This window comes from Parus major, chromosome 11, assembly GCF_001522545.3.
Source record: "Parus major isolate Abel chromosome 11, Parus_major1.1, whole genome shotgun sequence".
NCBI classification, from domain to species: Eukaryota; Metazoa; Chordata; class Aves; order Passeriformes; family Paridae; genus Parus; species Parus major.
Genome location: NC_031780.1, coordinates 15808550 through 15876503, shown reverse-complemented (window position 1 = coordinate 15876503; position 67954 = coordinate 15808550). Strand labels below are relative to the sequence as shown.

General features: G+C 40.6%; 1 protein-coding gene across 1 annotated transcript; it reads left to right on the top strand.

Moving 5' to 3' along the window:
- Positions 1-13495: 13495 nt before the first annotated feature.
- On the top strand, positions 13496-67639 carry VAT1L (vesicle amine transport 1 like). Its single transcript, XM_015640344.1, has 9 exons — positions 13496-13850; positions 18706-18835; positions 22524-22739; positions 33049-33191; positions 35335-35438; positions 36229-36284; positions 37992-38186; positions 62829-62912; positions 64809-67639. Exons 1-9 carry the CDS (start codon positions 13621-13623, stop codon positions 64905-64907), a joined length of 1257 nt encoding a protein of 418 aa, XP_015495830.1. The 5' UTR covers positions 13496-13620; the 3' UTR covers positions 64908-67639.
- The last annotated feature ends 315 nt before the right edge of the window (positions 67640-67954 follow it).

Genomic DNA, 67954 nt, shown 5'->3' with positions numbered 1-67954 from the left:
ATTTGGCAAAGAAAAGGAGCACTGCAAGGAAGAGAGTGATCCATTTTGGGTTTCCCCTGCTCTGGCTGCTACTTCAGTTGTGTCATTCCCCTTCTGTCAGGTGAGATCATTATTACATGTCCTGGACAGTAATTCCCATTTGGGGTGTGTAGGTTTTGAAGCAATCAGTCAGAGGTCAGATTTGGTCAGGGTGGGACCTTTTCCAGATTACTCCTGGAAAAGGTGGGACCAGTTCCTGGAGCAACATTCTGTGAGTGGAAAAAATTCTTTGGTGAAAAGCTGTAACATTTCATGGATCTTTTAAAAGGCAGCATAGATAGGAAGCCTGAGAAGAGATTGACCGAAAGTGAACAAATTTCTTGATGAGAATTCATCAAAGCTACCTCTTCACGTGGAATATCAAGTTGAAGTACATCTGACTTGCTTCTCAATGCTATGATTTTCTGTTGTACTCAGAATTATTATTCCACTATGAAGACTTTTAAATTATTCTTCACCAAATGAGATTAAATCACTGTCCCCATTCCCTCATTGTGAAACTGTGACATCTCTGGATCTGCTCCTGAAAATCCATCTTGATCAGTAGCTGAAAGGTTAGTTATAGTAAATATGAAATAACTGGAAGCCAAGTTAGAGCAATTTCTCTTGTTTTTTCTTTACTACTTGCAGGCCAAACTGCTGTACTTAAGCAGCAAACACCACTGTGGATAATAAATGGGAGGCACTTCACAGACCTCACCAGGGGTGTAGTTCTGGAACACCACCTCTGGTGGGCAAGGCTGAAATGAGCTCTGCTCTGGGTCAGCTGCTGAGAACTGCCAGGAGAAGCAAGAGAGAGCAGGGAGAGGTTCAGCTGCTGGGAGGAAGATTCTGCACTGCTGCCCAGTGAAGAACAGAGTCTGTGTGACTACATCTGCCCAGCTCACACTGGGCAAACAGCGGCTCTTCCACCTCTGCCCTGGGCTGATCAGCCTCTGCTGAGGCCCAGAGGGTGACCGACACCACTAGTCATGAGCTACCCAGGGGCTTGGTTTAACCCTTTCCCAGAAATGGCTTTTCCTTGAAATACTTTAGTTGGAATTTGGAGACAAATCTGTATGAAACCTGCCTACATCCTGCTAAGGGGTCTCCTTGTGCTGTGGAAACACTTCAGCAGGACAGAGGGGTCTCCTTACTAACTCCGGGATAGATAGCAGGGTTTAGCCTGGATGGGTCAGCCGAGGAAGCAGTAATTGCCACAGGATGGCACTGTCTGCTGCCGAGAGAGGCAGAGGCTCTTCCAGCTCAGAACACTCCGCAGCAGCCGTCCCCGGGGACACAGCTCCTCGCACTCGTGTCCAGGATCAAGTTACACTGCCACTAGGCTGGACTAATCCTCTCAAAATGGCTTTTTCCTGATGGAGGAAGCTCTCTGTTCCCAGCTCCTGGCTGAGGTGTTTGAGCAGAGCCATCAGAGCCCGGCAGGTGCCTACTCTTGCGCTACAGTATTGTATGAGAGTATTCCACTGAGGTGTAATAAATGGAAATGATTCGTGCTAACTAAATTGTAACTATTTGGAAAGTTATTATTAGAAGCAATCACAGGAATTAGTGTTACAGGGCAGATGGACCCCTTTACAGATGATTTATGTTAAAATTAAGGTACAGGATGTAGTTTTGAGATAAGTGATGTCCCAAGACAAAATCGACCTTGAGATGAATAAAGTTGGAACCACTTTAGGCATAGGGCCTGAAAATTATTAAATGTAAGACTAATTAGTGGGACACAATGCTTACTCATATAACACAACACTTAGTACGCATGCACAACCTGTGAGGTTATCCAGAGGACAGAGAGGAAGAGTGTAAGCCTTCATCCAAAGACCACCAAAAGAAGATTGAAGGCCCCTTAGCAACAAGTGAAGCATGAGCTGTGAGGAATAGTGACATAAAATTAAAGAATCAGAAATGGGAGGAGACTTATGGGAAACATTAATGAATATGTATAAGCATATAGTATATAAGTTTTGTTTGAATTGTTTTGTTTTGTACCTGAGGTAGGGTGAGAAGCCCTCTCCATACCCCTGTAGGTTTTGCTTATGCCTTAATCATACTTAATTACTGGCAAATTACACATATAAATTGTAATTTTTTTGCTAAATTGTATTCTTTTACTAAATTGTATGCTTTTATTCCAAATTACTATTTAATTTACTAAATTGTATTCACTTTTAATTAAACTGCTGTTTACTCAATAGACCTAGTTGTCAAAATTCTAATTTCATTTATAACAGAGGGAAACTGCGAGCAGCTCTTTTAGAAATAGACAGTCAGGAACGAAATTAAGTCAACCCAGACAAACAATTTTGGGTAACAAAAAAACAAAATAAAAATGAGTTCTCGATTAAAGAGGGCTAGAAAAGACAGAGCAAGAGGAAATAAAATGGGGAAGGAATTGATAGGGAGAGAGAGAAGCCTGGCTCAGAGGTCTGGACACAGGTGGCTCAGGGACACAGGTGGCTCTGGGACACAGATATGAAGCAGGCAGGGCGTTGGTCAGGGACACAGGGAGACAGGACAGATGTGAGGGTGAGAGAGATCCAGTGAGGGGCTCAGCAGGCTGGAGTCAAAGCAGAAACACAAGGCACAAAGGTCCCCCTCACTCAAAAAGCAAGTTCTGAAAAAAACCCACAGCTTGAGATGCAGTTATTTTTATGCCTCCTGGCCCTCCCAAAGTCTGCCAGCTGACAGAACACCATTGGCCCAGTCCAATGTCCCACTGCAGCCCTTTGGTAGAGACATTTTGCCATCTGATTGCAGAGTGTCTGCAGGGTACCGTCTCTTCAGGGCTCCCCTGCTGACTGTCTGTCCCGTGTGACACATGAACTGGCTGTCACACAAAGTCTCCCCAGAGACAAGGCTTCCCTCCATCTTCTCCTCAGTGCCTCCTGGATGTGGCACCTGTGCAACCCCTTCCCCATGTCGGTTGAGACAAATCAAAAGTAAATTGGCTCTTCACAGGGGACAGTATGCAGTCACTGTTTTTGACATTGATGTATCTGTACCATGATTTCCCAATTAAATAATGCAATTTTCTCTTCTTTTAATGATTTAAGGTTTCCTTCTTCCTTTTAACTTCAGTTGTTCCCTTTCTGATGTTGCTCGCCAGCAGCAGGGGATGTGATCACTGTAACTGTCCATAAGAATCTTTGCTAGAATTCTTGGCAGTTCCCTCTAGAACTCGGCATGACTTGGCTCTGTGTTTATCTGAGGAGGGCTGTGGTGCCCCAGTTCATGTCTGCCTGCTCATCCAGGGAGCTGTCTGATGGTTGTGCTGTTCAGTTGTTTCTGTAGAGCTTTTGAAGTCTCCTGCAGGCCTCAGTCTCCCTAGCCGTGAAGCTGGAGCATGAAGGAAATGTGTTGTGTGTCCCTGATGCTTCTCACCCACAGTACCTCAGACCACTGAACACTGACGAGATTTCTTGTTTGTCCTAACGGAATGTTTTGTTTGGATAGAGCACACACTTTCAAAAGTAACTCACAAACCTTTTTGAACAGCTTCACATGGATTTCTCTTTTGATGTGCTTGCCTCCCATGAGCTGATACCAGATTCTTTTATTTAGGTGTGTCTGTAGGGCACTGCCTTTCGTCTCCTTTTGTTTAGATTCCTACTCACACTTCTCTCTCAAAACTGAGAAGGTTCAGCACCCCTGCCACCACCAACACCACCACCTTGTTAAAATAAGAGAAATATCCTGCAATGTTGGCTTTCAGGAGCATTATTCATTTTTCCTCCCTAATAATTGCTTCTCTTTTAACTTGATTAACCCAACAGTAAATTCATCTTTTCTGAACTGGAGAAATTAAACCCTTGAATTAAAGATTTGAAAGTAGTGTAAACCTCTTCCATCTTCCTCCTAAGGAGGTGACTTCAAGGTAATTAGAGATCCAGCCTCTTAGTGCAGAAATTCCTTTTTGGACTACACATGCTTGACAATCTCACTGATTTCAAAGTCTCTGAGGAAACTTGGGTGCCATTCAGCAGAAATAATTCTGATGTTGCAGCTTAACCAAGATAGCATTGGTATTTGGATCAGATTTAGTAACACAATCCCCCTTCTCCAGCTAGTCAGCATCTCCATGTTTAAAGAGAGATGCTGGCTCGTTATCTACCATGAAAGGACATTGCTTAACTCATGATTGAAATATGAAGCCAGAAGATTTCTGTATCTTTTTCTTATGTGGGGAAAAAAAAAATAAATCTAGTTTTGTAGTGTAAAATACCAATTTCCCTAGAAACCTCAGTTTCCTTTGTCCTGACTTCACTTCCCATGTTACTTCTTCCTAACTTTTATTTTTACTGTAGATAGATAGATATAAACTGCATTTTGAATTATTTCCTCAAAGACTAAGGCAAATGCCAGTACTTGTACTGTGATTTTACAAAGAGACTTCAAACTCTTGCCTAAAATGGTTTCCAATTGTAATTTAAATCATCTGATAAATTGACCAGCTAGACTTTAGATATAGAATTACCTCAAAGTAAGGGGAAATCAAATGCATGCTCAGGAAGTAGTTGTTGTCCTTTCATTTTACCCTGAAAGAAAAAAGATTTATCCAGAGTGCCCAAGTTTTCTTGCAGGTTTTCTTACACTGGATAAAAAAGATCAAGCAAATGGTTGTTTACATGGGTACCCAAGTATGTTATGTCATGCAGGGAGATAGCAGGTGTGATTGAAACTTCCACACAGGAAAATCATTTCATGATGACTTTAAAGCCCTCTACTGATGTCTTAAAAAAACAGAAATTCTTGGAACCTGCAGAGATCACAATCAGGCAATGCCAGGACATTGCGGCAGTAAACAGTCCCCCATTTTTACCCCTTAACTGGGACTTCAAAAATCTCAGGTGGCCAAGTTCTACCATTCATCTTTAAAAACCTTCTCTGATCACTTGTTCATGATAGTTCACAACTCACCAGCATTCTAATCCATCTTCACAATTTCTAGAGAGAGAAGAATAAGAATGCTGCCCTTACACAACAGGATGTGTTGTCTGTCTTGCATCTGCAGCCACATCCTACCTTGCTAGCAAGGTTTTCTTTTAAAACACAAACTTTGCCACAGTGGAAGAAGTCTGAAAATGCTCTATGGGCTCTCATCTCCTGACCTTTTCCCCTCAGAATTTCCAAATCTGGAGTTTATTAGACCAGATCTGATTTCTCAAAAGACTATAATGAATCAAGAATGAAAAGTCTCAAAAGACTGAAGAATCAATCATTTGTCTTGGTTGCAGCCTGGAAGGTTTGTTATGCAGCATTTACATTAATTTTGTCTCCAGAAATCACCTTTATCTAACATTTAGCTGATTATTATTGAAAAGCACATCTAAAATTATGCTAATGCTTCAAAGCCCCTAAATTATGTCCAGGTGTTAGAAACATAAATTACTTGTTGGAAGAATTACTTTGTTAAGTCTAGGGCTTGAGAAGCTTCAATGATCTCAGACCTGGGGGAGGTTAGCAAAGCTTGGGAAGAAGGATGTGCTTCTAATACTGGGCACAGAGAATGCAGAATTTACAGGCCACAGGGACACTTAGCAGAACTCCCAAGATAAGGAAGAAACAAACAAAGTCAACTCAGCAACCATGCTAAAATCAACTCCAACTGGGTAAAAGGCAATTCAGGCAGGGGAATATTGCAGCCACCAACTCACAACCACCAACCCAAGAAACCCAGTGACTGAAAAGATGAAGACTGAGCATGGGAATAATAAGGCAAAGAATCATTTAACCAATTGAAGATAGAATGCCAGTTAATAAGAGAACCGGGTAGCTTTTAGCTGGTGAATACTGATGCCTTTGTTTGCTACAATGGGGTGAAGTTTCAATGGTGGGAGAGCCATCCTCTTGTGGCTTACCCCCCCAGATCCCTACTTTGCAAACTAGAGCAGAAAATAGAAATACCTTGCCTTGGTGTGTGAATTGGCACTGTGCAGTGGGCAGCAAGCCCACACTGGGGTGAGAGAAGAAACAGAATGGCACAGTCAGTCCTTCTGTATAGTTACACTGCTGTCAGCAAATGGTCCAATTTCAGACTACAATGTTGTTTTTTTTTCCATTATCTTCCAGTACAGTGACCTACAGCTACAGATGGAATAAGTATATAGAAACACAAAATCATAGAATGGTTTGGGTTGGAAGGGGCTTTGAAGGTCACCTCATTCCAACCCTCTGCCATGGGCAGGGACACCTTCTGCTATCCCAGTGTGCTCCAAGCCCTGTCCAAACTGACCTTGGAAACTTCCAGGGGTGGGGCAGCCACAGCTTCTCTGGGCAACCTGTGCCGGGGCCTCACACTCACAGTAAAGGATTTATTCCTAATATTCATTATAAATCTACTCTCTGTCAGTTTGAAGCCATTCAAACAGGCTCTCTCCATCTTTGTTGGAGCTCCTTCAGGTACTGGAAAGATCCAGTTAGGTAGCCCTGAAGCTTTTCTTCTCCAGACTGAACAACCCTAATTCTTTCAGCCTTCCCAAAGCCATAAAAACTGGACCACTTTTCCTAGTGCTATAAATATTTAGTACTGTGCCACTATCAATAATATAAGCTTACCCAAAGAACTTCACTAGTATGCATATAAAATATGAACTACTTCTCTAGGTGAACATGGCATAAAGATTTTTCAGGCCCATTTCCTAATATATGAGTTTACTCATTAAAACCAGTATAAAAAGAAGACAGCTGTGGTTTTGGTTTTGCTGTGGATTAACCCTGACAGGCAGATAAACCCCACACACATTCTCATCTCTCCCCTGCAGTGCAGTGGGGCAGAGTCAGAAGGGCAACACTGAGAAAACTTGTCAGATAAAGACAGATTAGTAAGTGAGGCAAAGCTTTATGTTCAAGCAAAGCAAAATAAGGAACTATTCCCTGCTTCCTAGGCAGCTTCCTAGGCAGCTTCCTAGGCAGGCAGATGTTTGGCCATGTCCAGGAAAGTGGGGTCTCAGCCATAACCCCAAATGTTCCTTCTTTCCCCCAGCAGTGCTTGCTCATCAAAATGCAATGTAGAATAGGATTCCCCTTCCATCTGGTGGGGAGTCCCAGCTGTGTCCCCTCCCAGCTCCTCATGCACCTCCTTGCTGCAGGAGTGATGAGAGAAGCAGAAAAGGCCTTGACACTGTGTAAACACTGCTCCAGCAATAACAGAAACACTGGTGTGTTACCAGCACCGTTGAGGTTGTAAATCCAAAACATGGCATCACACCAGCCACTATGAAGAAAAATAACTCCATTGCAGCAAAACTGAATACAGGTTCTGAACCTTGCCTGCAAACTCAAATGCATTTATTCAGTGAAAATCCCTGTTTCTAGCAGCCCAAGTGAGATCCAACCTAGAAGCTATGTAATGAACGGTACCATTAGCATCTTAAGAGTGCTCAGAGGAAACCAATCTCCTAATAAGATACTGTTTATGTTTGGTTTTATGGGTAATTTTTTTTCCTCCACAGGGAGAGTAGAAAAGAATACAGGGAGAGCAGAAGAGAATACAGCAGCACGCTCAATTGGTTTATTAAAATCAATGAGTTAGAGAGCAGTAAGTAGCTATGGAACTGAAGGAAAGAGAATATTAATAGACCATGATAAAACACTCCACAGAAAACACAGTTATGCTAACGAGTATCTTTTTCCTTTCTGCAAAAGGCCCATCACAGAGGGCACAACCAGGGTGGTACAGAAAGCTGCATCAAGAGCTTGTGGGGTGAAAGAGAGTCCTTTTTATTGTAATGCCTATGGAAATTCTGTGCAGTGACAGAGCTCTTGTAAGAACTGTAAATTAGTACAATGCCTTCAGGTTTAAATTCAAGCTAGAAGCATCCCTGCTCCCAGAGCAGCAACCTTTCTGTCACTGCTCGTGGAGTAGCTTCAGAAACAGTCAAAACAGACAGATCTCAGCTTAGAAAACCTAAAAGCTAACTTTGGTTTCCTTGATGCTACCTGTATTATACATGTAAATACTTAAGAGAAAAACAACAGCCTCAAAAAGGCAAAAGAGCTTGCTAATTTGTAGAAAGTAACTTTGATCAAAAATACAATGTGTTATTAGATCAGTCTAAAGATGACATTCACAATTTTCCTGGTGATATTGTGCACTGTACTGTAACAGTGGACAACAATTGAACATAGCCAGTAAGATAATGATGTAAGTAAGATGGCTTATTCTTAGTATTCGTTAAATTCTGATTCTTCTGTACACTTCAGCTGTGCTGTAAACTTCAGAGACATTTTTTCACAAGCTTCTAACAAGTTACTCTGGATCCATAATTACTGAGACCAAATTGAGTCAAAATGCCAAGTGGGATTACTCTTTCTCAATCCCTGGAGTCACACAGAATGAAGCAGTACATAAATCATCATGTGTATTCCCATACACATAACAGTCCAGTCACTGACCATAGTACTTACAAAGGGAGATTCAACATGTGCAATCAGTTTTTACTTTTGCTACAAATTACCTAAAATAATAAACTACAAATAATATCTTGAACCTGTTTAAATTCAGGGATGGTATTGCAATACCCTAAAAAAAACCTAAGGGTACCTGGTGCTGGTGCAGTAATAACAAGAGGACTGTAAGTATGTATTACTAGTTGTTATTCATATTAGGTAAAAATGGATCAGCTCAGCTTTACAAAGCAGGAAACAAGTCATGGAGAGTTGAAATGATGGAGTTGGGACAGTGTAGCCAGTCTGGTTTTTTTGTGAGATGCTCTTAAGTAGTGATGGTAGTAATGTACTCACCTTTGGTAACTTTGCTCTTTGTGATCTACTATCCACCTCTGCAATTTTTTGTGACCTTTTTTTTCCCTTCATTTCTTCAGTTGAGTATTTCCAAAAGGAAATACAGAACTTCAATGTTACTACCAAAATCATATCTTTTTTTTTCAAAATGAAAAATACATAGAGCTTTTATTTAAAACAACAGAGGTGTAGTAATTTATAAACAGTAGAAGATATTGAACAGTATTTTTACATTATACTACATCAGCCAAATAAATGGATAATAGGGCCTGAGGAACAAAAATATAAATTATGTTTTGTTAAAAGGGCTTATTTTGGTTTCTATGTGCTGTCACCACCATGATGTAAATACTTCACAATCCATTTAAATTTTCCTAAGTTGTATTATTTCATGATCAGCTATGACTTATTTAATTTCTGTTGTCCCCATCACTGAATTATCTGAGCCAATCTCCAAACAAGACAAATGGTAAAGTAGAAAAGGGCTGCAATAACTGAGCAGCCAACAGGATAAGTCATATTGGCCTGTATTGGCTTTGCCAAATCCTCTGTGAGTGCTTTCATTTCTTTTCCTCTTTGGTTTAAAATGCAACACATTTTCATTACTTCTGATGATGCCAAGGAGCTCTAAACTGCATCTGCTGAAGGGAACTGTACAGTTCTTTTTAGTGCTGATGATCAGAGAATTGCTTCATTGCTACTATGATTCATACAGAGCTTCACCAGCAAGAGAAAGTCCCTGGCTAAGATAAAATAATACAATTATCTTAATGTAAATTAACCTTATGAAATTGAGGTCTCTTTTGTTTTTAAAAAGCCTAAACAAAGAAATCTAGAATTCTGTAGTCTTGGAGATTCCTTTGGAAATATCTTTGTTAATACATTCTGCACAAGGATACAGGTGGGAAAAGACAGTAAATCAATTTTCCTATTGATAAGCGACGTTGTGGATGCCAGGGCATAACAACAGCTGAAAGGTGTTCTGAACAGGTTTTCAGAACATAATTCCTTTCAGATTTCTTTTCAGCACTAGACAGAATTCAGTGACAATAGACTGTAAAAAAACCCCAATGTTTTGAAACTCAATGTATTTAAAACTGCCTTGATTATGCATTAAAGCAGCCAGAACATACATCATTATTATTTTCTAATTTAATTTATAACTACTAGAAAAATAATTTAACCTAACAAAAATGTTTATAATACTTTATTCTAAAGACAAAACATGATTTATGTCCCAGATAAAATTACTGAGATAAAAATTGCGTTCTAAGGTTTTACTTTTGCCATTTATGTGTTACCTCCTTTGAGCAAAGTGATTAGCCCTCATTCAGTTCTTCTTGTTCCTGTTAAGAAGAAAAACTGATACAATGACATCAAGCCCTTCTTGAACACAAACCTCATTGTTCTTCCAAAAAGTAGTGGTGTCAAGTATGTAATGAGTATCTAGTGGGGAATATTTCTTTTGCACAGTGGTCCAAGGGTTGTTTGGTTTAGTTTGGTTTGGTTTGGTTTCATCTCCACACAGAATCAAACCTTGCATTTAACTCATTTGCTTCAGTTTTTGATCAACCTTCCACCAGGTCTGTGTTTCCAATAGCAACTTCAAATTCTTTCTCTAACTTTCTCCAGAAGTATGGCAATTCTACAGATTTGCAGATTTATCCTGAATGACTGCTCCCCTCCATGAAATTCAGGCCTGAAGCCTCAAAACTGTATCTGATGTCATCATATATAGGTCTCTTTGCTGAACAAAGGAACTCTATGAAGTTCTGAAAATTAAAGATCTGAATTGGGAGGAAATGTTGACTGCAACTGCCAGCATTTATCCACAAGTACACTGTTCCATTTCCCTTCCTTTCTCCTCAGCATTTTAAACATCTCAAAGAAGAGATATCCCCAGCTTGACCAGCAGGTACAGATGGTGATGAAAGAACTCTTAATTCCATTTTTCTCAGGTTCTCACAGCATGTTCATTAATATTGTCACTGCTTGTCTATACTCATCAAATCGAGTGTAAAAGTGTTTTCACTTTTACAGGTCCAGTCCACTGGCTGCTGAAGTCAGTAAAAGCCATCATTGGAATGCTTTCAGTGAAGCCTTAAGTGATATGAATGGCCATCCTGCAGCCTGTTTCTAGAGTGGTTAAATTTACAGTCAACTGTCAGAATAAATCCTGCTTTTACATCAGTGTATGCTTCTGTATTGCATCATCAAATATTCTTAAAGAAGTGATCAGGAATTAAATCAAACTAATGGAATCATGATTATGCACAAATATCTGCTGCATGTTATTTTGGTTGACACAATGGACCCGTACAATTACTGGTTCTACCATACATCATGTTTCTAAAAATTGGCCATCCTTCAACATTTTGACTTGCAAACGGTTAAGGTATTTAGGATAAATTACTTTTGGTTCAGGACCAAAGGGGAATAGAGATAGCTTTAAATCAATATGGAGAGGCTTAATCAGAAGACTCACAAACCATTGCAAAACAAATGCAGTTTGAAGGCCCAGATTCACTTCTTTGGCTGTTGCAGAGTGCTGGAGGGATGCGAGTGAGCTGTCCTCCAGTCTCTTCATCATTCTGGATGTCACTTAGTTGCCATATGTTATCTGCTTTACTTTCCCCAGTCACTCTACACTTCACCATTCATTTAAGTAAGAACTGTAGCAAGATGCCAGCAGAGTGAATCATTTGGAGACAAGTGCATGCTATTCTTTATTCAGCTGCTGCACGCCTGGACATGCATTCAAATGGCCAGATCTAATGTGACAGAACCTTGTATTCCCCATTACAGCACTGAATTAGCCAAGAGCAGGGAACAGGGAGGGGATATACATGGTATTACCAGGGGAACAAGGGAGGAAAAAAAGGTTCCTGATCTTTAAAACAGTTAGATGTCTCCACACACTGATACTTGGAATGAAATGAATGGCATCACTTTAATATGTCACACATAAAATCCTTCATGGTGTTAATGAGCTGGTTCTGAGTTTTGTCAAAACATATCTTAAGGACAACTTAAGTGGTGTTTGAGGCATCAGACTCCACTTTCGATAAAATCTGCTTGAACTTCTTGAGGTAATGAACCTAGTGAAGCTTCCCTGAGGCTAGTACTATTTCTCCTTGCTCCTAACATGTATTTATTTACTACTTCATTTATGGCAGGCTTAGATGACAAATTCTCAGAAATGGCCTTTAAAAAATACTTTGTCTAAAAGTTTTCACAGACTAGAGAGAAAAAAATAATCCAAATTGCTAAGGAATATGAAAATTCTCTCCACTCCTCCACTATCTTGCTTTGTTACTGTTAATGAAAATGTTTTTACCCAATTACTTGTTATAGCTAAGATATTTCCAGAGTTTTTGGCTTCCTTCAAAAACTTGAACACTGAATACATGACCCAAGATGAAATAAATGCACATTGTGAAATTAAGGAGTACTGATGAACTCAGACCCTACAACTCCACAGCCTAAAGAGAGGGTGGTCATAATCCCCAGCAGATGACAGAGAGGTCCTGAAGCTTCTTAAGAGCTCAGTTACTGCAGGCAGGGGTGGTTAGATGGAAGAACCCACAGGGAGGTCTGCAGGACCACTTGCCATACACACAGGATGCTGCAATGAATTTTGGAACTCCATAAATACATGCACCATTTTAGGCTGATTTACCTGAACTGTGGGATCCCTATACCATCCACAAATTGGTATAGGGATCTTACACTACTAACAGATGCTCCATCAATGTCCATGGAACCATAACTAGTGATCACCCAAAATCCACGCTCAGCTGCCCCAGGGGAGGCTGCAGGGACTGATCCTCATTAACACAGAGCTAAGTGGCTGATGCCTGAGCCTCCTTAGTGACCCAAACCCGGACATACCCAGGGAGCTCTGGTGGGTATGTGCCTTGCAGTATACCCTGTGCTCATATTAAAGGATTTAGCTCCCCATAGGAACCAGCAAAGACTAGCATTAATCACCAGGTAAAATCTGTTGTGTAAAGGCTTAAAAGTGCTCTACAGCAGTGTCAAGCTTGTGTTTCTTGCTACAAAGGTGTGTGTCAGTTGTGAGGCAGCTCCTCTGACACTAAGAGTGCTCACTGAGCTGGCTCCTAGAAGAGCTTCAGGACAAGGAACAGGGAAGGTGTGACTGCACTCTGGGCTCCCTGGTGAGGGTCAACACCAGGGCAAATCGAGTGGAGATTTAATCCACGGTACCATGAGCTCTGGGGCACAGAGGGTGGCTGGTCCAATCAAACAGCCTGGCCTCACACTCAGCTCAGTGGCCACAGGGCTCTGCACTGGCCTAAGGTGACAGTGGGGCTGTTCAGCCTGGAGTAGAGACTCAGGGGTGACCTTATCCCTCTCTACAATTACCTGGAAGGAGGGTGGAGCCAGGTGTGGATGGGGCTCTTCTCCCAGGTAACAAGTGACAGGACTTACTAAAGCTGCACCAGGGGAAGTTGAGGTTGGACATTGGGAAGGACTTCTTCACAGAAAGATGATTAGACACTGGAATGGACTGACTGGGGAGGTAGTGGAGTCCCCACCGCTGGAGGTGTTTAAGGACCGGACGTGTCTCTCAGTGCCATGGTCTGGGTGACAAGGCAGGGATGGGTCACAGGGGTGGACTGTGTGATCTCAGAGGTCCTTTCGCCCTGCCGGGATGTGCGGTTCGGTGGCGGGGCTGCCGCGGGGGCGGCGCGGGGCGGAGGGCGCTGCGCAGCCGGTGCAGTGCGGCGGGCGGGCCCCGGCGGCTCCGCGGCCATTCCACACGGCGGCACCGGCCTCGCACGGCGGCACCGCGGGCGCCGCCGCAGCCCCGCCATGGCCAAGGAGGGAGCGCAGCGAGCCGAGGAGACGGAGCAGATGATCGAGAAGGAGGGCGGCAGGGATGCGGCCGAAGGCGGCGCGGGCGGCAGCCTGCGCGCCGGGGACGCCAAGGAGATGCGAGCCGTGGTGCTGTCCGCCTTCGGGGGGCTCAACAAGCTCCGCGTGTCCAAGAAAGCCATGCCGGAGCCTCAGGAGGGCGAGCTGAAGATCCGCGTCAAAGCCTGGTCCAGTATCACCCCTCGCCCTGTCGTTCCCCGGGGCGGCGGGCGGGTGCGGGACCCCGGGGCCGGGCGGGGTGCGGGGTCCCTCGGCAGGGCATCCCTGCGCTCGGAGCGTGCCGTACGAGCCCCGCAGCCCCGGCTCCGGCACCCACTTCCCTCACCTGTGGCTTCCCCGCGGGGCAGCCCCGCTGCCGGCAGCCGCCTCCGCCCCGTCCCTTCCCCGCGGCGCTGGGACCCCGGCTCGGCGCTCAGCTCCGGGTCCCCGGCTCGGCGCTCAGCTCCGGGTCCCCGGCCCAGGGCGCACAGCCGGTTGCGGATGCGATGGGAAGAAAATTGTCAGTGGTATTTCACGTTACTAGCTAGGGGAAAAGGGAGGAGAAAACCTGGCCAAGTGCGTTCAGGGTTTGGGTTTCTGTGATAAATGTGGATGCCAGATTGTGCGTATTGCTCAGCACCTATCTCTTTCCCTTCTGACACTGGCTGTTGTTTTTCTCCTGGGAATCACTTACTTAAGTCAGCATCCTTTTCATCGGAGCTGCCGTGGCAGCGTGGCCAGAGCTTGGGATAACTTCCCCGTGTTAGTCCCTGTGTCCAGGAGACAAGTGGCTATGGTCTGGCAGCATCCTGAAACGAGCTTTCCTAGATGGCATTTCTGTTTTTTAAATTTTTATTCCCAGACAATCAGAGCAGACTGTTCTTCCTAGATTGCCAGATCTTAGTGCACATGTTCCTTCATGAAAATAGGGTTGATTTTTTTGAGTGACAGAAACCACACATTAGGATCTTACTACACAACTTGATGTTTTCCAAAGACTGAATTAATTTTGCCTAGGCAAGGATTTATCTACTGTTGTCCTTTTCTGCTATGTGAAAACATGGTGCTTCTGGAAGATAAATTCCAAGGTGAAGGCCAAGCTGTTTACTTAGAAATAACTTATGTTAAAAATGTTACTGGAATGGGTAAATGAGCTTGTTTTGAATCATGTATCAGTGGATCTGCTTCAGTTTTGGAATATCCTGGTAAGTTAATGTAGCTGAGTGTCTTGACCCATTCAGATGCTGTGCTTTCCCTCCTGTTCTTAATGGGGCTCATAAAGTTTGTGACCCATATGAGTATTCCCCCTACTGAGCTGTTGCCTATGAAAAATAGTGATTTCCATCAATGTGCCTGAGTGCTAATAAATAATGGGCTAGGATTTTTTGCATTCACATTTGGTATTGGGTTTTTTTCTATTAGTCACAATGGGAAATGCAAGAAATCCTGTGCTGACCGAATAGAACTAATGGTAGCATCATAGCTGTTGGGCAGCTCATTTTGCTATCAAGCAGGGCTGTATTTCCATTCATTTTCATTCAGTCTGTCTTGTTTCCTGAGTGATTTTTTTTCCCAGCCATTGGGTTAACAGAAGTTAACATGCAAAACTAAAAATGTTATTAGCACATGAATATATTCCTCTAACAGTGTCTGGGGTTTACGGCACTTTCCAGTACCTGTATGAGTTCCACTTTCATGAAACCAATAGCTGGGTATGTATCACAAATAGCAAGCTACCTGCACAAGAACATTTAGCTGTAAAATAGAATTGTGCAGCAACAGCTGCAGCTGCTCTCCAGGGCTGCAGTGTCAGTAGAGCTGTGTGACTTGCACATGTGCTGTTTGACATCAGCAGACCTGCTCAGCTGCTCCACAGGTAACTGCACCATGCCTGGTGTGTTTTGGGAGCTTCCCTGCCTGCCGGGGGAGCCTGCAGGCTGGATAGCATCTGCTTGTCATTCCTGACTGGAAAATTGCTGTAGGGCTGAAATGTCACCAGGTCACCAAAGTGTGCTTCCAGGCAAGGCAAAATCAATTTGCTGATCCTCTTGACCCAAGCCTGTAAGTGCAGAGGATTGATTGGGATGATGATGGACTTGGGAGACCGAGTGAGAAGGGGGTTGACTTTGCCCAGGGCAGCATGCACATGTTGATGCAGGCAGTGCTGAACACACCCAAGATGAGTTGCTCCAGTCACCACTGCTTCTTACAAATCTCGTTTTCTGTTGCATCAGTTTTGTAGATGACCACCACTAGAGACTATTATTATTATACTATTATTGTTATTGTTATTGTTATTGTTATTACTAGATTCAACAAATTGATGGAGAGAAAGAAGCTTTCTTTTAAGAAGGACATGCACATGCTTGATAAATAGTATACACCAGTAGAAGAGCAAGTTCTATGTGGTCTCTGAATTCCCTGTGGTTAAAACCAATTGAATCATATGTCTAGAACCATTAAGTTGTATGTATACACTTTGTAGTATGGTACTAGAAATGGAGGAGATGGAGGATATATTGCTATTAGCACTAAGCCAGATGAATAATTCTTTTGAAGGTCTGGAATATCAGCGATACAATTGAAAATGTGTCAGCTGAGATGAGTCATGTGTTAGCCTCATTCAGTGAGTAAGAAATGGAACAGCCATCGATGTCCAAGCTGAGTCACAGCTTCTGCATATCTCCTGAAATAATTTTTGATTGATAATTATGAAGCAATTGAAACTCCTGTATTTGTTTGCATCGTAATTTGCAGGCGGCAGAACATTGGGATACAGACTGTTGAAAAGATGAGACAAGTAGCTGGAATGAACAGAAGCCGTATTTCAGATAGGTTGTGTGAATAAGAACTGGTGTCCTATAATTACCTGCCTCTGTTGTTCTTTTTTCTCTTATAATTATTTCTTCTTGTGCTGCTGTACATGTGCGTCATGAGGAATGAGGCAGAAGCGACCCTTCTGACTCTGTGACTGTGAGATAACAGCACTTGAAAAAAACTGGAGCAGATAAAAGAAATCCTAAGTGTAGTGGACAGAGAATCAGTGTTGCTCCTAAAGGCAGTCTTATTCATATGGTGTTGGTTTCTGCATAAAAAAAGCATGAGACCTAATAATTTTAAACCTTTCCTTTATATATAGATATGGTTGACATGTGACTTGACTATAGTTTGCCTTGTGTACTGTTTTTGCTTCCCTTATCACACCGATTCTAGTGTGAGGTCTTGTAAGTTCACTGTAATAGAGATGAACTCTCAATATAATTTTGCTGCCCTTTATCCCCCTTTGGGGAAAAAAGCAGATGAAAGAGAAATGGATCTAGGACAGAACTGAACTGCCAGTATTACGTCATTGAATGACTGCCTTTTCAAAAACTGTCAGTTTACTTCATGAGAAGGAATCTATTTGTGATCGCTGTCATTAGCAAAGAGCAATGGTCTTTGCATATCCACCTGTCTCCTTCTTGCCTAATTGTTGTGGCACCACGGGGTGTCTTCCTGCCCAGGTTCCTGCATCACAGCCCTGCCTCCAGCCGCCTTTTCCTGCAGGAATGGAGGGAAAAGTTAACTTTTTGTAAAACGCTTGCAGTGTGGAAAGATGCAGGTAAAAGACCATTGCTGAAGTTAATGTACACAGACAGTGGCTGCCACCATCAGTGCTGTGGGGTTTCTGGGTTTGTGGTTTGTTTTGGAGTTTTTGTCTGTTTGCTTGTTCCTCTTCTCCAGACAATGACTGCCTTGCAGGCACTTTCCTATTTGGAATTTCTCTTTCATTATCAACATCACAGTGGAAATGTAGGAGGTGGTCTTACCCACTGGATAAGAAGCGACCTTTCCAAAATAATTCCAAATTTTCCAACCTGACTGTGTGAAAACCCCTCCTAACCTTCCATATGGTTGATATTATAAGCTGTGGGTATGAGCATGGTGAAAGTTATGGGTTCAGGTTGCTCTTAAACCCTCCACCACAATTATGAATGCTTACATTTGGTGGATTTCCTTCCCCCACCCCAGTGACCTACATCCCATGAATGCCATGCTCTCTTCGTGCTAGGGCTGTGTGTCTATTCTGTCTATTCATTTGTTGGGTCTGTTCAGTCTGTCTGTGTCTTGATTAGTATCTGACTAAGGCTGCATCTAATAAATCCTTGTGCCCATCAGTAATGTGAGGTATCCAGGCAGTTGCTGGTATCACATGTGTGAGTAGGACTGGCTGTGTGCTTGGCTAACCAGAAAAACAGGGCTGTGTTTTGGAACAATGGATTAATGCTGAAGTGTATTTCAGCTAGTTAGGAGTTTTAAACTTTTAACTATGGCATTAAGGCCAGTAATCAATATATGCACATAGTTGATAAGTGGTACTTTTTTTTTTTTTTTTTTTTTTTTTTTTTTGTGGCTGCCTAGGAAACCACAAAATTTTCCTTAATAAAATTGGATAGCATACAAAAGATAACACAAAAGCTCAGACTGCAGGGAAAGACCTCTATTTTTTTCTGAGCCTGAGGACTTCACATGCCTTAATAACTTTTGAAAAAATGTACAAACATGATCCAGGAAGGAACAGTTTTAAAACAAAAGCCTATCTGGTACTTAGTTCATGCCAGAGTTCAGATTCCTGCCTGAGATAAACACAAGGTGCATTCCTGGGGTCACATCAAAGGTGAGGACAGTTTGATCACTTAGCTCCTAGCCCAAAATAACTATAATTTGTGAGGCTTAGGGTTCTCTTCTTAAATTGACCTAGCTTTACTTGCCAGCTAGTATTGCATTCGTAGAAATGACAGTGTTTGTACTGAATTTTGAATGCCCTGTGTGAGCAGTCTGTCAGCTCTGGGCTGCTGGCAGCTGTGGTGTCCTGGCACGTGCACCCTCTGCCCAAGGCACAGCATCTGGGGGGTGGGAATGTCTGCTGGGTCCCTCTTACCCTGCAGAGCCCTGAATGCTGCCCTGGAGTTTTCTGGCTGTCCCATCACTCGGGTCAAGTTTTCCTCCTTTACTTTGATCTGTGGTAGTAGTCTTGATTTTATTTTTTCCTGTGTTTTACAGTGGTTTGAACTTTATTGATTTGATGGTGCGACAGGGGAATATTGACAACCCTCCTAAGACGCCGCTTGTTCCTGGCTTTGAATGTTCTGGAATAGTAGAAGCTCTTGGAGACAGCGTGAAAGGATTTGAGGTAATATTTTTTTTAATTTTCAAAGTGAGAGTTACAATTCTCATATAAATAATCACCAGTTCCTAATCCCTTCTGCTCTGACAGTGACAGCAGCCTTCACATCCCTGTTGAGATTTAAAAGGTCGATTTTCCTTGCTGCTTCCCAAGCGTGAGAATGACCTCTTGAATTAGTTTCTGAATCCACCACTGTCATCTCCTTTAAATCCCTCCTGAAAAGTCACTTGTGCCATGTGCACATCCTGATGGCTAAGTAGGAACTGGAAAGCATGAGTGATGTCCTTTAATAAAATGAAATAAATTAAGTTAACTTGTTAAGTTTCTTTTTGTGGCTGTGTTTCCTGTCATCGCTGCTCTTTTCCTCAAAGCCCAGGTGCTGCTGATTCTGGTTCCAGCTTTTGATCTTGAGTTAACAGAGCCCTGTTTGCAGTAAGCAGTGCTTCTTAAAACTGTGTGCATTAATGAGGTGCAGATTAAATTAGGATCCTGATTGTGGATATAGGACTGAGTCTGATTACTCAGGAAAAGCATCTATTTCACCTGACAGGTTGTGATAAATGACAAATAGTTGATGTGTATAATAAAGCTTTCATAAGTGGTTATGGACTCTTTTGTATCTCTTACTGCATATAAGCAGCATTTTGTCCTGCCTTATATTCCATTATTGATATTAAGCATCTATATTCATTGCAAACTTGAATTTTATTGCCTAAGTAGGTTGAAAATTTTGGAAATAAATCCTGAGTTAATACATGTAAATTCTATCTTAGTTATTTGCAGAGTCAGTCATGTCAAAAGGTAATCAAATTTTCTGAAATCTTATTATATCTGGATCTTAAGAGGATACAAATATTTTTATCTAAAGACAATTTTTTTTCTCTTCTTGAACACCTAAAATGTGTCAGCTGAATGAAGGTAATGGCCAGTTTAGTTTCAACTATGGTTTCAGTGATGAGATCTTAGGAGATTTGTCTCAGTTCCCTTTCTGCACCATCTCTGCCTTGAAACAAGTTGTAATCTTCCAGTGTTTTTGTTATAAACAACTGAATTTTTGCTATTTGAAAACCTTTTCTGCTTCAGTAGTTCTGCTCTAGCACCTGTACTTCATAGCTGTGCTCCATATTGAAAAATATTCTCTGAAAGGAGTCTAGAAAGCCTCTGCTCCAGATTGGCACTCTCATTTTTAAAGTTCTTGCTATTTTTAAAGGGCATCAGAGGCTACAGCATATGGTGCTTGTTTCAATAACACTACACCTGACTGAATACAATACTGTGTCTCTTTTTAAAGTGACATCTTTGTCCTGACTGTGGAGCACATTTGTGCACTGGTGTACTCCCTGTGATTGAAACAAGCCATAGTATTTAATTTTCTGCTTGTAACCTTCATAGCCATGGTTGTGTTTGAGTGATCTAGAAAAGGGTCCACACTGAGAGTGACAGACAGCTGTGCATGGGTATGAATCCATCAGCAGGAGAACATTCTGTTGGTTTCTTTATGGGATTCTTGCACAGAATAGGGGCACACCAGATGCTTGGTGTCTCTTCAACATAAGTTGTTACCTCTGTCCACAGTAACGACAAAGATTGCACCCTGTATCTTCTGACCTCCTTTCCCTGGGTAGATCTCTTCCAGTTCTTCAAGCTCTCCTAAAATAGGTGTAATGCCTATTCCTTCTCCCACTAAAAGAAAAAGCTGCTTTCTGATCATGACAGCTGTATCAGGCCTGATCTCTCTCCAGTTTTGGGGATGATTCTCAGGAAGTGAGGTCTAATCTGACTAGGCTCTGAATAGTGCCTGTGGTAAAATGTAGTATTTAAAGTTACCAAGAAATCCCTTGGGAATCACCAAAAGGGACTTTTCTGCATTCTTTTTAGTAGTCATTTATGATTTATGGCAAGGATATAGGGCATATTAACATCTGCACTAATTAATCCTAGCAGACTTTCTATTTTAGATGCTTTTCTAAGAGCAAAAGGGAACCACAGAGTGATTACCAGTGAGGCATTGTTAATTTGAATGTTTTTCAAAAGGAGGAGGCATTTCAGTGAAATTGGAATGACAGCTCTGTTTCAGCACTCTCATTCTAAAAGAGACAAACCCTTCAGAACTGTCAGCAGCACCTTAGCTTTGAGCAGACCTGCAATATCCCAAAGCAAAAGTGATGACAAGCACTCAGGAGACCAAAATGTGCTTGTGCTGTAAACGTTTGCCTGAAGGTAAAAGTGTTGTGCTTTACTCCTTATCTGTAGTTCCTAAAGCATTAAAAGGCATTGGTAAAATGTAAGAGTATCAGGCAGATAAGCAAAGTTATTTTAGAGGGACAGCTGCTGTTAGTTTTAGTTAAAACACAAAGGCTTGGAGTTTGATACTATTCCTTTCTTATTCCATGGCTCCATCCTTTCATGGTTAAGGATGTTGTTTTTATTGGTGTATTCTAGAAATGGAAAGGGTCTGAGGCAAGGTAAAAGATGCAAAAGATGGGGTTGCTGGTGGCAAGCAATTACTGAGTTTGTAAGAGTTGAGCCTGTGAAGATTTTAACACACACTGGCCAAACATTTGCTCAGTGTGGCTGTTTCTTGTAGACCCAGCAGCCCAATTTCTGCTTTAAGGTGGGTGTTGCTCTCCAAGTCTGTTGTGCCTTGTTGTTACTCTTGTCCATCTGAGAAGAGTCAGTACCTCTGCTTTAAAAACCTGAATCTGCAATGGAGAACATACACAAACATATGAGCCTGATGTGCCTGGACCTCTGAAAAGGTTCCTAGGAGCAGCCAACTGTACCTAATATTTACAGAGAGCCTTTTTTACTCCACAGTGAATTACTCTTTCACTACCATAGATTTTGAGAAGAAACTGAGCAGAGAAATGTTGCATTGAAAGATAGTATTTCATTGCTCCTTTAAATCCTGTCAAATCCACTTTCTAGATTTAACAGTGCCTTAAAATCCAAAGGTATATTTTTGATGTTTAAGGTGGCTTATTTGAAATTGTAGAACCAAATTCTGTCTGACACATAGCTGTGTAGATTACAATCAGAGATGTATCTTGGCAGAATCAGTTAATAAGATGATAAAAATACAAAGTGGATGCAGTTAGTGTTATCTTCAGAATGAGAGCTTTTACAACCCTTTCATGTGCTTTCATGTACTCCATCTACCAGAGCACAAGACCTTACTTCTCAATCCACAGAGAGGAAAAGTAGCTCTAAATTAGTGTGAGGACTGAGAAAACGAAGTGAAAATTATCCTAGGTGTAATTTTCTTTATTCCATGCTTCTCATCAATATAATTATAACCTTTTCCCCTCATTTATTTCTCTTTAGCAAAATTCCTGGTTATTAGTAAGAATGCTGTTTTCATTGTTTACATTTGTTATTTGGTAGCTCTGCTAGCAAAAGATGATCTGTATTAGTGATGATAGAAGACTGCTCTATCAAAGAAGAGTGGAACAAAAAAAAAAATCAAATAAAGAGGTGGCTTTAACTTCTTTTGGTTATTTTTTTTTAATATTAAAAATAGTAAAAGCCCAAAGCTGAGCAGCTTAATGACTATTTTGCCAAAGTGGAGCATCATTCTCCTCACAGTGAGCCAGTGACCTGCACTTTGAACAGGAGACTTGCAGGTCTCACAGGTTGCTCTCTACAGTCTCAGTTGCAGTCAGATCCTCAGTGTTGTTTTCTTTCTTGTTTGCAGATTGGAGACAGAGTCATGGCTTTTGTCAACTACAATGCCTGGGCTGAAGTAGTGTGTACCCCAGTAGAGTTTGTCTACAAGATCCCAGACGACATGAGTTTTTCTGAAGCTGCTGCATTTCCCATGAACTTTGTAACTGCTTACATGATGCTCTTTGAGGTTGCTAACCTGAGAGAAGGCATGTCTGTGCTGGTTCATTCAGCAGGAGGTGGGGTGGTAAGTTGGAATTTTTCTTCTTTCCTGTCACGGAGTAACTTAAAGTGTAAAGTGTTTTCATTCCTGCAGTTTGATGTGCTATTCCTATGTGTGAGGGATTGCACTGGGAGGAACTGCATCTGTTTTCCAATCAAAATGCTGATGTGAATGGTTGACAGGAGCTCTTGGTGAAATAAAAATGTTATGGCTCTAAACACTATGAAAAAATCTCATGAAAAAACCCCTAACTGGTTGTCAGCTGTTCAAGGATGAAGTGTTGTCCCAAATACTGCATACATGAACTTACACATGTTGTACTTCTGTGTTAAAGAAGGGTGTAGTGAAAGGAATAAATAAGCTCCCTGAAAAAGGTATTTGTAGGTAACCATAATCCTCTTTAAAGTAAATGTCCCTCTCAGAATACTCCTGCACATATAACGTGTGTGTGTGATGCTCTCACTGTGAAAAATTTTCTTTTCCCCTTTGTTGTAGAGGGATTGAAAGCAGTGAAAAGTTCTCATGTGAACCCTGAGGAAAAGGTACAAATTCAAAATTGTGGCCACTGGTGGCTGCTGCATGTTGTAGTTTGGATTATTCCTGAGGAGGCATCATGTGGCACAGGCAAAGGACGAATTTGTGGGAATACCAGGCCACATAGTGAGATAAAGGGTTGGAATTTTGTTCCTTGAAGTATCTTTTAGGAAAATCTTTATCCTTTGGAGTGTATTAAAGTTTTGTGCAAAATATTATGATCTTGACTGTGGAGTTTGTTTACATTTTAAATAATACAGTCCTTCTTCATGAGACAGGTTTTATGAGCTAAGACCATTTGCAGATAGCAGCCTTTGAAACTGGAGTACCTTTTCTGTGTTCTTGTTATGCCTTATTTATGCCAAATTAATGTTCTGTTTTCTACTGAGGTCTGGTGGGCAGCCCCAAACACGCTGTCCTTATTTCTGTGCCGTTAGCCCTTCTTTCAAGTTCTCATATAAATGAAGGCTGTATTCAAAGGAATAAATTCATGAGTTCCCTGTACAAGGTATTTTTAGCTGACCATAATCCCACTGGCAGTAAAGGCTCGGTCCTGTTGGAATACTTGTGTAAATGAGAGGAATTTATAATCGTATTATGCTCTGGCACAGGACGGCCCAGAGCTTTATGGCTGACTATTGTTCTGTAGAGTTAAATCTCTTCGTGTGGAATTCAGGGCTGTTAAAGCAACATGAGGCCTCACATTCAGGGGAATATTCTACAGGAATCAAAGTCTCAGCTGCAGCTCTAAGGCCATTTGCCCCCCTGGCACTGTACAGACCCTGTGTAGGCTGAGCATACAGAATTACCCCCAAAGCAATCCCTGCACATACCTGTGTGTCTAGAGAAGTTGAACCCCTCCTCTTCTCAGATTTCTGTGTTTCTTTATCTTGCTGACCTCACTTGCCTCTGTTGTTTCATCCTTCTTTTCCTGAAGGGTTGGTAATGAATGCTCTGTTTATGTCAGTTCTCACCTACCTTCTGCTCTAGTGCCCAGCCTCTGTGCTGGGCTGTTCCTCGAAGGAGCTGCCGGCTTCCTCTCTCATCCCAGCTGTTCAATGGGCAGCTTTTGGATGGTCCTCTCCTGTGGCTGCTCAAAACCTTCTCTGAGAGAAGCTAAAGGAAGGATGGATCCTGCTTGGCTGCCAGGAGAACAAAGAGAAATCAGATCCATCAGTTGCTCAGTAGTTAAACCAGAGTTTCCAAGGGAAGGACCAGACATGCAGGAGGAGCAGCCAGGCTGACCAGAAAGGGATGGAGGGCTGTGTGGGATCTGGGGGGACAGGACTGGCCAGCCTGCAAGCCAGGATGCTGGTCAGTGTCCCAGGGGAGAGGGCCTCACACAGCCTCTTGTTTCTTGTAAGGGAAGAACATGGAGAGCAAGAATTAGAAGTTTTCCCACTGCTTGATAGGTTTTCCAGGTAAAATATAATTCTGAAGATGCATGGATTTTTTTTTCTTTCTGCTAAGCAGAAATAAAGATTTCAGAGGGGTCTGTGTTACTCTAATAATCTGTCTGTTAAACCTTTGAAAAATCTGTTTCAATCAAAGACATCATTCTCACAAAGGTCTTTGTTAATGAACAGAAAACTGGCACTAAAGCTGCTATAGAAGGAGTTATTTTTGTGCTGTTGCTTTAATAGATAGAATGCCCTTCCCCACTTTCAGCAAGTGGGAAATCTGTCCAGTTTGTTTCTAAATGTCAGAGAAATTCCAGAACACTTTAATGAGACAATAGGCTCCCTGTGGGACTAGAAGTTTCTAATTGTTCATTTCTCATTATGCAAGATCATTATTTTAGCTGCTTCAGGCAGTTTATGAAAAAGAACTTGCTGCTTCAAAAATGTTTGTGAGGTTCTTTGTTCTGGCTACTCAGTCATCTTTAGGAGGATCCTTCAGCTTTTTCAATATGTGGAGTCAGGGAAAATTCTCTAGGACCTTTACTCTCATGTATTATCTCAGTTTATTTATGTGGCCTTTTGTTGATAGATATTTTTGGTAGTGAGGTAACTATAGCAATTGTCTTCCCATCTGTGCCTGGACTGTGATTAGTAGGGAACAGTATCCTTTAATGTCTGACAGGATGCTTTAGATAAATCTGTTTATTTATTCCAGAAGTTCCAGGGGACATCAGAAGATCAGGGAGAGAAAAAGGAAACATACTGAGACAGCTTTCCTTGAAAAAGGTCTGGCTCATGGCTCACCTGTGTCTGTGCCACAGACTTGAGTCATGCTCCACCTAGCAAATGAGTGCCTTCCCTGCCACCCACTCCTTGGAGAGGTCAGGGCATGGTGCCACCTTCCCTGGTCGTGGAAGGAGATGTGGCCACATGCAGGGAAGCATCTGGTGCCCCTGAACCAGGGGACAAGAGGACACCCACAAACTCTGCTTCTGACCCTTGGGATATCGTACCCTTCCCTCAGGGGAGGAAGAGCTGCTGCAATGCTTGCAGGGGGGATTGAAAGGGGAGATGACTTTTGGTTTTCATAGGGCCAGCTTGTTGATTTTGATTGCCTGGAATCAAAGCTTTGGCTTTCCTCTCTTCCTTAGGACAGGGGCACTTAAGAGAGAGTGACTCTCTTAGGAGAGCCTCTCACCCTGGGCAGTGAAGGAGGCTGGAGATACTTCAGGAACCTTCTCAGAAAGCACAGAACAGGCTCACAGTTGCATTCCATGGTTCCCTCAGGCTTTGAGAAGAGATGAGTACTTTTCAAATCCTGCTGCTGCCTAAGATCTAACAAAGTTGCCATTTGGTCCCCTTTCAGGCCCCTGCTTGGCAGGACACTTAGAACTTCTGATTAAACTGTTAAATGAGTAGCTGGGCAGTTCAATAATTAACAAAAAATAGAATTGTCTAATACAAATAGAGTTTAAATTATTAAAGCTACAGAAATGTTCAAGTGTTCTTCTGAACTGATTGCTAAATCAGGGAGAAAGCCAGATAATGCTAAACATCATAAATAGACACTAATGCTCAAAATAATGACTTTGCAAGAACATGTGACTTACTGTCAGACATATATTGGTCTATCTTAACTGTAAAACACTGTAATTAATGTTTGAAGTGACTACAAGACAATGGAAGGGTAGCTCCCTTCACAAATACACTCCCACATCTCTTTAAATTGAAGCAAAGTGAGGACTGAAGAAAACACCCCGAGAAGACTGAGCAGCAGTGTGCACCCTGCTGGGACCAGTCTGCTCTAAGAGGCAATTAGTCCTTTAAAACAGACTCTCTAAGTCAGGGCATTCAGTGCAAGTCACAGCACAGGCTTATATAATATTATAAAGTTTTGCTTACAATTATTAATGTAAACGGTTGAATTAATATGAATACAGGACTGTTGTAGTAAAAGAAAATTGAAAAAAATTATGTTTTTCTCCTTGAGCTTCAATAAATCCAGTCCCTATTTCTGTGATGCCTACCTGGAAAATTAGTTCCTTCAGGGCTTTATATTTGTGTGAGAGAGCCATTATGCCCATTTGCTTATTTGTTTGTTCTTCATGTACTTCCTATTCTGAATATTTAGAGCACAGAGCTTTGGTTATTTACCAAGATTTAGTAAACACCAGTCTCATCAATTAACCCCTCAGACTCCAGGCAGAATGATAAGCCAATTCTTTAGCATTTTGATCTTGCAGATGCTAAAAATAAGCCACCTTCCATGCAGGAGCATTGATTGCTTTTCCTGAAGCTGTTGTCTGACCTTCCCAGGCTCAGCAGTGCAAGCAGAAGTGCAAGCAGAGTAAGTTACAGATGCAGTTCTCATGTTTGAATTTGAAGGGTAAATCTGACTTGGCAACAGATTTAGGCCATCCTGGCAGGATTTGTTACTGCTTGGCAGGAACCCTCTTTTTTATTGTGTCTCCCCTACATACATTGCAAATATTTGAGGATGTGTTCCCAGCTGAATCACTAGAGTGGTGATATTTCATCTGACAAAGAACTGGCATTTCTTAGTGAATCTAGTCACCTGCTATCACAGACAGCATATAGGAACCCTTTCAAGAGAATGATCTAATTTCTCCCTGAAAAAATAGCTAAGTGTTTATCTATTCAGATTCTCTCCACTCTGTCTTACTCAGTGAGAAAACTTTCCAGAATTTATTCATGGCCAGTAAATATATCTTTTTTTAATGCTGTTTTCCATTAAGGGCACTTCTTCTAGATCTTTTTGGTAGGATATATGTGTTTACAGCTACAACTAGCTCAGCATGAAATCTCTCCCTGGCCTGTATTTTTCAGGCTGAAGGCAGGTTTGTTTGCTCATACCCTGTTTTTGTAAGGTTAGATATCTGTTTCCTGGGTCATCCTCAGGCAGGTCCTGCTCCAGGCAGATGTGGATGTGTTTCCTGGGCTCTGAGCTGCCTGGGAGCACAGAAGCAAGAAGATGGTAGGAAAGCCAGATCCTGTTAAAATAGGTCTCACAGCATTCCTGATCCTTTTAAATATTGTATGGGTTGGCTGCTCTGTCTGCACTTAGCAGGGAGGAGCACATTAAATAGCACTCCCGTGCTTGAGTCAGAACTCCTTGAATGTGAATAATCAGAATTGACTGTTCTCTTGTGCTGCTCCTGGCCAGCACACTGTGCCAGGACATTAATCCAGCCCACTCTGCTGACACCTCCACTCACTACCAGGGCTGCACTTGCTATTTTCATATTAGCAGTTCATAGCTGTTCTGCATTTGGTGAAGTGCTTTCCTCTTGTTTCATCTCCAGCAGCCAGAGAAGGGGATAAATCAGCTCCCAGCCTGTGTAAGCAAGTCTAGGCTGCTGTAAGTAGCCAGGTGCAGAAGGCAGGCAGGGGCAGTGGAGGCTGAGCTGCTGGTAAATGTTTCTGAAGCTCTGGATTTGCTCCCTCAGCAGCACCAGAGAGTCCTGGTGCTGCGGCCTAGCTCGTTTCCAGACACTGCCTCACAGCATAATCTGTTCATCAAGCACAAAAGCCCAGCCAGCCATGCACAGAAAGCAATTTCCCTGACCAAAACCATCTGCAGCCTTTGAAGCTTGCTCTTTTTGCCCCTCACAGCCCTGCACTCCTGGAGGACACATCCTGTCCCCAGGTCACCTGCAGAGCCAGGTCACAGACAGTGCTCGGCTCTCCCCGAGCTCTTCTGTCTTTCCAGGTGGAGTTTGTTCCCCCTGGATGAGTTTTGCTGGGGTAGCTCCACTGAGCTGCAGAGGATTTGTGCCAGATGGAGATTCAGCCCTGAGTTTCTGATGCGGCTCAGCTGCACTCTTTTGCAAAGGGCTAAGAAAAACACACCCTGCTAATTGTTGCAGAAAATGTTTTGAGGGTGAGAGAGGTCATTATCTCAGGGTCACTTTCCCTCCACTCAAAACTCATTTGTGATGCACTGAGTGTAGCAGGTGCTGCCTTATGCTTGTCCAGTAATCACATTTTAGTTTGTCCACTCTGCAATGTTCACCCAGTGTTTGGTTTCCAATTTCCTTTGCTGTAATTGGGAAAATTACACCTTCAGCAGATGAAATGTTGTGTATCAGACTTCATCCAACTCCAGAGAAGAGTCTTCCTGATGCCATGAGATGAGTAGATGATTCCCCTTGCAGTTTTCTTACTGTGCTCGAGTACTTCACAGCACCTGCAGGTATGGTTATGTGGAATCAAAGCATTTGGGAATTTGGATTCTTCTCACGTTCAGTTCCAGACAAGTTTCTTGTACAAGATTAAGTCTGAATGCTATTTTTAAAAACACTGTAGCACCTTTGGGCTGCAGAAATATATCACAGAAATGGTAATTCTTTACTGATGCAGTTTTGCAGGGTACATGGTTTGTTCTCTCCTGCTATCAGGCTGCCCTCAGTTTACATAATAGCAAAAAAGGTGCTTTCTTGAAAGGATTGTGCCCCATACCTGCTGCAATTCAGTGTGCAGCTGGCACGTCAGGCTGGTGGCATTAGGTCAAACCCTTTTGGAGAGCCACTCATTGTACACCTTATTTCTATTTCATCCAACATTAAGTTTGTGTTAACAAGCTAATTAGATTAGTAAGTTTCAGTCTATTCATGCTTTCTGTATTGACTTTTAAATATCAATTACTTTTTTTCTTTGAAATTGTTGAAATGCAGTGAACAGTCTATTTCATTGTTACTTCCTAGAAAACTACTTTTCTGTTCTTTTAGGTGATTATCTCAGTATGAGAAGTTTCCAATCCTGCAGGCTTAGACTTGGGTTTTAAACAATGGAATGTGAAGAAATCTCTTTTTTATTTTTTTTCTGGATCTAAAACTACTGTAAGGATATCAATTTATATTAATTTCTGTAATAATCATATGTGTAGATTAGGTTCAACACACTGGTTTTATGAATTGACAGGATATCTTGAAAAGGAATCCATCAAGCAGACTGTGGAGCTGGAGAGACACATCTAGCATTAGCAGACATCCTTCATTCCACAAGCTATTAATTTCTAGAATCTAAACTATTCAATCCAACCTATTAATTTCACTAAGGTTTCACCACAGGATGTTCTGCCTCACTGGAAGTGTTCAAAAAATGTGTGGATGTGGTATTTGAGGATGACTTAGTGATAAAACATGGTGATAGTGCTGAGCTGGTGGTTGGACTTGATGGTCTTAGAGGTCTTTTCCATCCAGAATGACTCTGTGATTCTGTGATAAGTAGTATATAAAATATATGAATATATTAAAGAAGATTAATTCCATTTCAAGGGAATACTCTATAATCGTGTCTATCCCTTCAGTGAATTACCTGATTTATTTTCTATTCCCAAAGACTCCTAAATTCCATTAAAGGTAATTGTCCAAGTGATAATTATTTTTTGCCATTAAAACTTACTAGTTTTCCTAGGTTCAGAAAGCAACAATCTAGTCAGTACTTCCATGTAGAAATTGTCATGGTATATGAAAACATTAGACATGTGAAGAGTATTTTTCAGTCCATGCTTGTGTAATTCAGCACCCTCTTGGAAGGTTTTGGAGTTCATACACTATTTCCGCTAACATGGTTCTTGCTTCCAAAGCCAGTGAGGCTGGTAGCAGAGTTAATGTGGTTTTTCCTGGGCAGGGAGGGGACAGAAAACCCTCTTGTTTACCACAGAGCAGTGGTCAGGATCCAAGCCCCAGGGCTGGTGTAGCTGCAGTGGGAACGTGCAGGGCCACAGGAGCCAGCACAGACACCTCAGCTGCCCTGGGATGAGGATGCTCCTCCTTCAGCTGCAAACCCTTTGTAGATGCTTCATTTGTGAACCATGGATATTCTGAATACTGGTCTGGGTATTTGCAATTAAAATGTGTAACCTGTTAAACAGTGGCAACTAATCCAGAGGCAGCTACATGATTCAAGGGATTAGAAAGGAGATTTAAGAGTGACTTGCATAGCCACAGTGCTGTTTTGGAGCTTAGCTGAATTCCACAGAAATTAGGGAAATGGTTGAGTTCATAGGTTGAGTTCAGTTCTCCTGTTTTGATGGGCAAAGCGTGAAAAGTCCAGTATCAACCTTTTTTCCTAGATTTCTGATACGGCTACTAAAAATACTTTGCACAGAGCCAAGTAAGAGTCAGCTTCAAATTAAGATTTCAGAAAACTGTAGAAGAGTGTTTTTGAAGCAATTTTTGAATTGCTTCAAAACACTTCATCCAATTATAAAAGTACTGGTCATATGAGTCAGTTTTAGGCTTCAAATATCTCCAGAAAGCTGGAAGGTATTCCCAGCTGATCTGGGATTTTAGATAAGCTTTATCTCCGGGGGGAGGGAGAAGTGTACTAACGAGTTTGAGTCGGGAGGGAAATAGGTTATTCACATCTTGATGTTTCTGTGCATTTCTCCTATTCATCTGACTGTCAGTTTGTTAAATGTTAATCGTCTTCTGCAGGATAAAAATCAACATGCTTTCTTCTTGAATATTTGACCTTTTAAACATTCAGTGGTTTTGATTCAGGATATATTCATTAGCTCTCATCTTCCCAAGTTAGATTGAAAATGCAGAAAACTAATTAGAGAATAGATCAATAATGTCAGAATTTCATTCAACTACCATGCATTATAAAATACTGATTTATCTGAAATCACTGTGGGTGTTGGGCTGTGAGACACATAAAGCGAGAAAAGAGGATTGCTTGTGAAAATTACTAAGAAAAGAACAAGTACAAAATCCCCAATTTTTTTTTTTCTTGTAGTTTTATATTACAGTGTTTATAATGAGATGGTAAGTAATAAAGAAATGAAATATGAGACTAGTGCAACATTTTCTGTTCCCTGAAAACATTGCATCTTGTAAGATGACGCCCCTCAGGAATGGATTTCCCATGATCTTTGAGAGGTTAGGGATTCCAACCCAGGAAAATGATGGATAATTTTAAAAAGAAGAGGTCATTTTTAATTTGGAGTTGGATTTGCCATGCCAGGAGTAAGCATCAGTACCTGTGAGCTTCTCTGACCTGCTGGACAAGCTGTTCAGTTTGCTGTGGTGTTCCATCCCTCATCTGCAAAGTAGGAATGAGAATGATCCCTTCTCCTGCTCTCTTTTCTGTGTCTGTGTGCCTGTCTAAAGGATCTCCTGAGCTGTGTCTTGCTGTGCAGACATTTACTGACTAACCCAGTAGGAAACCAGACTGAAATCCCTGGGTGCCACCATATATAAATAATAACCTTTCCCTCTCTGGTGCTCTTCAGCTTGGAGTTACATTCAACAGAATACATGAGGCTGCCAAGACCTCCAGGGTATGCAGGGTTAGTTAATTATCCTGCTCTAAATAAAACCCAAGTGCTAATTACTGGGGTGTACAACTAATAACCAGGATTTCTGGTTGGAGTGAACAGAAATGTGTTTATCCCTGGGTGATTTTACTAGTCATGCATACAGTTTACAAATGACAATCTTTAGGCTGTAGCTGTAAGTAAGAGTCTGCTGAATTCCATCTGACAGCTTTTTTAGAATGAGAGTGACATTTTTGTTTTTAACTTCTGGGTATATCCATGTAACTGGCTCCAGTGGAAAAATGTGGTTGCAAGAAGAGGTAGGCTGCCAAAAGTCTGTTTTCCTTTTGTTGGTGTGTTAAAACAAAACCTAGGGTGATAAAAAGGTGAACTGTTGGGATGGTTTTTGAAATCTAGGTGGCTTAGCTGTTAAGCAGTGCTTCCCTTCTCTCAGCCTCATGGAATTAGAGGTTAAAATTCAATTAAGGCCTTCTGGGCCCCAAAACTGGAAACTCCAAGTACTGACATCTGCTTGCACAAATTCTTCAATGCCCCAAATCCTACCTAAAGGCTGGCATAGCATCTGATGGACCCCACTGAGTTCCTGCTCAGACCAGGAGGAAGAATGATTTTCCTGGGCATGTTCTAGGCTGTTTTATCCCCTTTGCTGTTGATCAGTTTTGAGCCTGGGGCCCTGCCCAAGCAGACCTCTCTTAGTGTGACTAGTTTAACTCCAAATTAAAAATCTTCCCACATTTTGAATAATCAGTAATAACTATTGTTATCAATAAGAGGTAAAGCAGATTTTCTTTTTTATGCAGCATTTGTTACAGTAACTTGCTGTCTCCCACTGAAACCATGAGGAGACATGATCCCTTAAGAATGGCAGACTGGACCTGCTGTATTAGGACTGCTTTGTCTTAAGAATATCCTTGTGATTTAGGTGTGGGTTTTTTTCCTGTGGCTGAACTGCATTTCAGTGGAAATAAACTAGTTTGGGAAGTGCTTGCACACGTTTGGTGTCGGGTTTTGCTGTGTCATGAGTGAATTGGCAGCTGCAAACTCTGTCAACCAATTTCCATGTGAGTGAACTAACATCATCATGTGTTTACAGGGTCAAGCTGTTGCTCAGCTCTGTTCAACCATTCCCAATGTTACTGTTTTTGGAACAGCTTCATCTTTCAAACATGAAGCAATCAAAAACTCGGTAACTCACCTGTTTGACAGGAATGCAGACTATGTTCAAGAAGTAAAAAGGTAATCTTGTGTTTTCCTGAGTCAGGTCTGTCTGGTATCTGGCAAAACACTATGAAAGGCACCAGGCTGATCATATTTGTGGGAAGATACTACATTTGTAAGCTTGGGAGCTGTAGTTTATTCCAGTTATTCCATCTGTCCACTAGGGACAGGATAGCAAGCATCTCCCTGTGTCTTAATAAGCAACATGAGGTTTTTCAATCCATGTTCCTATTTGGACATCTGTTGTGAGCAAAGTAAATTAAGTAAAAGAATCTAAAGGTCTTAACAGAAGGATGTACTTTGCCTTCATTTGCATATGTACTTGCTCACTGTAATTCACTAAATAAGGTATTTTCAGTGGATTTGTAAGGTATCCAGGTTTTGGAGTTCTCTGGTGTGCTTTTATCTGCCTGGGTTTTTATCCTCTGCCAGGGATTGATATCAGAGCACATCATGTCTGCTTTAATTTCAGATCCTTAGATTTTGTTTGTTTGCATTCAGATTAAAATCATCCTGTTGCCTTTTGAAGTCATCATGTGTGTTTCTGTTTATGTGCTTCCAAACACTCTTGTTTTTCAGTTTGTCTGAACTGTTGATCCTGGTGTTGGTGCAGGTGGCAGAACTTCTCTCTGGGCTGTTAGCAGTGCAGGCTGGTGTTGGGTGGGTACAAGAAATAAAAAACATGGGTGTAACAACCTAGTTTGTGCTTCTTTCCTGGCACAGTGGTATTTAATATCAACCCAATGAATAGTCCTGATTGCAAGACAGAAATGGCACCCTTCTGTCTGGAATATGCCAGTACTCTGATTTGTTACTCACATCCTTCCATTTTCACTTTGCATTGAAAAGATTTTTAATAAAAGTACAGCAGTAATTCTGAGAATGCTGTTTTGACAAATTGTCTTTTGGCAGCAGCAGCAGCAAGGGGAATGGTGTTGTTGTTTGGTTGAATTAGCTGTGTACTATGTTCTTCTTAAAGTGTTCATTTCTTAAAAGTCTGCAAGCAGAAAGGGATAGAGCTGTGATGGAGAAAGGATAATGGTAGGAACCTGCTTTATTGCAGGTCACTGGGACATTCAGCAGGGAGAAAACTCAAAAAAAACAGAACAAAACCAAAGCAACCACCCATAACTCCAAGCAAATAATTAAAAAAAAAATAAAAACAACAACAAAAAAATCCTTAAGAGATGTTTTGAATGTGGAAATGTTCATAGAGGATGAGGAACTGGTTCAATGAGGGAAGCCACCAAAAGTTGTTTCATTGTAAAATTTTTATTCCTTTACAGTGAAGGCTCATCCAGTGGCCTGAATAGAAAGAATTTATTGCTACAAATGTGGCAGCAGTACCAAGGATTGAAGTTGCTTAGTTTTGCTGCTGTTTGTAACCAGGGGGTGTCTGAGTATCACCTTTGTTTTGTGAGGAAGCAGAAAGATGCATTACAAGCCATAAATCTTTGCCTCTCCCCTAAATCAGGATATTCAGCGTATTTTTTCTTCTTCAGCATCATATTGACATTACATTGACAGAGCTGTTGGAAAGTTATAAATATGCAAACCATTTATTGAAACTGTATAAAAGAGCCTGATTGTAACCCTTGTGCTGGACTTCTAGCTCTTGGTGACTTCTCTTTATGCTTAAGTCCTTGCTGATATTTAGTTAAAAAAATATCTGAAGAAGACTCTGTAAATAACTTAGCAAATAATTTTGTCTGAAAAGAAATTAGGATAAGAAGATCTGTTTCCTTACAAATTCAGAAAAATAGTATTAGATGTGAATAAGAAAAATATCCCTTTCCTCTATAATGTTCACAAAACAAGCATTCTCTGACGTTTGCATTCAGTCAAAAAAAAAAACCTTTGTATCTGCTGCCTGTCTTTTGATAATGTTATTTTACTGAAAGCACTGAAAAAAGGGGGAGCAAGATGGTTTCCCCTCTTTAAAGCCTAAGAGTTGTGGGTTGGCTAGCCTGAAAAACTTGCATTATGCCACTGAATGAGTCTGAAGTGTCTTTTGGTGAGGGTAATGTTTTCACATAGTCAAAGTCTCAGCCTTAGAGTCCTTTCTAAAGTACCTGGAAAATGTTAGTATTTTGTTAACAACCCAGCCTGACCAGCCCTGTGTATCTTACTGCAAAGAAAGAGTTTTTCTCTTGCTTTTTAGAATCTCAACAGATGGAGTAGATATTGTTTTGGACTGTCTTTGTGGAGAAAATACTGGGAAAGGCCTCAGTCTTCTCAAACCACTTGGGACTTACATTTTATATGGTGAGTGGGAAGAAGCAGCTACATATTTCAAAACTAAAGCTTTGCAGAGGTTAAAAGCATCCATGCCTCTTCTTCCACAACTTGTGATTGACATGTTATGTTTTCTCAGTTTCATCATTTCTAGTCAAGAATTTTAGTGAAGCTGGCCATGGATTAAATTATTGATAAATAAATGGCAATACAAAACAAAATTTAAAAAAATATTTTAAAAAGTAAATCCAAAATTGAAACTGAACATACATTACAGATTGTTAAACATCATTGGGTGATAACAGAAGAAGTGTGGGAGAAAGTCTGGATCTCTCATTCTGGGAATCACTGTGTGGCTAAGAAAACTGTAATATTGTTTTTGTGAGAGAGAAGCTTGAATGACAATTTCAGGAAGAATGCTGTTGGTTTTATTTGAGGTGAATTTGAGGAATCCAACCCAGGCATCTGCTCACAAGTTTCCACTCCTGTTTGTGGACTGCTCCTCACATGGAGCAGACACATCTCCCCTGCAGCTCTGCAAGGCTGCCCTGCTGTATTTAGGGGAAGATGCCCATAAAGAACCTGTCCTGTCCCTGGCTTTGGGAGATGTGATGGATTCATCTCAGAATTCCTGTAAGCCTGGAGGGCTTGGTCACCTTGGACTCTTTGTTATTTTTTATTCTCAAAGTAGAAGTATTCCTACTAATCTCTTTTAAAACTGGGCATGTTTTTTTCTTAAGTATGAATCATAGAGATGATTTTACATGTACTAAATGGTCTGCTGTAGCTTGTAATAATAAGTTGTGCTCATCTTTTACAGGTTCATCTAACATGGTTACTGGGGAGACAAAAAGCTTCTTCAGTTTTGCAAAATCAGTAAGTGTCTCTGTGATTATACTCTTTCCTCTAACTGCTGCCTTCTCTATCATTTTCATCTTCACTTTCATTTATCTCTACTGAGTTATTACTTCTGATATTGTGGTTTTGTGCTGTGTTTTCTTCTGGCAGCACAGCTGGACCAGAATTGGATCTGTGTGCATTTCATATTGCCATTGAAATTGTCTGTGAGACACAAATCTCTTGCACAGCTAAGTTTAGACTGCATTATTTATTTACTTGTGGCAGAATATCACATCCATGGATGTGATTAACTGTACCCTGTAGGTTCTTTGTATCTGAAAACACTGTCAAGGGCAATGCTGTGAATTAAGGGAAATATATCTCTTAAATGGGGCCTGTGTCCAGTCATTTCCAGCTTTTCAGGAGTTTGTTTCATACAGAAAAGCATTTTTCAGTTCTCCATGTTCAAGTGACATCAAAGAGATGATGACATGGCATTTGTTTCCTAATTGACCATGTCAACAAATTAAAAGTTCAAATGTTTAATTATTTTTTGTCTTCAGCTTACTACAGCAACAGAAATCTGTGCAGAAGTCCTAGAGATCAAAAATAGGACAAATATATCATATTAACTGCTAGCAAGAAATAAGTTAACCAGGAGTGAAAGTGATTCCTTCATACAGGAAAAAACATAGGGAAAAGTCTTTTCTGAACATCTGTCATATGATCTTTTTGCCAAAGGCTCATTTTCAGCTTCCAGCAACAACCCCTTCCCAGGAGGAACTGGCTTCAAAAGTCTCTGTGTAGCTGAAAACAACTCAGAGGCTGCAGCAAGGAGCTGTTCTTTGCCTCCTACATTGTCTTAATGGTAGTAGTGGGAGGATCCTTGTTATTGTCACACTTGTGAACTAAAACAAGATCATCTTTGCTATGCAGATTTTTCACTGTTAATGTAAGAATATCCAGATGCATATAATATGTAGGGCAGGTTGGGCCAATGAAATTAAATTTCAAGTGTTTTTCAGATAGTATTGGTATTTATTGATGGAATAAATATGAATAAATTGAATGAATTAAAAAACATACAAATTTTGTATACAAGTATAACTAGTTTCTTTATGCAATTATTCTGCAAAATTAACTCATCAAAATTGTATGAAAATTCTAATTAAAAATTTACCCATTCAAATGAAATTTGCAGGGAAGTGGCATCTCTCACTCTTGATGATGCTCTTGGGCTAAATGAAATAAAATCCTTTCATTAGATACTACGAGGTATGCTCAAGTGTCATAAACATAATAATGGATGTAAAGTAGCTGGCAGCTGATAGGCAGTGCCTGATTCCCTTGGTTCTGAGAAGAGTCATGGCCAAGAGCTGCCAGTGAACATCTGGGCACTTCACTGGCAGGCTGGAGACAGCAGGAGAGCAGAAATCTCTCTTTCCTTGGGAAGGAAATCCAAACTCCTTACTGCCAGACCCTCATATAAAGCCATGTGTTCACCATCCTTCTCACACCCTGACCTCCTCCAGCACGAGTTTGTTATTTATTTCTGCTTGTCAGTCAGCTGCACACTATCTTTCCTCATCCTTAAATCACATCCTGACTGCTTCTCTTGGCTGTTGCTTCAGACCTGACAGATGAGTCATTTATCACATCTGCACAGACAGTTTGCTTGTGAACTTCCCTGTATGTTTCTTGAAAAATGTTTTTCTAACCATGCTGTTGTTTATTGGTTTCCAGTGGTGGCAGGTTGAGAAAGTAAATCCTATCAAGCTGTATGAGGAGAACAAAGTCATTGCTGGATTTTCCCTGTTGAATCTACTTTTCAAACAGAATCGAGGTGGCCTGATCAAGGGTGTGATGGACAAACTCCTAAATCTATATAACAATAAGAAGATCAAGCCTGTGGTTGATTCATTATGGGCTTTGGAAGAGGTAGGAGCAAAATCTCTTTTCTCATATTGAAATTCCTGAAAAATATGCACTTTTAGAGGTAAAATCATATTTAAACATGTTTTCTAGTTATGTGTTCTGCTTTTTAGTTTGTGCCTAAGTTGTCTCTAGAGCCCCTGCTATTTGGAGAATCCAGAATTATCCACATACTTCTCTACTAAATATATCTTTATTGAAAATGCTAATAAGAAATGTGTTTTTTTTAATCTTAGAGAACTCTTTCTGTTTCCTTGTGCAGAGTGAAATGCAGACAATGGAATTGAAAACAAGTTAGATTTTTTTTCCTTCAGAATGCATTTTACTACACAAGCTTTAGTTTCAGTGCCACAGCTGTGCTAGCAAACCTTGGAAGCTTGCAGGTTTTCTGGCAGTTATTGGAAATGTGTCAAAGACAAATCAGAACTCACTTTTAATGTAATTGCAATTGTGGACTGTGGATTTCTTATGGTTCTTATTTTAATTCCTCTTAATTGCTCGGCTCTCCTTAAAGTCATGTAAAGAAACCAACCTGCTCACAGCCTGGGCAGGCTAAACCCCTTGTTCCAAGTGCTGTTTGAGACATTCATAGTTAAGATGCTGATGAAGGAAGAGAAGTGTTTTTGGGGGTGTGAACAGACATTACCATATGAAGGAACAACACGATAATAGAGCACCACCAGATTAATACTCATGGTTTATGTTTGTGAAGTGCACTGAGCCTGACACATCACTCAGGATGTGTGGTCTGTGATAGCTCTGCTGAGTGGGATTGTGTCTGTAGTGCTGGATTTTGCTGTTCAGAGGGTGCTGCAACCAAACCCTGTCTGTGTTTGAACACAGTAGGTGGTGTCACCATGAGGGAATAGTAACCACCAGGCTCAGTCTGTGAGTAGTGCTGTGTTTTGTTAAGATTGTGGCTGGCCTGTGAGCTGTTTTTGGAGCCCAACGTGTTCTGTGCTGTCCCTACAAATGCCTCAGTGCATCCCAAAGTGCTACTCCCTGTGGTAGAGGTGCAAAGGGTCCAGCCCTGTGAGCTCCTCTGTAGTGACAACTTCCCCAGGAACCCCCTTCTTTCCCTCTGGAAGGTCTGTCTGAGGCCACAGTGTCACCACAGCCCCCAAGGGACAGCTGGGGCTGACACCTGGGGGGCTCCTCTTGGCACCCATCTGCCCCAGGAGTGCCAGATGTTGTGGTAAAGAGCAGCTGCTCAGGCAAGACAAAATCCTCTGCTGCTGCTTGAAGGGAAGAGCCCTTTGCAGAGCAGTATAAAATAGAAGTGGGATCAGATTTATGGTTTTGATTTATGTGTTTTTTTTAAATTTAATTATTAAATAAGCTTATGATGGAGTTTAAAAATTTAAGTGGCACAGGTCTCTAGGCAGGCATTCTGTTCTAGAGAACAGTTCTCTGTTCATGTAAAATATGTACTTCTCATGTACTGGTGAGTAAGGGAAGGATAATTAAAATAGTAACAATAGCTTAAATAATACTTGATTGAGGACATGCCATAACATGAAAAATTACACATGGCAGGCTGATCTCAAGAGTCAGCATGATGGGGATTTGTTGGGAGACTTCTGTTTGATAACATTTCATCTAACACTTGGCAGTAGCATGCACCATCCCCACCAGTAAATTGTGATATGTGTAAATACATCTGTTGTAGACCACAGTCTAGAAAACTCCAGCTCATTTGTCACACCTGCTGGCTTTCCATGAGCTGTCTGGGAATTGGCAGAGGAAGTGTCTGGCTGTACCTTAAGGGATATGGTAGTGCATGAGTTGTTTATTTGATTCCAAAGTATTACTGAAATGTTACTCATCCAGGGTATTATCATTGTAGTGGTAGATTTTTGTGAGTATAAAAATAACTTAGGGCTGACTCTCAAGTTAATGTGATACACAGAGAATGTGTCATAGCTGAGGACTAAATGGAACTAGACTGAAGAAAGTTTGGTGCATTTCTGTTCTGTTTTGGTAGGTTTTTAGTTTTAATTTTTCAGAGCTTGAACATCTCCCTCTTTCAGAGGTGAACATTTGATTGTTTTTCACTTCCTGTTGGGTAAGCCTGATGATCTCCAAATGTCTACTTTCATTTGACCTCTCCCAGTAGGCTTTATTAGAGACTGAACCAGTCTGTGACCAGCTTTTACCAGGTTTCCTAAGGAAATTTCATGACCCTAAGAGCATTGAGAATGTGCATTAAGTAGAGCGTGGCAGAAAGGTGGACTCCCTACATGGGATTTGAAAATGAAAGGCTGATTAGTCTGTGGAGGAATGTTACCTTTTCCAGAGCCTCATGGGGGAATTCATGTGTCCTCTGACTAGCAGTTCTACCCTAGAGGTTGTCTTGAATCCAGTCAGAGACATTCAAAATGAAAATATTGTAAGGGAAATTCTCAAAGAAGCCTTCACCATGGGACAGCTTTCCAAATGTTTTATTTTAAATACCTGAATGTATCATCCCATACACAACAGGTTTGATCTCTGTATGAAAGGCATATCCCCAGCACATCCCTTCAGCTCTCTTTATTCACTGTGCATCTGCATTTGTTTGCATGTACTCCTTTGTGCAAATATCAATTCACAAATTAATGCAGACTCTCTAAAGCAACATGGAAGACACCTAGTTTTGTTTCACAGCTGTATTACACTACAAATGCTGCTCTTTTCAGTCCTGTATCAGTTTCCATCCATGTATCAGAGCAGAAGACAATGAGTTATATCCACACTGGTGTTCCCCTTTTCTGCTCAAGGCTGGCTTCTTTGCATGATGACCCCAAAACTGAGGGCTTTATGTTCCAGTCAATGTAAGAGCAGCCAGACACTTTTCATAAGTGTAAAAAAAAATACTTCATTATTCTAAAAGCCTGGTGTGGTTCCTTGAACAGCATTTATTTCTTAATACTTTCTGCAGGAACACACAGTTTGAATTTAAAAGAATATACTGATGAGAGAATATTGTAATTGCAGTGAGATTTTCCATTTTAAAATGTTTCAAGTGGCAGTAATACAGAATTTAGAGAAATTTATTAGATTCCCATTTGCCTATTATGCAGTCTGTGTTAATGATGCCTAGTTGATTGTCAAATTATTTAAAAGATAGAACTGCTCAGAAATTATTAGATGGACTTAGTTTGGTACTGTTCCTATTGAACCATGGAGGTTTGCCTGAGTGTCCATGAGATCATTCTAATTAGGATATAAACCCTTCGAGCATCCTCCTTTCTCTGCTTTAGGGCTGCATCCAAAGGCCACAAAGTCTGTGGAAGGATTCCTGGTTCCACTTGTTGTTTTAGGATAAGGATTGCCCTTCCTCTTCAGTGCAGGCTGCTTAAATTTGCCAGCTGACTGAAAGGAGGAATTAGAAGTGGCTCTGTTTTCTTCAGTGCATCAGGATACTGCTGACACAGGGGAGCTCTGGATCCAGACTCCTGACTGCTGCTGTGGAGCAGAACTATTTGTATTGCTGTGTTAGCTGCTGGTGTTTGCTTGGGAAGGGTAATTTTAATCTCAAACTTGCATCCATAAATCCTAGTAAAGCCAAGTCTTGTCTCAAGTAGGCAATTAGAACCACTTTATTATGGAAAAGTAAGAAGGATTTAACTAAAAGAGACAGTAACAATATCCACAGATACTTTAAAATGGAAATATAACTTGGGAATTACTCACCATGAGATGAATGAAGTCATACAATAAATTAGCTGCTGGTGAGATATCTTGCTGCTTTGCAACTATTTGTTTATGCATTCAAGTGTTTAAAAGATGAGATGATTTGTAGATGGCACATGCTTAAAATGCTTCTCTGTAGTAAAAAGCTGATTGTCTGATAGGATTGCATTTCATTACAAATAGCAGAGTTTAAAACAGAATTTGTATTCAGTGAATATTTTTTGAGCTTTTTAGCTGTTCCTTGGTTAGTAACTATTTACCACTCATCTTCATTCTGATTAATTTTTACTGTGCATTTATGCATTAGCATTCTCCTGAGGGTCTCTGAGTATTTGGCTTTACACAGCAGTCAATTAGTAAGCAGGATGAAAACTGACAGTGCTCAAAAATATCTACTGGTTGAATAAAAACACACATTTTTATATTAAAATTCTGTGGTTTTCATCTCTTTATAGCTGCAAAAGAAAATGTGTGTTGATGGTAGAATTGACACAGAAGTTACTTGTGCCATCTTTGGTGATTTACAGCAGTTAAAGTTAGCAGAGTGTGTGTAAAAAACCTCACAAATTCTTGCACAGGAACTGCCAGTCATGGTCAGAGTCATCAAAATATCTGGGGCACCTTACCCTTTACCTGAAAGTGCTTGTTTCAAAAGGGACTCTCAGAGGTCAGAAAGTTTTCAGACTTGGGCATTTTGATCCATGTGGCTGATGAGTGAGATTATGGAGAAATGTCCTGACCACAGGTCTGTGTCATGTACCAAAGGATTCATTGCGTTCCTCTCTCTCAAATGATTTAAAGCAGTGCCCTGCTTTGTAGCAATAATGGTATCAAAGGCTCTGAGTGCCTTAGGGGTCAGTAAGAGGGGTGAGTTACTGAAACCTGTGCAATAGAGTTGTTACTTACCCTTAAAAAGAAAGAGGGTAATGTGATAATGCAGTAAGAACTGCCTGGTACAAAGTGAGCCCTGAAGTCACCATGTGCATTGGTTTGTAGTGATAATGCAATAATGCCTTTAGCAACGCCTCACTTAGTGAACAGTCATGCAAAAACCCCAGCCCAGACCCAGGAGTACACCATGGCACTCAGCTGTGATCAAAATCAGTGGATTCAAGGCACTAAATATTACAGGTCATGATATGACTATCAGAGAGCTCTAGTGACAGTGCCTTGTGGTCAGTACATAGAATATTTTTAACTGGAAAGAGCCCTGCACCTTAATTTAGTTTGCAATGAGCACTGCACTGAGTCACTGGGAGTTTTTTGACTGAATAGCTATGAGAGATCTTAAGGTAAGGTTTGTATTATTTATCCTTTGTGTGCTTGTAACACTAGTAGATAATGCAGAGAGCAGATATATGTGAGAACAGCAACATATGAGAAAAATGTGCCTTTTAAAGGAAATTACTGTATCAAGAGGTCTGGCTGTAAATAAAGTTATTATTTAAGTGAGATTTCCTGGTCTTGAAGCCAGAGCTTTTCTCTGGTCATTTGCTAAGGAAAGCCAAGGTGTGTTTAAGAACTTGAAGCTAAAGGAATGCAGTGAAACTGATCACATTACAGTGACATTATAGAGTACCTGCTGATACAAAAAATCCCAGTAAAAGGCACATTTTGTCATGTGTTGCTGTTCTCACACTCTTTGTTCTCTGCATTGGCTATCAGTGTTTTTAGCATGCAAAGGAAAAGAGTAGGAACCCTGCTTTAGGATTACAGCCTTACTGAGTTCCAGTCCAGGGACAAGAACTGGATGAAAGGAAACTTTCCATAAAGAATTTATTGCATGTTTTGGGGAAGGCAAAGCAATCACAATATGTTTTTAGTACTTCTCACTGGCTTCAAAGGATTCAAGTAGAATAAACCTGTGTTTTTCTACTGATCTCATCCTCTCCTATAAATTACCATCTCATTGCAGGCTTTTAAATATTAGCAATATCATTATTTGAGAGGCAGGGGGATGGGAAATCTCAAACTCATGATAGCAAAATAATAACAGTGGATCCCCTAAAGGAGAGACTTTAATTTCATCAAAAGCTCTTTATGCATTTCTGTGATCTTGGCTTCAGGGCAAAAAGCCTGTCATGTATCACTATAGTGAGACCTAGAGAAAATTGACCCATTAGTTACTTTTAATGTAGAAAGAGGGCAATCTAATAATACCAGATTGGGCTGGTATCTTGTTAGGAATACTAAATACCATCCCAGGTCTACTTTTTTATTATTATTTTTTAAGTAGTTACAATGTCATAGTAATGTGTGCAGGTTTTTTGTCTTTCCTGCTTGATGAAAACATTCTCCAGCAGAACAAATTATGCCTTTTTTGAAGTCAAGGACTTCTACAGTGTTTATTCTTCTATTCTATGCAAAACAACAGAGTAGCAGGACAAAAGTGGAAGTAGGTTTAAAACCAAAGTAATAACCCACCCTGAAGTACAGAAAAGAGTCATTTTTTCATAAGCATAAAACAATTTACTTTGCAGTCATATGGTGTCAAAAGAGGGAACTGCAGCTCATTCTGTGAAACCTCCCACGAGCTTGTCAGTGTGTCTGTGCTGTGATTGCTCCTCCAGCACTACAGAGCAGACTCTGAGTATTCCTTTGACAGAACAACTTCTTTGCAGTTGTTCATGAACAGCTTTCCTGATGGATAGGTGTTAACTCTGCAGATATCCTGTCCTCTGATACTGCCTTGGAACTCTCTTTGTTCTTCCTGTGTGGGGATTCTGTTCCTCTGACTGTATGAAATAAAAATGTGCAGTTCAGAGTCAATTTAAATGCTTTATCTGGTCATCACCATTGTTTCCCTGTATACACACAACCTAACACACGCTTAATGCAATCTTTGTGCAGATACCAAAGCATACAAAAATGCAAGGAGCTGTGTCTTCCTGATGTAACAGGCATGAAAATAAGGATGTGGGGAAAGCAGACTGAGAAACAAAACTTGAGTAATTCAGGGCAACTTAATTCTGCGTTGACAAATTATGCACAAAGTATCTTTCAAATGTGGGGAACCACAGACTCATGAAAAGGTTTGAGTTGAATGAGACCTTAAAGCCCATCCATTCCCACCCCAGCCATGGCAGAGCCAGCTCCCAGTGTCCCAGGTGCTCCCAGCCCCAATGTCCAAGCTGGCCTTGGGCACTGCCAGGGATCCAGGGGCAGCCCCAGCTGCTCTGGGCACCCTGTGCCAGGGCCTGCCCACCCTGCCAGGGAACAATCCCTGCCCAAGATCCCATCCAGCCCTGCCCTCTGCCACTGGCAGCCATTCCCTGCCTCCTGGCCCTGCAGCCCTTGTCCCAAGCCCCTCTCCAGCTCTCCTGGAGCCCCTTTAGGCTCTGGAAGGGGCTCTGAGCTCCCCCTGGAGCTTCCTCTTCTCCAGGCTAAAGGGAAAGCTATTCCACCTGAATTTTACCTCACTATCATTAAACATCATGAACACAAGTTCTAAAGGAAATGAAAACTGGGCCATGAATAAAGTTATCTTTAATTAAGGCTTGGCAAAGATTTTTTTTTTTCCCAAGATACATATCTGAAATTAATATTAATTAAAACTCCAAATAATTTTGGTGGTGTATGCTTAGATGAATGAGATATATCTTAAAAGTACTGGAGATTAATAAGGTATTGTAATTTTGTTTTCCCTCTAAAACATTTTATATACCTGACTGAAAGTGGGATCTTTGCTGCTCTTGGGTGAATTATTAAGTTCCTACCAAGAGCCTATAAAATTTCATTTGCTTTTCTTACACATTTAACGTTGTTTAGCAGGACTTCACGTAACTTCATAATTCATTCTACCCTTCCCAGCACTGTCAGGAAGTGATGGCATAACCCAGTAGTCTTTTTATATTCACACACTGCTGATGGCAATGGTTATGATTTTATTAAAAGCCTGGGATAGAAACAAGGCAAGACTTTGATAGAGGCATGGTGGCTCTGTAATAAGGCCTCAGATACATCACAGTAACCGTGATTACCACAAAATCTGATAGGGTAAATGAACTGTTTTAGGAAACTCAGACTTTGCTTGTTAAGTATGTAAGCAGAAGTCAATTCTTTTCAATTGCTACATATTATTCATAAACACTGTATGCAATTCAAGCTACATGAAGGGAATTAAATTAGACAAGTAACTTACTTCAGCTCTGTGCTTTCTAGAATTTTTTTACAGCCTCTGAAATTTATCTTGTTTTATCTAGCCTGCCACTTAAATACCTGTATTTAAACCATCTAGAGTTTTCCGAATGTTCCTTTATGCACAGTGAGAATATCTGTGCTATAATACCCATTTGGCAGATGAATAACAAGAGAGATGGTGGGTGTCATTACCTGCCTGGTGCCATGCAGCACAGTAGTGGAAAGATCATGGATTAACCTGAGAATCTCTAATTGCCAGTTCTGGCCTCTCACAGCCCTGGGCTGTGTCTCAGCATCTCCAGGAGCCTTTTGTGTCTGACAGAGCAATGAGGGCTCAGATGTCACCGAGGTGTGAGTTCTACCAAGGCTCAGTGAACTCTTTCCTCCCAGGGGAATGGGGTTTTCTTGTTTAGGAATGAAGTGGCAAACACGGAAATGTATTTTGGTGTTATTTCTGAAGAGCATTGATTCTGTGTTCAGATGTTGCTGTTGCAAAGGTCAGAAGCTGCCCAGCCTGAGACTAAACCTCTTCATTAACATAAATACAGCCTGCAGCTACAGCGCTTTCCTGATCTACTTAGTTAGCACTCTGCTAAGAATTAATTAGTTATGGAGATGCACAGGCAGAAAATACTTGGTAGAAGGCATGAGATGCTGGAGGTTGAGAGTGCAGTGGTGAGTCATGGTCGTGTTTCTGGGGCAGGCCAGGCTGTCACTTCTGATTGCTCTTGTGTGCCATAACAGCTTCTGGAACTGCAGGGAAAGGGGAATAAAAAGTGCATTTGGTTCCTGATGGATAGTGCAAGGGCAGGGGGAATTAGGCAGGAAAATAATATAGGAAGCATTGATGGATTCCTCTGAAGGAAAAGTGTGCACTATTAAAGATAAACTAGTCACATGCTTGCAGTTAATTAAATTAGCAACAGGAGGCTATATGGGGAGAGCTGCTTTGCCATTTATTAGAAAAATAAGGACAAAGCTGTTATATTGAGCAAGCTGCTGATTAATTACTGTGAAGTAGCAGTATTACAGGAGTAGTCTGCCTTATGAAATGTATTAGCTGGCTTCTAAGTAATAAATTGGCACACATTCCTTATGTATTGAGCTGATCTGATGATGCTGCTCCCCTGCAAGGAAATAAACAGAGACCTGGTTAGGGAAAGCTTTACTGTGGGCATCAGGACACCAACATGTGTGCATAGCCCCAGAAGATAGAGTGTATTTCTTTTGTCTTTTATTTTGTATATTTGGCTCTAACACAGTTGTTTTACACTTCTTTTTTGCTGTCTGTGTCATGAAATGTAAGCACTCCTCAAGAAACAGTAAAACAGGGTGTCATGGGATCATTTCCCTATTCAAAAACAATTTCCACACTCTTCCTGAAGTATCAGAGAATAAAAGCTACGTGTTTATATACCCTTGATCAAAGCATGCTTCAGTCCATTCCTTTTTATTTCTACCTGGTGATGCAAGGAAATATCTGCCTATCTTCTTCCAGTCTTGCATGTGGATGAAATATATGCCAACTCATTTTTGCATCCACCAGCAGAAAGAGTTTTAAATTAATTCCAAGAGGAAGTTTAGTGTGTCTCCTGTTGCACAGAGTTGGTAGTACCATTAATTGGCAAGGAATTCTTAAGGGTTGGAACAATGAGTGTTTTCTGTCACTTAGAAATAATTACTGGGTGCTGTGAGTGAGACTCTCTAACAAATAGCAGAGGGAAAATATTAGAAACCAAGTTTTCAAAGCCACATTTAGATGCTGTTTCACTCTTGTGCTGGGCTCTGTTAATGGGTGTAGTTTCAGCCACAGAGCCTGTGAACACAACCTTGGATTTCCCTCGGTCAAAAAATTCCACTCACACTTCTTAGTTAATTAGTTGGGTGTTTTGGGAAGAAAGCTCTTGATCAGTAAAGTTAGGCTGGCAGGGACTGCTAAAGTGAGAAATTCAGCTTTTCTCTCAGGATACCACCAACCAGAAATCTGAGCTTTGTGTCAACAATTCCTCCTGATTGTTTACGTTATCTGAAAAACTTATTTTGGTCTGCATTCAAATTAAAGAAAGACCTATTTTCACAGATGCTAAGGATTAAAAAAAAATAAATAGAGATAGAAATGATGATACTTGGTGATGTTGAGAGAGTTGAGAGGTGTCATCATTATATGTCTGGCATAACAGTGGATACAAATAATTTGGATTCCTCCTGCCTTTTAAATATTTCCATTTTCAGACTGATGCTTTTGGATGAGATTTTGGCCTCCTGATTTGGAAAAAAAAATAGGCTAATTATTTTGTTTTTCTGGCTGTAATCTCTAAGTCTATTGCTTCATTAATCAATGAATGCTTGGAAATCCACTTAAGAAGTCACTGAAAAGAATCAAAAGGGGAGTGGGAGATAAGAATAATGACAATATCTCTATATATATTTAAATTTGATGGGTCCATTTTGTCTAAATGATTCTGTATTGGCAGCATCATGTCTGAGGCCATTTCTGTTGAGTACCATGAAGCAGAAAGGTGAACAGAGCAGGAGGAAAAGGGCTGTTTTCCTACACTGCTGCATTACTGTCCTGGGAAACATCAGTAGATGCTGTGCCTTTTTCTGCTGTAAATTCTAGCTCACATTTTTCTGCTTTGGGGAATTTTGGGTGCTTGGCCTGTAAAGAGAGAATATTGGCATAAGCTTTTAGCTACAGTAGGAGGATGTTTAGCTGTTAATAGATACTGAACTCTGGTACAGTAAATTAAATTTAATGTGCCTTTTTGGTTTTAGAAATGCCTTTCTAAGGTGAGCATTCTAGCTTGTCTCCTGGGATCTGCTTATGGCTGTATCTGTGTAACAATGGCCAATGAAAAGGTAAATTATGAGTTCCATCAGCAAACCCAGTTTTGTCTCTCAGCAGCTGATCATGTTGATGACTAGTTTTGGCATACTGGTAGAAATTTTGGAAATCTCTTGAGCAGTAGCACAAAATTATTCTCCAGGCTTGTTTTAATTTATTTTTTCTTTAGTACTGGTGGTCTGATTAGGTTACTAAATTGCCTTTATTGCAAAGAAAACATAGGTTTTGTGATCTATTTCACACAACTTTGCTAAGATCCAAAAACAGACATCAAAAATCAAAACTACCAAAATAAGAGTTCGTTTTAGTGCATAACAATTGTTAATCAAGATAATTGTTCTCACCTAATGAAAATGGCTCATATATTCTTTTAAATCATTTTAAACACGGACAAGTTTTAAAAGCAAAATTACTCTGGGGCATAAAGATATTTCTTAGCATAATATAATCTAAATTTAATGTGATAATTGAGAGTTCTGTGTGGTATTGCAGTTTAGTAATAATATTATTGCTCATTACAATAATGACTTAAATTTACACCAAGGCACCAAAGCAGATACATGGTCCATAGTGAAAGACTCCTAAATATATATTAACCAGTTATATTAAATATATATTAACCAGTTGGGAATGATTAAACACAAACGTATTTTTAGGGAAAAACACTTCGTTATAAGCACTGACTTTGAGAAAACAGTACTAAAAGGAAGCAATGAAATTTAAGAGTTTCAAATGAGCACTGATTTTCCAGATTGTACAGAAACTGGTACTTTGAGTACCAAAGCTCAGGCTTTGAAGGTGGTGTTACACCTATGAAAATATTAGACCATACCTGTAGGGAGTGAAGCCTCACACATCACAGGCAGCTCCAAATCTTTATTTAAGTGAATTCAGATTAGAATAAAGGCTGTGTAAAAGTGAATTCCTGACCACCACCAAATATCCAAAACGTTGAGAAGAACCTGAGGGCTTTTTCTATTATATGCTGTGATTATGTCCTGGATAAAATATCTTAAAAGATCCTAAACTTTCCTGAGCAAGAAGGGCATAACCTTTTGAGTTCTTTAGCAGAAGTATCTTTCCCTTCAATCTAAAGGGAGCACCCAGCATAATTCTCAGTTAAAGCTGCCTTGGCCTCCAGCTAGCAAAATGTGACACCTGCTGAGGTTCTTGCCTATATCCCTGCATTGCTGTGGATCATGCACAAGCCCTTGGGGGTTGGAATACATCTATACATGCAAATTGAATAGAATTGATTAGAATTAGAATAGAATAGAGTGGATTAGATTAGATTAGGATAGGAGCTGCCTGGGCTGCAGCAGGGATGTTCTGTCACTTGTGCTTCAGCTCTGTGCTACCAATTATTGCAGTCTGAGCTGGGTCAATAGAAGGGAATGCTGAGCTGAATCAGTGCTCACACACCAGCATTAAACTTCTTGTAAACTAAATCAATTTTATAGCAATCACACTGGTACAATGCTAACAGGAAGGTCTTTAATGTAGACTTAGAAGGAGACATTTTTTAACACTGCCAGGAGAAATATTAAGTAATAAAGCAAATAGGACTGCAATATATATTGTAAAACTGTCAACCAGCAAACAAGATAAATTCAAATACCTTTCATCTTGCCTGGATGAATTATTTCAATCTTTCTTTAAAGTGATGCAGCTCAAACTGAGGATAACCATGAATCATACTCTCTATCATAACAACTGCATTACAGTTTAGTATAACAGAGGGGTTTGGTTTTTTTAGCTTTAATGAAGCTACAGAGTGGCACCAAATGGTAAGATCTAACTTGGAGAGATTCTTGAATGATCAAAAGATACTGTGATAACTTAAAAATAATTAGGTTTGCAATCCTCATGGCACTACTTTCTGAAACAAAAAAAAAATTACACAAGGAAATCAAAAGAGAAGTATTTTCTTATTTGTATCATTAGGGACCTTTGGTATTTACCTTGATGAGTTTCAAGAATTTACATAATTAGTTTACTAATTGATTTGGGATGGATTCCACTGAAGATAATCCATTGTTACAAAATAACATGGAGATATTTTTCAAAGTCACAACATTAATGTGTTCTGCTAATCCTATCCCAGTAGGTGGATCTTTACATGAAGCTTCTCAGACTTTAGAAATTAGAGTGTCAAGACTTTACTGATTACCATCTGGAAGCCTGAATGTTTACTGTATTTTGTAATCACTAAGTTTAGTTCCCATGGTTTAGGAATAGTGATCTGGAATAAAGCACAATTTCTGCTCCTTAGTAGTAATAAAGGAAGACTTAGGATTCTTTGGAATAAGTAGATAAGTAATATAGGATTTTCTAAGTATTTTGTAAATTATTTTAATATCCCATATTGTGAAATAAGTAGCTCAAAATAGATCATAAGGACAAGTCTGAGGAATATGTAATAGAAAGCCTTTGGGAGGAAAATACTTGACTCATTTGAATCATTTAGAAAGTAAAACACAAGGTTACAGGGGCAGAAGCCACATTGGTCATAGGTTTTGTGTCTGACTTCCAAAAAAATTCACCTGCCATTTGGGAAAGGTGCAGGACAAGGACAGGTTTTCATGGGTCACGTAGAAGAAAGTAAGGGAAGTTTAAGGGAGGAAAAGGGAAACTACTCTCATGCAGGTTGTGGTGCTTGAATTGTGGCTTCAAAAGTGTTGGTGAGAAATGCCAGAAAAAATGGTTGGTGCTGGTAAGAGACTGAAAAACCTCTGATAGACTGTAGAAATGAGGTGTTTGTGAAGATCCAGTTACTGGATACTGGTTCTGGTGAATCAAAGAACTGGAACAAGCCTGACACAAATCAGGTGGAACTTACACAAACCATCAGCATGGAGTGCTGGTAAAATAATAGGAGATATAAAAGGACATTCCTTGTGGAAAGTTTTCTGTAGTTTTGCATCTTCCTAAAAGAAAGCAAATCTTCTCTAGTGAGGTACCCACAACTCCCCCATAGGGTACCCATGCTCCTCTATATAAAATAAACTCCTTTGTTGTGAACAGACAGAATTTGAGTAAAGAGATGCTGATGAAAGTTTGGGAGGCAGAAAGAAGGTAATCACCTGTGGAGTTTTGGTTTTGTTGTACCTAGAAGGGGCTTGGAAGGGCTTTTGGTCTAAACATAAAACTAAAAAGAAGTACCTTTTTTTACACCATAGAAGCAAGGAATTTATAGTACAAATTATCTTGTGCTTACAGACACAAGCCCTAAGGGCATGTGTAGATCTGCACCACAGGAGTTCAGAACCTCAGGGTTTCATCCTCACCACTCTGCAGCTTCTGAGAGGACAAGGACTGCTGGTTTGAGAGACAGAATAAAAGAAGTAGCACATGGAATAGTCACTCTGAGTTCTGCAGCATTTCTTACATTATTTGACCCCCGAACACTGAAAGTTGTAGTAGCCTGAGCACTAAAGCTGTGGTCAGAAGGGCCCCCTGACCTGTGCTGGCACACAGCAATATTGCTGTGGAGCTCCAGAAAGGCTGGATGATGTTTCACATGTGTGGAGAGGGGTCTGTTGGATTCCCACAGGGAAGTAACCTCACGGGATTGCTGCTGCAAGGCTGTTCAGAGATCAGCTGCCCTTCCACAGAGCTGGCACTGTCATTCAAAAGCCAGCAACAGCACTACAAAAAGCAGAGGGTTTGGGATTAGGTGTTCATGTTCTGAGGGTGGAGGAGCACAGGAGGGTTTAATGACACTCATAACTACTGGAGCTGAGGGCAAGAGAACAAATAAGATCATCTTGTGGGTTGGTGTGGTTTTTCTCCAGATGATTTTTGAAGAGATCACAGGGAACATTGCTGAGGGAAGAGTTTAAAAACTGATAGTATGGAGCTTTGATAGTCAATAACAGCATGTCTTTTTTTTTAAACTGCATAGTGATGAATGTAATAAAGTTTATTTCCTGCCATAATTTGTTATAACAGATTGTGATGAATACAGCAAACTGAACATCATATATATTGTGATGAATACAGCAAACTGAACATCATATATTAATTGAGTTTAGGCAGCAGACTGCTGCACCCTAACAGAGAGTCCAGAGGGTCTCTTTTCCCTGTGGCTGCCAAAATTCATTTGCAGCTAAAGGAATTTTCCTCCCCATGAGAGCTGCTGCTGCAGACCAGCACCTCTGGGTCCCCCCAGCTTCAGGGGTGTCTGGGGCATCCCTGTGTGCACACCTGCCTGCAATTTACTACAAGATGCATTAATGCTCAGAAAGGTACCATGAAGAGAACCAGTTCTGAGCTATTCTGCTTGTGGCTTTGATGTTTCAAAACCATTTTCCTAGCATTGGGACCATGCTTTTGTAACTTCTACCATTAATTTCAAAGGTTCAGACAGTCCCTGGGAGCCAGTGGCTCAGAGGAATAGAGTAGGAGTTCTGGCTTTGTTGCTGCTCTGAAAGAAATACCAGTGGAGGACTCTTAGGCTTCATTCTGATTCAAAGGATTTGTCTTCTCTGCTCAAATGGGTTCCAGGGATTTCATCACCAAATTTCTACCCCACAGAAACAGCCCTTGACTCTGAAAGGAATATGGTTATCATTTCCTATAGTAATGCAGGGAAAAAAATCATTTTCTTCAAGCTGATCTTAATAATAAGTGATACTGAGAAAAGATGTGCCAGTTTAAATCAAAATGAGTGTCCATTCTGCTATATGCAGGTTCTGAGATAGTGCAGTCTCACAGAAATGTCCATTCTGTAGCACTTTGCTGCAACCAAAAGTTTGTCTTTAGCTGTCAGCACTAAATGCCCCTGAGCTGTCCCAACCTGCTGGAATTCCCTGTGTTGATGGATCGAATTTCAGGCTCTTCTCCTCTTTTGTCATGTAGAAAAGCTTCCACCAAACTGATAATCTAGGAACTGCTCTTTAGTATTTCTAAATATTTAATTTGTTGTTGATTTTGCCTTTTTTTCTGCTTTATCCCTGTTGACTCTGTAAGCAAAGGCTGGCAAGATTTGGCTCAGTTATTCTGTAATTACAAGGCTTTAAATCTCTTTTTCTTTGAATTTTACTGAGACAAAACAAACACTCATTGACGTCAGCAGGAGCTTGTAGGAATAAGGAAGGAGAGAAAGCAGCACAGCTCTGCAGTTGTAGCTCTCCATCCAGAAGATGTATCACTTAATAGGTATCTTCAGCAGCCAAGGGAGGATTCTCAGTTTGCCTGTAGCATCAGTTTTTATTCCTTTGACATTTTTCTCTTCTTGGGTCTGGTTTTAGTCTTGCTGCCATGGCAACATACAGAGAGGCTAAAAGGTACTCCTGAGAAAAGGTCTCTCCTTGCTGAAGGGAGCAGAGGCCATTGCTGCTGTTTGCAACTGCAAATAGCAGTGCAGGGATGAAAGGGATATAGAAAGTATTTTCTGTTTGCACATGTGCAGGCAAAACCATCGGTGCAAAAGTTCAGTGTGACAGGGCATAAACAGTGGTGTTGGATAAAATCATTTCTGCTTTCAGATGGCTTCTAGCAGGACAGGACACAACATGATGTGACATGACATGGAAACAGATTTCATGATCCAGGTTTTTCCTGTAGGAAAAATACTCTAATCAGCTCAAAATCATGGCTAGTGATACTAAATTTTTACATTTTGATTGTACCCATGTTTTCTCCGTGCCCACATAGGCGTTTATGAAAATTGGGCCCCGCATACCCCGAGTTTGATGTGTCTTCTTACATATGCTCAGTGCTCAATTTCTGCATCTTAAGAGCTGGCTGCATTCACCACAGGCAGGAATAGAGCCTATTCAAAATCCTGTAAATATTATGCTGCTTTTCCATCTGTCATATGCAAGCTGCTGAATACCCTCAGCCTCCAGAACAGAGAGTCTGGGAGGTCTCGTCAGAATTAATGGTGTAGGTGAGACAGGAGAATCCAGGCCGGTTGCAGATGTGGGTTTGCCAGCCTCTCACGTACCCAGCTCCCACACAAACGGGTAATTGAAGGATTTTGTCACAGCAGATAAGGCAATTTAACACTAGAAGCAGTTTTCTGCTGGCTATTCTGCTACACAGAAGTGCAAGGGAAATATTCCTATCACGAATGCAGATCATTCCCAGGGAAGTGTGCTGTGCTGAATACAGGTTATTCCATTGCTCTCAAGGGAAATAATCCCTTACAGCAAAGGATAGTTTTGTCCAAATAAGTGTGTCTGGTAGGATAATTGTCACTAATCACGCAAGAAAAAAGGTTTTCTACAGAAGCTTGTATAGAAGGTGGCCTAATAAAAGGAAATATTGCAAACTCACTTAAAAAAATAAAAACAAAAAAGCTTTGGAAAAAAACAGCACGTTTCCCACTGAAATATTACCCCCAACATCACATTGTATAAACACAACAGAGACATTTCAAGATTATCAAGGAGAAAATACACCAGCAGAACAAGATGTCTGGATGTTGACAGATGTTTCTTTTGGGAGCAAAAGGACTGTCCTTAGCAGAGGAGCCAGTGGCTGCTGGCCACGTGTGTGTCCTGGCCCTTCACTGAGCCCAGTGAATCCTGCAGAGGAGATTCACCTGTGCCCTGACACCCTGGCAGGGTCTGCAGGGAGTAGGACACCACAGATGCTCTCAGAGCTGCCAGCAAGTTCAGGAACTGCTATCCGTGGTTCCTTGAGTTTCTTCCCTTCCTTCCACACACTACATCTAGACAGACATAACCCAGAAGACAGACTATGTGGTTTTTCTTTGTAGTGAGTGTGGTGTTAGTTTTAAAAGCTGTATATACCAAAAACATGAAATAAAACTCTTCTCCTGGTCTGAGAAGAGCATCTGCAGTTAGAATGCAGCTCACAATCTATTTTAAAGACAGCATAGCTTTGTAATAGAACACAGCAGTGAGCCTGATAAAAATTATCTTGCTCTGTAGCACTAATGAAAACTATAGTATTAAAGCTTTGATTATGTGGGATCTCAGCTAGAATCTACGGCAGTATGCATCTTTTTTCTTCATTACTGTCTAGAAATAATGCTTAAATAATTATTCTTGATATTATTGTATGTAATACTCATGGAGGTAGCTCTGGGCTCATTGAAATAGTGCCAGTTATGAGCAGCAACAAAACAGTCAGCCCTAGAATGAAAAATGGGCATGTTTTTAATTCAGATTATTTTTTCATAAATGTGAAGGAGATTTGGATCATTACCTGTGACACTTGGGTTGCCAAAGTAACCTTGACTAGCCAGCTGATGTTTGCACAGCGCATGGCACTGTCACCATGGAGACCCTGTCCATGTGATTTTGCAGGCATGATGCAGTTGCAGGCATCTCAGAGAAGAATTAATTGTTGGTGAGCAATGCTCGTGCAGACAGCTCTGCCCTGGCAGACAGAGCCTGCAGTCAAACATGAGCTAAATTTTTCCTTTGTTTAGCTGCACGGAGAGGACCAGGGCAGGGTCTCTGGGCTGTCGTAAGGAAAACACAGAGTTCTCCTGAGGGAAAGTTCATGCTTAGATTGGGACGAGTGGTCAAAGAGTGCTGATCTGTGTAAATCCCATGGCTGAATGATAATATTCATTTACAGAACATATGTTTGAGTGATTGAAGGCTATGGAACACTGGTATTCCTTTATCAGATGAGACTTTTTTCTCCTCCCAGTACCTGCTCTCCCTCATTCATGTGCAACCTGGTGATGTCAGGGAAATTACACCAGCAGAGCAGACTGAAATCTGTCTGTATATACAGGATATTCAAAATTCTTCTCCAGAAGTACCTGTCGTGCTGTGCTTTCCATTCTGACCCATGAAGAACCTCACAATGGGACTGTGAAGTGGATTTTGGGTCTGTTTTGCACAATACCAAATCAAAGACCAAACAAACCTTTTGATAAGAGATATAGTTCTGTTTCTGATGGTTAAGCAGGCTAAAGGATGCTCCCTCCTTTCTCCCCATATTCTTTGGAGAAGCCAGCCAGCCTCAAGACAAAGCAATTTTGCTGTGGTGAACTGCTTTGTTCCACCTCTTTTACTTAATTATGAATGGTCTGGATGACGTTGGATGGTTAAAAGGTGCTGTTGCTATTTCTGGGTGCTGCAGCTGTGATGAGCAGGCAGCAGTAGGAGCAGGTGGGGGTTCTGCAGACATGTCATACACCCCTCAAGGAGACACAGCCCAGGCTTCAGAAGCTGCCTGAGCCAGGATGTGAATGGATGAGCCAGTTTAGTGCAGGAGAATGGTGTAAGTGGGTTTGGGGCATGCAGTGACATCTGGGGAACTGCTGTAAAGAACCACTGGAGCACCAGCTTTGGAGATGTCTGTGCTGGACGCTCTCTAACGTGGAAGAAAACAATACAAAAAAAGTCACATGGATGTTTAAAAGTAATACTGGGCAGAAGTGACTTAGGTTGGTGGCCAGATGCAGGGAGTAAATACTGCTCCTTTTGTCTTTGCTTTTGGTCTGAAGAATCAGTTGAAGGATTAAAGAGGGGGGAGTAGCTGGAAAAGTAGGGCTTTGGGGTGATGTGTGCAACACAGCTTAAAATTTATGAAGGGATTATTTCATGGCTAGAGGGGAGCAGTCATGACACGCTTGAAAGGCCTGGACATTTCAGTGTGTAAGCAGAGGATGAAAGGTGATTCTTGGAGATGATGTATAAAAATAAACAGTGATCTTGAACCTAAGGGTGTGGAACTAATGAGAGGGAAAATTGCAGTTGTAGATCATAACCTAAAGTGACGCTCTGCTTCACTGTGCCCACCTGTTGCTGAGGGATGTTTCCTTCATTTGGGTGCTGATAACCTTTTTGACAGCTCACGATGATACAGTGTTAGAACTACTGGGGAGTTTTACAGATTACACTGAGATAATTGAATTAGTATCACTCCTGGTTTGGATTTAGTTTGTAATCTTGTCATAAGATTCTTTAACCTTTCATACCATGGCCTGATTTATCAAAAAGGGGAGTGAAGGATTCCTTTATTGTAAGTAGAAATCCTTTCAAATACCTCAGGGAAAAATACTGTCATCAGAGGGCCCCAAGAAGAAAAAGGACAAAGTCCTCTGCCACCATCCAATAGACCTGGTGACAGTGAGGGGGTAAGGGAGTTGTCTGCAAAAATGGAACTGTAACCTGTGGATGGGAGTTTGTGCAACAGACTGCATCCAACCTCATGCAGCTGAAGAGTATCCACTCTTCTCTTGCACCAGCACCTTTCAATGTTTGGCTTTTTTTCCCTGAAGTAAATGTAGAACTCCACTAAAAAAAACCAAATCAATAAAATTAATCACATTATTGAGCTTCATGTAGGATGATGAAAACATTGTGCTGTGACATTTCCACTAGGAAGCTTTTCCATGGCGTGTCACCTTCATTGTTTCTCCCTCCTAAACTCCACATTACTGACGTGGGCCTGAAGCCCCCAGTGTGTTATGGGTGGGGTTTCATGATCCAGCTTCCCAGCCTCTTTTGTTTTACTCCTGAGACCGGTTCCTTGTAAGAGCCAAATACAGAAATGGATCATTATGTTTAAAATAATATCTGAAGGCTTGAAAATAGCATCCATTTCTTAGGTAGGCTGTGTTTCTCTTTCACACTGTGAAATGGTACAACAGATAATTAGTAATACATTTTCCATTTAAATTTCCCTGTATTTAGAAAGGAGTAGACTGCTCTTGCTATGTTCTAACAGCAAAATGAAGTTCCAGAGCCAACTGAATGTCAGCAAGAATTTATTAATACATCAGTTGAGATTACTGTTGGCTCTTGATTTTGAATGCAAGCAGCCAACAATTTACTTTGGTGGTAAAATGGGTAAGTAAGTGGAGGCTTGAGTATAGTAATACAAAAGTTGGAGCATAATTGTTTGTTTCAGACATGTATTCTTTATAGAGGATCAGAGTTGCCCCCAGGAAAGTGTCTCTATTCAGGAATTTTTCCAAAGGAAAAGGACAGCAGAGGTGGAGACCTGAAATGAAATGCCAGACAAGAAATCTGTCCCAGTTATTGATTCCACCTGGGGAAAGCATAAACAAACTAAAAAAAAATAAGAAAAATCCGAGGAGAACATAGGGGGAAAAAGGAGAATTGAGGCAGGAGTACAATATATATTTCAGGGGGAAAAAAAAATTTAGTTGATTTTAAATGGTCTCTTTTTACGCCCTGACACAGAAGCTGTGGAAAAGCAGTGTAACTAGAAGATTGCTGCAAATATCCAGAAACAATACCAGCATGTTGTATTTGTTGTTCTGTTTGGAATACACCTTGGTTTTCATTGTTTTAGCATTGCAGATACTGTTTGAGTAAAAACTGTGTAGTGCCTGCTATTTTTAATTTCAATAGGAAAATCCTTTTTGTCTGGTCTGAGTGGTTACACATAATAACATGCTTAATTTGGAGCTTTTTTAACCTACATTTCTCAAAGAGAAGTGCATTGAAAATTAGTCAGGAGTGATGACAGACTTCATTAAACTTCCCTAAGTCATTTGTGGATATATTGTGATTCCTGAAGGCTGGTTTCTTACTTGTTATAGTAGTGCTTCACTATCTGTTATTATTAATACTTTACTATGTAGAAGGAAGAAACTGAGATAATTATTATTCTCTTTTTTCTATGCAAGTTTGTATTTTACTTTAAAGGAAAATTGCTATCAGTTCACTAAAGACAGAATAACTACAATAAAATCATACCATGTTCCCACTGCATACACAGGTGCTATGTTCAGTAGTGGAAAATAGTTTATGACTGTAGAGGATTCACTTTTGCTTTTAATGAAACAAAAACTTTGCAAATCATTAAGTAAAGAGAAATTGCAAATGGGGTTTTCTTGAGAGATACCGTATCAATTCAGTGTATCATTGCTGCCAAGACCAGTGGTCCACTAATGTGCAGAGTTTCAGATTCCACTGCAGAATTTGATAGAAATTGTGTCAATCTGGGGGTTCTCAAGGCTAAAATCTGTAGTTTGGCATTAGTTCAGACACAGACCCTCTCAGGGCTGAGCCATACTGAAAGCAAACACAGGACGACAGAGTTTTGTCCTTTATTCCAGTGGAAACTCTTTGTATCAGTAAACACCCTTTTGCACTGCTTCCAATCCAAGAGCCCTCTGATGATGATACTGCGTAAGAATAATTTCAATTATCACATCCACATAAACAAAAATAAAATCCATTTACTTGGCTTTGAGCTGACAAATGCAAATAACCACCAATATGGAGTAATTGGTGAAAAGGGATTTAGGGATAGAATGCTGTAAGAAGAGGGAAACTTGTGATTCTTTCTTCTGGAAGGGATGTTTATTTTGACTCAAACTTCAACCACTTTGGGGAACCTCCAGCAAATTCCAGAACTTCTACATGCCTCCCTGTACAACCAATTAAGTCTGGGTCTGTTCAGAGGAATGCACTGTCTTCATTAGGAAAGGACACCAACTCACAGAAGCTCCTCCCTCTGTGAAAGGCATAGAAAAAACTAAAAGTTCCTCTATAGTCTGTGCAGAACAACTTAACCATACTCGCACAGCAGAGAAGATTTTTAATGCTCTCTGTCCCCTATAGGAGAAGAGGGAATGGTTTTAATAGGCACCTTGGGAAACAAGTAGTTGCAGTCTTGGTTGAACAAGTGGACTGTTAGCAGCCATAAACATAAAATTACTCATTTCTAAAACAGCTCATGGTCTCTTAACTCAGACATCGTGTGCTGAATGGCATTGCACTAGGACAGGATTGGACTGACTGGGAAGGTAAGTTGCAAATAACACTAAAAGGCACAGATGTTGTATCAGCTCTTCAAATTCTTTTCAATGTTTTTATATATTTTAATAGCTCCATCTGGATTCCATGGCCACTATTATTGTTATAAGTTTTATTGTTCCCTTGCCTCTGCCTGCTGTTTGCATTTGCAAGTTACTTACAAGTGTCTTGGAAACAATTCCTGAACCTTTCTCCAGGGGCTTAAATTTTATATTGTGTATGGGAAAAAAAACAGGGAAATCACATTTTCTCAAATTTGCCTTGCTAAATATGATATGGTACAAATTAAAATAAATGTTGCATGTCCTGCTTTCCACATGATGTTCTGGTTATAAATTTCAGTGGACAGGCAAGTGTGTTTGCTGATTTTTCCAATTCTGTTATTTATGCTGTGCTGTAACCTCCTAAATCTTGATTTGGGTAATAACAGACATAAAAAGTTATATAGCTGCTGCTTCTCCAGCATCATGGTTGGACATTTTAAAGGAATGTTATCCATAGTGGAGAACTAGTCTGACAGGACAGTTGAGTGTTGTTGATGCTCTAAGGTAGCTTCATAAAAGGTATTGTGATTTTGTGGGCTACGCTTAGAGGTCAGCCTGCTATCCAGTGGGATTCCTAAGATTGTGTTTTCTGAGGTGAATTTACAATAATGCTCTAAATTAGAAAGCTATTGCATTTGCAATGCAATTTTTCTTTTGTTCTAATAGAATTTTTCTTAAGTCTGGTGTTTAATAATTGAGGGAGCACCTCTGTAAAATTCCAGGATTACTGAGTTCACTGCAGTCAGCTTCCCAAGTAAGGCCGACAGATGGGAAAGACATTTTGTGCTGTGCCCAGCATCCATTAAATTTAATTGGAAGTTGAGTGCTGTATAATCTTTAAAAATCACATACCTCCTTCTGTATTAGACATTCAGGGAATATTTTGGGGACCTGGACCCAAATTCCAGCTTTTAAATGTATCATGGGACCCATCAGGTCCCAACTCAGCATTTTCTTTCAAACGTATATGCCATTATTCTTAAAATATTCAATAGAACTATGTCACAGGTGCTAAATCCTATTAACATAAAACTCATTTTTGTCTCCACCAGCCCTGTTATGCTGGCAAAGAGCAGTGTGATTAGGATATGGAACAGCCTTTATGGGCACATTTTCAGTTCCTGAAGTTTCCCACTGTGAAAGTGAGGAAACTCTTGACATCTTCCAATTTTTAGTGATTTATAGAACCATAGATTGGAAGAGACCTTAAAGCTCATCTCATTCCAGCCCCCTGCCATGTGCAGGGACACCTTCCACTATCCCAGGGTGCTCCAAACCCCATCCAGCCTGCCTTTGGACACTGCCAGGGATGGGGCAGCCACAGCTGCTCTGGGTACCCTGTGCCAGTGACTCAACAGTGGTCTGTATGCTGCACATTAAATATTCAATGCAATACACTCACACACAAATTCAGTTTATCAACAATGAGCTCTCCTGAGTTGTGAAACTTCATATATCAAAATAAGCTTCTCTCCAGTGCACTTGTAAGAAGAGGTTCTTGTGCCTTTCTCACATGCACTAATTGCAGCCAGCTGTTAAACAGATGGTCTTGGTGATATTAGTAGGACACCAGTTATTTAACTTTTTTTTAAGTGGGAAAAAAGTGAGGAAAAGAAGGGGAAAAAATGTTTGCTTAGGCAGCAAGACCCACAGTATTACATCAATCCCATCCATAGCCTGGGCACAGCATTTCCTCTGTGGTAACCCCTAAGAAATTGAAAAATATCAAAGGTCAATTAGAAAAATGTTTCATACTTTCAGTGAAAGTAGGATGTCTTGATAAATATTCTGCAAAATGCAATGAACAACCTTTTAGTATTACCTCCCTGAGCCTGTACTTCTCCCTGCACCTCAGCTATCCATCACTTTGGTTCTGCATTAACCTTGGGGATGAGTTATGCTCTATAGGATATATATATATGATATAGAGATTATATATATATATATATATATATATTATTTATTTATTTATTTATATATATATATATATATATATGTAACTGTCCCCAGGACTCACATCTCATATTGCCAAACACAATGCAAAAGCCAGGCCTCACAAATTCACTAAAAAATGTTTAACTCTCATTCCTTTCTCAAGCAGCTTTTTGAGTGACCTTGCACATAACGTGCCTTAAACATTTTGCTGGTTTTGGACGGGAGGGACTCAGGATTCTCCTACAGTGTGACTGAAAATTATCAGTAGTGATCTTTCTTTCAGGTGAAGGAGGCCATGCAGAGAATCCATGACCGAGGAAATATAGGAAAACTCATTCTGGATGTGGAGAAAGCGCCCACTCCCCTGGTGAGTGCAAAGCACTACAGACATTTAGTACAGCCTGGCAGTGACTTCTGGACACATGTCCCTTGTAATGGTTTTTTTTTGACACTGATTTCTTCTAAATCCATAACACCCAAATACTACCAGTAACCATAATTTCTGTATTTAACCTGAGTGAAATGCACTTCCTGAAGTGTCAGCAGTTCAGGATGCTGAACTGCTTCTATATATACTTCTCTATACTGGATGACTGTCTGCTTCTCCAAAAATGTGCCAGCAAGAGTTGGACTGGGGTAAAACTGCCACTGTTTTGATTGCCCTTGTGATGGAAAACAGATAGACTTTTCTCAAACTAAACTATTCCTGTATTAATAAGTGGATTGAACAGGAAAACCCCCAATCAATATTGCTTCAGTGTGCAAACATAAAAGTGCTTTCTGATTCCCATACTAAAATTAGAGCATACTTTTGGTAGGAATGTAGTTTACAGGTTTTTGTCATGTATGAACATGAAAAAATTTCTAGAAATAGCCTGAAGGAAGATAGTAGTGATGGAGCTCTGGTCCATTAGATTTGGAACACTTAGGATGGTACAGAGACCTTTCAGAGAGCAGTGGTAAATGAAAACCAGGCTCACTCCTGAGCATTCACTGATGGTGTAGGAAAGAGCAGTAAAGAAGGTAATGCAAACCTGACTTTAAATCAATACTGATGTATGAAGTTTGCTTTCAGACCTGAGAGACTTCCCATTCAAAAGAAAAGAAAAGAATCTGGACTTACAGTTAAGCTCTTACTCACTCTAAAACTGCTCCCAGATCTCAGAGAAACTCTCTGCAAGGAAAAGGAAGGCTATGAGGACCTCACATGTGGAACAATGCACTTCCATGAAAGGGTGTTAACTCAAAAATATGGGTAACTTCACAGGAATGTTTTTCTGCATTAAAATCGGGTTGTGTTTGAGATTTTTATTTCCAGCAGAGGCTAATAATCAAACAGGGATGGAGCATCATTGCATTTCTCTTTAAAAAGTAAATGGGTCCCTTGCTTCACTTGGTTTTGCTTACTTACTTTTTTGAAGTAGTTATAACCTAATATATGAATCTTCTTGTGTCCTAAGAGAGGTAACGTGGGTGTAAAACAGAATCCAGTCACACTAATCTGTGCTGTTAGACACTACCCCCATCCAGTGAGCCAGACTCTTGTGCCTCCACAGACCTGTCACACTGACAGGGTGAAGTGCTGGAGGGTCCTGCACCTTTACACAGCTTGTTGTAAATATTTCCACGTGAAAAAATAACACAGTGTACTCTTTTAATGCTGTTCTGAGCTACAGATTCCTGCAATTGCCTGCTGCCTGTGCAGGCATCTTCAGTAAAATATGAAAATGCAGTTTCTTCCCACTCCTGTATGATCTGGGATCTGCACTTTGTCATGGGTGTATCCTGCCAGCATCTACATATCCACTCCTCTATATAAAGTTTCATTGGGTTTTTAATATATAAAAGAAAGGAAATTGCCCCCTGGGTTTTCACACCATGTCTCAGATGGGGCCATCCATTAGCCTGTTCCTGAAAGAGGTCCCACATTCTGTAAACTTCCTACACAGCTGTGTTTCCTGTCCAAGACCCTTACTACTGGTTTACTACAAGTGCACGGAGCAGAGTCCTCGTGTGCAGCTGTCCTACAAACAGCTTTCTGTTAGGAAATAGAGCTGTGAGCCGTGGGGGAGCAGCTTGCAGGTTCAGCTGGAAGTGGTGTGGAGCCAGCAGAGGCTTTGCACAGACAGAATGTTTATTTTCATTTAATATTTCATTTCTTCTTGGATTTCCAAAGTCACTGTATCAAATGAATGAAGCTGAAGTAAGGAGGAATCAAAGGGTGGGGAAGGTGCTCTGATGTCCTTGGTCTTTCATGGTGCAGATGGCCAACGACAGCACGGAGACGAGCGAGGCTGGAGAGGAGGAGGAGGACCACGAAGGGGACAACGAGAACAAGGAGCGCATGCCCTTCATCCAGTAGCAGCCAGAGGCGGCGGAGGCAGGAAGAGTCGTGAGGGAGAAGGGAACAAGACTGGGAAATCTCTTCTGTGCATCAGTGAACAAATGCTGTAGTACAGTGTGTGTTGTATTTGTTTGCAGTCAGCTGAGCTATGAGCTGTTGATCATTGTTGTTTTGAACTCAAGTGCCATTCTCATCCAGTGCAGTATTACGACATTTCTGTGTAATGCCCAGTTTCCCTGTAGGAGTCCCATGGATTTTTCTGTTCTTGTCTGAAAGCCTTATTATCTTACTGTGTAATTTTAGATGGGCATCTTTCTCACGCAAATTCCAACATCTTGCATAAAGTTATTGGGGAGGTTTGGGCTTTTTTTGCAAGTTGGAAACAGTAAAAAAAACATCCCCACTTGCTGTCTGAAAGATTCTAGTTACTGAAGGGATAATTTTATATTTCTGGATTTTCAGTATTAAAATAGTTTTCCTTTAATGAACCACAAATAAAAGTTGCAACAAAGATTACGTTTTCTTTTCCTCAGTCATACTTCATCATTTCACAAGCAATCCTATCTTTATTTTCAAAAGTACCTTATCCAGAATCAATGGAATCTGAAATTGTGCACAAAATCATTAATTGAGAGTCTTTGATCAGCATCTTCTGGTAAGGACACATTGACTTACATGTCAAATTCAAACCAATTTTAAATTTCATTTTTAAATTGCATTGGTAAGGATCACTTATCAGGTTGTGGAAAAAAAATTGGTGACGGAGTTTATTGGTCTGAAATCGCTAATATGTGGCCAACTGTCAGGCTGGAGCTGAACTCTTGCAGAAGTTAACCCTGTAAAAAATGAGGTTTAGGCCTTAATCCTACCACAAATCATGTACAGGGATAACTTCCATCTAGGTGAATTGTTCTATCAAAAGCTCTGCTCCATATGTACAGTTACCTTTATAATTATTTACAGGATCAAGTATTCAAAGACCAGCTAGTCTTATCTACCTCCCACTAGTGGAAACTATATCTAAACATTAAAAAGTATTTTTTCCACGTCCTTCACCTATCCAAGCAGCAGCTACTCAGGTCCTCAACTGTCTTGTTAAAACAGTTATTTTAAAATTACTGTGATCACATACAGTAGAAATGCTGAAGGACTGGCAGAGACCTTGTATACTGCCTACAGCTTCAAATTAATATCCTTTTTTCAAAAGGAAGTATTTACCCAGACATGACTAATTGTTCAACTAAATCTACAAGTAGCGTGTTATGATAGAAGGTAAAAATTGATAAACATGAAAAGTGGGGGCTTCTCAAGCTTTTCTCAGTGTGAGAGGACTTCTGGGTCTGGATGACTTTTATGTGTGGTTTTAGAAGATTCTCATTAGGTTTTTTCTGTTTGTATGGTTTTGCTGCCTGAGTATTAATGTCCATCTCTTCACACTGTACTCATGAAGTTGCTGTCAGATAATTGTGCAGATGGTTCATTCTGAAGGAGTTCCCCTTGGGTTGAACAAATTCAAAAATAACAGCAAGAAATAACTGTGGAGAAAAATGCCAAAAAGCTTTTGAGCTGTTGATCCAACCAGAACTTCATTTTTCATTTCATTATAGTCGAGTTCATTTTCCAGCTGGACTTGCCTATGCTTGCAGTGCCATTTCGGGTTCAAACAGGGACTTTATCCACAGGAGAAAATAAGTATTCAGTGAGAGTTTTCCATTTATTGGGCTTGCCAGTTGGACTTTTAAGAAGGGCCATTAGGTTTTCGTGACTCATCAGCTGACAGCAGTAGGAAACATGCCCAATTTTGTTTTGCAGCTAGTGTAATGATGTTGTCCTGCAACAGACCTTAACATAACTAGGAATTTTGATTTGACGCCAAAGTGAGCAATATTGCTGGTGACCTTCGAGCTGGCAGTAAGTGGCATTCTCAAGGCCTTAAATTAGTAGGGCAAGCAGAATAGCAAACCCATTCTTCTGTTCTAAACCACAGTCTGGTGGGCTCTGCTTCTAAATTACCCTGCAAGACAAATATGGGTGATCTTGGTCATGGCCACAGACACCACAGGGACAACAATCACATAATTTTGGCTAGTTCTTTCTGGTTTTGTTAGCAAGGCAAAAAATACTTTTCATCCTAATTCATACCAATTTTAGGGCCATTTTCTGATCAGCAGAATATCAGGTAATTGCAGTGAGTACAAAGGAATGCTTCTGGAAGTACCTGAGTGCAACACAGCTGAGTGTGACCATCAGGAAGCTGAACTCTGCTCTGTGTTTTACTGGGATCAATATAGCATGGAGGGAGGCTGCTGCTGGAATGAATGGAAGTTTTTCAGGCATTCTGGAAGCAGGATGTGTGCTAGCAGAATTTGGCCCACAAGCCCGAAGTACCTTTCAGGAGACCACAAGCAGTAGTATCACACTGGCAGGGGTGCAGGCCATGCTGTTCAAACTGGTGAAGCCAAGGCTTGTCACTGACCAAGTCTTACTGTAGCAGAAATGAAGGGTTGTGCTTACTACTGACAGTGTTGTTTAATCAACTCTGAGACAATTGGATAGTTTCTTCAAGTGAAACAAATTATTTCTCAATTTGCCTTAAAGGAACTGTGAAAGCTTCTTTAACTTAAGCCTGATTGAAGTGTACTGAAACACTGTTTAATTGTATTTGTTGCTTTAGAGCTTTTGTTATATTGTGCCTACAAAGCAAATTATGTTTACACAAAAATATAAATAAAATGTTGAGCATAGCATTATCCTTGGCCTCTATGTTTTATTCTAGTATTACGGTCACTTTAGGGAACTGACTTGGAACTGCTTAAGAGGAAGATGTGAGGTCTTATTTTCCATTTTGGTCACTGTGGGATATAAAATTAATTTGACTATTACAGAGTAAATCAAGGTTATTAAAAGTGCTGCGTGCTGCTTTGCAGAACAATGTAGATATAAAAATTTGAATGTCACAGTCTAAGAAATTCAAAACATTATATAAACACCTTTTACTAAGTGTTTAGGGAAGTGTATTTTTATACAAAGAGAAACTAGGACTTATGCTTCCACACAAGTTATCC

Coding starts and splice junctions, on each gene's coding strand:
- VAT1L (XM_015640344.1), top strand. CDS start 13,621: ATGGCCAAGGAGGGAGCGCAGCGAGCCGAGGAGACGGAGCAGATGATC. Junction 33,192..35,334: donor TATGTTCAAGAAGTAAAAAG/GTAATCTTGTGT, acceptor CTTGCTTTTTAG/AATCTCAACAGATGGAGTAG. Junction 62,913..64,808: donor AGAAAGCGCCCACTCCCCTG/GTGAGTGCAAAG, acceptor TTCATGGTGCAG/ATGGCCAACGACAGCACGGA.